Consider the following 72,089-nt stretch of genomic DNA (forward strand, 5'->3'; position numbering starts at 1 on the left):
GACAACCATGTGAGTTTTAAACGAGTAAATTTCTTATTATGTTTACATTTATATTAAGTAATTGCCTAAACCACCTGTTTCCTCTCGTGCTCCTGTAATAACTGTCTATCTGCTCCAGTGTTGAAAGAAGATACGGAGAAACTACGCCAAGCTTTGAAAACGTTATCTGAAGCGGAAAAACAGTTGAGGCTATCAAACGACAAACTAACATGGTTAACTGCCGCCTTGCTTCAGCTTGCTCCTAATCAGCAATATATTACCGATTTCTTCCGCTGACACTAGCTCTCTTCATAGTCCGTTGCCTCAAAGTGATGCGGGCGGAACGGATATTCCCCGCGAACGTGGTGAGCTTGTTTTGCATCATGATAACTCTAGAGGCTTGTCAATGAATGCTAGGTCGGAAAATCTCCATGCAGGAAGTCCAGGGGAATCCAAAGCTGATACCATGAATGGCAGGCAGAAATTAGTCAAAAACCGTAAGAGAATCGAAGAAATCTGGTTGGAGGTGCTCGAGAATATTGAAGTTAATCGTCTAAAAGAGTTTTTGTTTAAAGAAGGAAAGCTGATATCGGTCAGCTTCGGAGTAGGTATGTCCTAGTGCGCACTATTCTCGTTTTTGCATTATATCATAAGTCGGATGCAGCATACATTTAGACTAGAAATGGTATCGTTTTTTGAATATTTCTTTGTATTGGTATCATTTTATCTGCCAAACTTAGAAATGGTATGCTATTTTTACTCGAAATGGTATGCTAATTTTACTCGACATGGTCAATAATGATGTACTTTCTTTATGCTCGGTAACTATCGGAATCTCCTTGACCCTTTTGATTGACGTTTCTGTTTTTCCAGCCCCAACTGTACAGCTAATGTTCAGTTCACATATGACCAGATCTAAAGCCGATGTATTTAGGGGGCATATTTCACAGGCATTCGAGTCTGTTGTCGGTTCTCCCCTGACAATTGAAATTAGATGTGAAACGAACAAAGACGCCGCAGCTGGCTCCCGTGGACTTCTCGTTTTACCATCTTTCAGGGATGTTCCATCTCCGGTGGTCATGGATCCGGAGTCTAATTCTCGAAATAGGATGCACCAGGCTGGTTCCGATCATACTAACAAAAGAGTTATGGGAGATGGAGATTCTGGAGTGCATGCGAGATCTCCTGAAGCAGGAAGGGGCAAAATTGTCGAAATAGCACCTCCCCCGAGACAAGCCAATGACACTGAACACGATGATGAGGTAAAATCTAATAGAAGAGGATCAAAGGTGGCTGACGCTGCAGCTTATCGGAAACCACCATTGGCATCCACCTCAGAGAGACAAAAATCCGGGGAACTAATTCCGAGTCAGAGCATTGTTAGACCTCTTGCACAGGTAATTCATCACGGAGAAGGATCTACACAGCTGAATGGGCAGCCGGAGCCCAAAGTGGTTTCCATTGCCGAAAAGCTCGAACAAGAGAACCTGTATGTATATCTGTTGCCATTCATTGTCTACTATATTGTTGTTTCGTATTGTTGACAACCTTCCATCCAGGAACCTATGCAAATTCATATCTTTATATTTCAGGAGACTTGAACCAAGATCAAGAAGCTTGCTTTGCTTGAAAGCATCTCGAGTAACTCGTCGGAAGGTATCTTATATCTCATCTTCTTAAGTTCAAATTATTACGGTTGATATGAATTATCGATTTTTCCAATCTTCTTAACTTCGTATTACGGTCTTAACATCGCTCGGTTATCTTTACAGCTCTCCCGCTTGAAGATAGGAACACGAAGACCACATTCCTTACTGAAGCTCGTCTCTTGCGGACATTGTATTTCTTCTAGATCTCCTAGGTAAAACCCGAGAAAAATTTCGGATGATTTCAAACAGTTAGTGCTCGAGTTAACTGAATTAGTATTACATTTGTAATTAGCTATTTTTCTCATCAGTTACTAGCCGAATTTGATCCGTAAAATCATCTTTCGAATAAATGTTCGACTTCTTCGGAAGGAGAAAATGCAGGCAGGGAACTAATTGATATTGTAGCCATAGTTTTATTGAGATATCATGTTCATGCAATCATCAATCGTGTTATGCTGTTAGCACTTATCCACCCTCTTTTAGTAGGAGAGCCAGATTAGTGTTACTTTCTTCGTAATCGTGTGCCGGATTCGTGTTACTTTCTTTGTAATCGTGTCAGATTCGTTTTACTTTTCCATAATCGTGTGTCGGGTTCGTGTGAACTTTTTCATGTTATTTTGATATATAACATATTCATATATTGGTGTTATTTCGTAAATGCAAAATGGCAACAATCAAAAGGATCACTGTAATGAAGCCTAAAATGAAACAGGCATAAGAATAACTATAGCAGTATAGTACCTAAAACTATGGCCATACTATATATTTTCACATCAATCTATGATACCTATTTATAATGCATCTGAAATCCGGGCAACTGATACTTGTGCTCAACACATAAGAACATGAACACAAAAAAATCGTACTCGCCTCCTATAATCTAACCGAGTCCGAGTTAAACCTAGTCTGAAACATTGAGGCATGTCAGGTTCTCTCAGCTGGAGTAAGATGCCCCATCTGTTCTGTAAGGCTATTGACGTTCTTCATGTTCCACCAAAATCTGCCATGATCGGAATCATTTCTTTCGGACTGAACATCCCGAGTATCGGATGAACCCGGATGTTCGGTCAAAAATTGTTCCCAGAATACATCATTAACCCCAGCTGGTGCAGGTTGTTCGTTAGTTGTAAGAGGCTCAGAGGCAAGTGCAGTTGCAGGCTCGGAGTTCATGTCAATCGGAGATGATGTTACTGGAGCATCGATGTCAAGTTGCATGCAAGTTACAGATGGACTTTCCAGACAACTTGTTGATTCATCCAGGCTTGAACTAAGTTGGATGTTAATTCGACCGAAATCGTGCACAGCATTCTCCCAAAACACCATGGACGACTCTAACTGTTCAAGTGGATGCCCCATGTCGAACAATGATGAGCTATCTGGATTTTCTCTTGCTGTAAGGGAATTTCCTGTCAGATTGTCTTCAATCTCCGATTCATTGTATAAGTAAGCAATGCTCGGAAACCTTCTCTTTCTGTCATTAGCCTCGGATTGTGGAGTCGGATCGATGGGAAACCCTGGTTTCTGCAAGGCTCGAGCCACAGAAGACACCATTACATGCTGCCGCCGCTCCATAGTTCGCATGCGCTCCCTCAAAACCCGCATTTGCATCTCGAATCCTTGCCGCTCCTGCTCATGCCTCTTTAACTCTAGAACGAGCGAATTCTTTTCGTTCTTAAGTCTCTCGATCTCATCCCTCAAACTCTGTCTCTCTGAATCTGTTAATGGAGAAGCTCCTTGGCCTAGAAGATTCTGCATCGAATGGCTATGAACCGGTTTCCGTCTATGTATGTTCTTCAAAAGATTAGGTTGACCTCTTATAAAATCCTCGTTCGCAAACTCCCACTGCTCGGGATCAATTTTCCTGAAACCCTGTCGAAATACGGAAACAAATTCAATTCAAGAAGCAGCAATAAGCAAACAGGAAAGGTTCGCATATGAACAATTTGCTCAATGCTCACATATGTATTAAGTTGTCTGATAAAGCTAGAAAAGTTGTTGTGCTTGAAGAACCTCGGAAGCAAATCCCTCGCGAATTCCAGCGGATTCCACACAACAAAACTTCTATTGCTTGCACTCCAAGACACGATAGAATCCGTCGAACGATCGTCCACCATCTCATATGTCTTCGTAAGGAAAGGAGGGAGTGAACTCGAGCTACTCGGAGCATCATCCATACTGAAAAGCTCCTCTATATGTAAACCTAAACACCCTAAACTCAATTCCCAGCAATCACATATCAACCAACCGCAATAATCCACACCCGAAACTCGAACTCGGCTACGTTAAGAGACTAATCTCCTCTAAATTTCAATGGAAGCAAAAACCCTTTAGTCCTCCAATTGTTTTCGGAACCTGTGTTGCATTGAAATCGAAGCCAAACATCAAAAACTAAAAAAAAAACTATAAAAATGGAAAGAAAATGCACTCTTTGATTCTTTTTACCACCCGGAAACTAGCAATCCTAGAACCATAACTGTAACTGTCTTGATTTTCCCAGAAAAATTCGAAGCAAAAAAAAAAAAAAACAACGGAAATATAAAAACTGATGAAATGATTCAAAAGCAGTAGTTGAGTTATTGTTTTACCTCAGAGAGGCAGAGACTACAATATATATAAGAAAACAATATGAATTTTCATAGAATAGGATGAAGATGATGATGACCCAGAATTCGAAACCGGTAAAATAAATAATTATTTTGGGGGAAATTTGACGCCTTTTTTTAATTTAAAAAAAAATACTCTTTTTTTTCAAAATTATGCTTCGAGAATATTTCGGGGTTTCTTGGAACCTCGTAGAGTAGAAAAAGTTGGAGATTTTCTAGGATTCTATAGTATACTTTTTCGGTGTAGAATATATCGAAAACTTGATACGTTCGTTTATGATTTTTATCCCTCTTGACATGTTAAGCTTAAAATTTAATCTCTTTAATTATGCCTAATTAATTATATATCAGCACTCAAATAAATATTCAACATTTATATATCGAGTTGGTAAAAAAAAATTCATCCTGAACTCAAAATTAATTACATTTTATCTTATTTTTTTTATAAAATTTAACCCGATCCAACCTATATAAAAAAACTCAATAATATCATTAAGTTAAAATCTATTAAGATGGAATTAACATCCTCGCATATAAATAGCATAATCAATAATGATATGATAAATTTGAGCAAAAAATACATTTAAGAATATATAAAAACAATATAAATTTTATAATAAAAATAATAATGACGCGGGCGTTGACTTGAAGAGTAATTTGATTCAATAGATAATGACAAGTAAATATAGTATTCTGTCTCAATGTCTGGTTGATGACATGGGTGCTTAGGTGAGAAAACCTCTAGAAATTTTAAATTTTATTTTATTTTTGGATTAGTCTCTTAACTAATTTTTAATAATTAAACATAATTTATTATTAGTTGCACCTTGCTATTTCTGAAAATATATATTTTAAAATAATATAATTCAAGTGAAAATATATGAATAATTATAACATAAATTTTATTAAATATTACAAAGTAATTGTAATAAAATATAATAACTGCCCTGATGATTAGATTAAACCTTAATTTAAATTTTATTAAAGTGTTTAAAACTTCGAAAACAATATTTCTGATAGTTAATAAAACAAATGCAACGTTGAAGTTATCGTATTCTCGAATTGAGTAGAATTAAATCGCATTTAACATTTAAAGTGAACATTCCACTTGAGATTTTATTAATACCGGACTTGGTATTTACAGTTTCTATATCGAAATCTAATCATCATCGTATACGTCATATGGATACGGTTAGATACAAGATACAATCATGTCAAAACTAAGGTCGGACGTTTATTAAAATATTCATTTTGACTTTATTTTAGAATGTTTTAACTCATAACGTTTCATATTTATGGTAAAAAAACTCATTTAAATTTAGTTAATAAACATTTAATGCTCTAAAATATGAGTTTTTTCCTTTAAAATAAAATGTTAGGAGATCAAAATGTACCAAAAAGAATAAAAGCTAAACTAATTATTCAATCAAACGTTAAGGGCATTTTTATTCTAAAGTGGAATGTCGAGGGTCAAAATGATCCCCAAAAATGTTGGCTCAAAATTCCGTTTGAAACGCAAAATTATTCTCAGGTAACTCATTTTTAAATAAAAATTAAACGTAATTATTGACTCAAATCAACAAGTTATAAAATCAGTACTTTTGCAATGGACAAACTCAAAACATTTTAAAACGCTGCAAATGACATGACTCACGGATGAGAAAGGCCACCAACATCGACGACAGGAGCGGATGCACTAAGCCTCCTAGGGGGTTGAGTGCATCTCTATTATTTATGAAAAAAAATATAAAATTTAGTTTAATATGTTAAGGGAAAATAAAAAAAAATTAAAAAGTTTTGCATACCCATTATTTTTAAGAAAATAATATTAAAATTTTAGAACCATTCTTAAATTTTTGGATCCCTTACTATAAAAAAAAACGTTTCTTGATGGTGATGATATACTCCAATTAGGGTTTATGTTTAGGGGGGGAATAAATGTTTTTGGAAATTGATTGGAGTTATGTGGATAATGAATTTTGAACTTAAATTTTAAGACAAATAGAGCGCCCCCCAAATATTGAGATAGAGCGCATTAATTTTGGGGTCAGGATCTAGGCTATTGAAAATTTAAGGCATGCTCATCCCTAATGGTAACGCATTCAGATAGATAACATAAGCTTTAATAGGAATTAGGAAATATTGTCAACCAAATAGTGGATTCTTTCTCAAGTTTCATCTATTTGTTTCCACTTTAATTTCCAGAACTTTCTCCTAACATTAAAATCAAGATCAAATTAGTAATTTGTATAAATAAATAAAGCAAATGTATGATTATACAATCCATAAATATGTTTGTAACATAAACAAGGTGAATATAAACATTTGTATTTTATATTCATAAACACAATTAATAGGCTGAATTATTAAAAAGGTACCTAAAAGTTTTTAGGGTAAACTACACGTTTAGCATCCAAACTATTATTTTTGTTCTATTTTAGCTCTTAAACTTTCATCTTATCAAAATTATACATAATATTTACTTTTTGTTTCATTTTAGTACCCACAGTTAAAAATTTAATGACATTTTCATGGCTAAATTACATCATTCATCACTCAATTATCTTCTCACTCATATTTTAGTCTTTGAATTTTGTTGTTTTAATTTAATCATTTAATTTTCAAATTACTCATATTTTAATCGCTCTAACTTATTTTATTAATATTTTATATGAGGTGACATCTTTTAATTAATATTTTTTAGTATATGATTAAAAAAAGGAAGGGACGGGCTGGAGAGGCCTATAAGAGTGAGGCTGTAAAGGTGGGGTGAGCAATTTGTGATTTAAGGTTTGGGGATAATTTTGGATTGAGTATTATTTTAATTTTTTTTTAATTATAAATTAATAAAATAATAATAAGATGTCGTGTCATAAAATATTAATAAAATAAATTAGAGTGATTAAAAGAAAAGCAATTTTTAAGTTGAGTAGTTAAATTGATTTTTTTTTAAATTTTAGTATCTAAAATAAATTAGAGTGATTAAAAAAAGGAAGGGACGGACTGGAGAGGCCTATAAGAGTGAGGCTGTAAAGGTGGGGTGAGCAATTTGTGATTTAAGGTTTGGGGATAATTTTGGATTGAGTATTATTTTAATTTTTTTTAATTATAAATTAATAAAATAATAATGTCGTGTCATAAAATATTAATAAAATAAATTAGAGTGATTAAAAGAAAAGCAATTTTTAAGTTGAGTAGTTAAATTGATTTTTTTTTAAATTTTAGTATCTAAAATAAGAGTGAGAAGATAAATAAGTGGTGAATGATGTAATTTATCCACAAAATGACACATCATTTCCATTAAATTTTTAACATCGTGTTACTAAAATAAACATAATATAAATGTTAGGTATATTTTTTTAAAAATAGAAGTTTAGGTCCTAAACATGTAATTAACCCAAAAAATTATCTTCTAGAACAGTACTTATTTCTATCGTATAGGGTAAATGCACGGCTAGTAGCAAAGCCTTTTGAAAGGCTTTTCTTCAAAGAAGCATCTTTGCTTATATGATATATTACACGGACTTGTTTTTCCACGGTGATGTCATCCAATACCTTTTACTTGAGGGTAGACGCTTTCTTTAATGAGAATTTTCAAAAGACACTATCACCTACATACACTTTCGTTCTATGTGATAAAAATAATATTATTATGAAAAATAAATATTTTTTATGTTATTTTAGTACAAAATGAATTTAAAAAATGTATATGATTTTATTAATTTAGCCCAATTGTTATGAGATCGTCCCTAATAGGACGAAGCTATAAAGCAAAGTCAGGAAATTGTAAGCGTAGGGAGTAGGCCTATGTGTATGACAGAGAGAAAAATAATACAATTGCCTCGTGGGTGGCCAGCATATCGTGCATCACGTGACCCCACCAGTTTTAGCATAAATAATTAAATACAAAATGCTACATTTTAAAAATGTCAAATTTTAGTTTTATTCATTCTATTATACTCTAATTTGAAATTTGATCCATATTTTTATGATCTCCTCGGTTAACTCATATAGCTAATAATATAGATCAATTTTTTAATTAATATGATATAAGTATAAGTTAGTATTTATTTAAAGATAATTCTCAACCATTTGGTTTTGAACGTTCATATCTCTAACATTCATAATGCTCGAATATGAACTCTCAAAAAATTACAATTTATTTACCACTAAAGTCGTTTGATTCGTGCAATATACATCAATATTTAAAATAATTAACAATTAATTAATTAAATCAATCAACGCGACATTATTAAAATAAAGATAAAAAATGTATCATATTAAAATATGAAAGAATCAATATCTAATTAAACATACTATATATACCAAGATATAACTTAATACGAACTAAACGACATCAGTGATAAAGGGATTGTTGTTGTTCATTGAGATCTCGAGTTCGAGCACCAAGCATCCCAAGGGTGTTAGCATTTAATGCCAAATAGTAGAGAATTATCTATGAATATATACTACCTTATACAGTTATACTTACCCCGTTATTAATCAAAAAAAGGGGAAAAAACTTAATAACTAATTCAAGTAAATTTAAACTAACTAGAGAATCATACATAATTTATACAAGATAAAAATCTAACATGAGGCCCTAAGAATCATATATATTATTTTTAAATTTGTTCACTATTTTAATTTTTATAATAAATTAATTATAAATTCACTAAAAATCCAATTCAAATAACCACTACTTTTAAATTTAAATTTATGAATCATTTTTTCAAAAAAAAATATTTATGAATCATAACTCATCAAAACACTATAATTTAGTTCGATTTTTTATTATTTAAATTGTATCACCAGTCGTAGTGTGTATATAAAAGAAAGGCATACTTACATAATTATTTTCTAATATTCACACAAATGATCACTTTGTCACTTTTTTTTTGAAAGATTTTATTTCCCCAAGTTTCAAATTTTGGTTAAAACAAATTAGGTTAGATGAAGACCGTTAGTTGACTAACAATTAACACGTATTGTTAATGTAAAATTTTCATATATAATTAATTATTGATGTAACATGTTTCATATCATTAAAATAATAAGATGATATTTGTCACGTCAACAAAAATAATATTGTGGCATGTATCATGCCAATCAAAATGATAATATAATATGTAACGTTATTCCAAGTAATAGTGTGACATATCTAAAATAATAATGTGATATATGTCATGTATTATGTTAAAAAAATGATGACATAAAATATATCGCGTTAATAATTGAATACATATAAAATATTACGTAAATAACATATGTTAATAATTAATTAACTAATAATTTTTTTCAAACATAAATTATTTTGATAAAATTAAAATGTTATAAATATTAAAAATAATAATAAACTGACAATTTATACAAATGTCGAAAATAATTAGTATATGATTATGCGTAAAAGAATCCCAAAACAAAAATGGTTAGAGCTTACGAAAAGGTTTTCTTGGGAGGCCAAACCGTTTTTGTCTTTAAAACGGTATTATGCAATATTTTTAAAATAGGACCTTAAATCGGTAAAGGTACTCATTCATTAGTTCAATAGTAGTTGAATCGGATCGAAGCGGTTTATATAAAATAATATTTTTTAAAAATTTTACATAATATTTAAAGTAATATTAATATATATAACACTTTTTTTAAGTTCAAAATGTTAAAAGGTGGAATACATCCGGGTGAGCCTTTTTGCGTACTGTTTCTTTATGGAACTGGTGTCCTATGCGAGTTGATATCCCACATCGGTGGTTATTGGGGAATAAGGGGGTAAAGTCAGTGTATAAAGGGAGACGAGTTTCACCAAATGAAAATTAACATGGTTCAATCAAGCTTGAATAAAGCTCAAAATCGAGCTTCAATTGAGCTCGAGTCTTGAGCTTCAATCGAGCTCCTGATTTTTTTTTTATTTCAAGTCTTTTCGAGTTTGAGTTGAGTTTCAATAATATATTTCGAGTTTGTGCTGAGTTTGATAATTTTTAGCTCGCGAGTTTTTGAGTCGAGTTTATTTTTACAGTTTTCGAGTTCGAGTAGAGTTCATCAATTTTTAAAAAAAAAAACAGAACTGTTTGAATCGGTTGAACCGGCCGGTTCACACTGGTTTTACAGGTTTTCAGCTGGTTCTACCGGTTTCCAGCCGGTTCCATGTAAAATTGATTTTGGAGACTGACCGGATCGAACAGACAATTGATTCTTGATTCAACCGATCGAACCGACCGATCCGGTTTTGATAACCATGATATTATGTTCTTCATGGTGATACCTTGCTAAAAAGCCCAAACACGTGCTACCCTCGTGATCCCGGCATTTAAATCTACAGTTTAATATCTATTTTGTAATTTTTAAAAGTTTAGTACGTAGAATGATTAGTTTAGAGTATTTTAGTGACCATTCTCGAACTTTGCTCTTTATATTTTACCTCAGCGGTTCACACCTTTTCCCTGCACCTCCATCATTCTAACACCACTTTTACCCTTTATTTCCGTTTGTTTCTCGAGAAAATAATGATACTAACAATTATAAGAATCTCCAACTCAGTGAACTAAAAGAGAAAATTTTGACGTCGTCGTCGCTGTTTTACTGAAAAGAATCATGATGTCAGGTACGAGAATGCCGACGTGGAAGGAGAGGGAGAACAACAAGCGGAGAGAACGGCGGAGGCGAGCGATCGCGGCGAAGATCTTCGCCGGTCTACGGATGTACGGTAACTACAAACTCTCGAAGCACTGCGACAACAACGAGGTCTTGAAAGCTCTGTGCAACGAAGCCGGTTGGACCGTCGAAGAAGACGGCACCACTTACAAAAAGGTACACAAAATTTCGATCTTATGATTTCTGATCTATCGGTTTATTACTACCCAACGGTTGAGGTTTGATTTAAAATCTGTTATCACGTGAGAAATCACAAAAGTGCTAAGGTCGTCGAAGATTCGACGATAATACACTTCGTCGATCGACGGTAGCATTTCCGGCAAGGGTAGTTTCGTCATTTCACGGACACTATGCTTTAGTGTAAGCCGTCAAAATTCTTGTTGGAACATCTAAGGTTACTTTGGTAATTTCGATCAAAGGTCCCGGGATTATTGGCTTTGCGATGCTTTTTTAACCATATGGGTTAAATTATGGGTTTGGTCCCTTTTATTATTCTCAAATTTGAGGTTTACCGGGAATATTGGCTTTGCGACGCTTTTTAACTAGTTTGCTCAAAATTTGATATTGGTCCATCTCCTATTTATTATATGCTCAAAATTTAACGAGGTAGCGTGTTAGCAAATGAAACATTATATTTATTATATGCTTTATGTAAACGCCGTTGTCTTTGACATTAGATTTTTGGGTAATGAATATTTTAGGTTAATGTATTATATTTTAATGATTTTTTTAATTTTTGGTCTTTTCAAAGTTATAAAATGTTTATTAAATTTATTTAAACTGTTAGGAAATAATTATTTGTGATAATATAATAATAATAAATTTTGATAAATTTTGTAATTTTTAAAGATTAGTGACTAAAAATATTATTTGAATAAAATTTAAGGACCTAAATGTATTTTATCCTAGATCCATTTTTCTCTTCTAATAAAAGTTTGTTTGTCGGGTTGCAATGACTACGTTTGCCACCATTTTGCTTTTGGTCCATCAAATGTGTCCCCATAGAAACCAAAATGTCTCATGTGATGTTTGACAAAATGATGACTGGTTGTTAGACTCTAATTATGCGAAATTTGATTTCTTGTTTCATAATTCATCAATGTCTTGTTTTACCTTGCCTTTTTTTTTGTTTAAAGCCTATTGGTAGAGGCATTTTCGAATCAGGGCCGTTTTTCAGGGACGAAGTCAGAAATTTTTAGGAGCTACAATGCAGTTTTACCATTGTATGACTAAACCTGCTCGGCGTTGTCCCTGCTGTTGAGTTAGCTACTATGTGCATGAACATACTTGTGTTGGATGTATATCTGTATCCGATGTGTTTTTTTCTCGTTTTCTGCAGGGATGCAAACCAGTGGATCGCATGGACATAGCGGGAGGTTCGGCATCGGTTAGTGCATGTTCATCGTATTACCCAAGTCCCGGTTCGTCTTCCTTCCCGAGTCCTGCTTCATCGCATTACCGAGCCAATGGCAATAGCAAGGCTGATGCCAATTCCTTAATCCCATGGTTGAAAAACCTTTCATCGGGTTCATCTTCGGCTTCGTCTAAGCTTGCTCACCATCTCTACTTTGCCGGTGGGTCAATAAGTGCTCCAATCACCCCACCATTGTGCTCCCCGACTTCCCGAACTCCTCGAACAAGAAATGACTGGGACGAAACAACAGCCGGCTCAGCTCGGACCAGGCAGCGGCATTGTTACCTTCCCTCATCGACTCCACCTAGTCCTAACCATCAGGCTTTTCTTGATCCAGGGTGGCTTTCTAGTGGACCAACATCCCCTACCTTTAGCCTCGTCTCTCGAAACCCGTTTGGGTTTAAAGACGAGTCTTTATCGGCAGGAGGTTCGCGAATGTGGACTCCGGGACAAAGTGGCACATGCTCACCAGCACTGCCGGCTAGTGTCGATCAAACATCAGACGTTCTGATGTCCAATGCGATCGCTGCTGAGTTCGCCTTTGGGAGTCACACGACAGGGTTAGTGAAACCTTGGGAAGGAGAAAAGATCCACGAAGAATGTGCAGCTGATGATCTTGAGCTTAAACTAGGAAATTCAAAAACTAGGTAACGTTTTCATTCCGAGATCTAAGATTTCGCATTCCGATTGGCAACATCATCGAGTTCGAAAACGCATCCCCGCACCGCCATCTCTCCATTTGAGCTAAAGAGAAACAGATGATCAAGTTACATATAAGTCATAGCTGTGTATTTTTTCCTTGAAGGGCAGTCCATTCACCCATTTCATATTTGTTTGGAAGTGATTTAACATGTCTAAAATTTTCTCATTGTTTCCGACTTATATATGTTAAGTGTGTTTTCTATTGACATGTTCTATACTATATATTTAGATATGTGTAAATTTATGATTTTTAATTTAAAATATCCTAATAATGTTTTAAAAAATAAAATTTAATTAAATTATGAAACTTAATCAATAATTTAAATAACTATTTACACTTTTAAATAAATATATTTATAAGTATGAATATATGTGTCCACGTATTTTTTGAAAACTAACTATAAACTTGAAAGGCTTAATGTCCAAATAAACGCTTGAACTATACATTTTGCGTTAAATAAGTGCCTATGTTTTTTTGTCCATTCAGGTGCCTAACGTTAAAAATGTTAGCTCTTTAGGTGCCCAGACCGTCAATGGTGTTAGTTTTTCCCGTTAAGTGTTACGTGTCATAACCTGATAATTTTAAATTTTTTTAAATAATTAAAATTATTATTATTATTAAAATACTTTTTTTTATATTATAAAACAACTCAAACATCCCAAATCATAACCTTAATCCTCCGTCGCCGCACTCTCTGGGCTTTGGCCATGCTACCGCTGCTGACGTAGTCCTTACGTTCATCCTAGTTAGATGTCGTCGTAGTTGTCATCGATTCACCGTCGGAATCGCGTGAGATTGTGATTTTTATCCTAGGGTTCGCTAGATTTAAAACGCCGATTTATCGTCAATCGGTCATGATTTTATAGGAGTTTGGTTGTAGGGGGAGGGGAGGTCGGTAGAGCTTCTTCAATGGCAAAGTACGGCGTTCGGCGTGGATTTAGGGGTTGAAATGAAGGTTTTCAAACTTTAGGGGTTATTTCAAAATTTGTGTGTGTTTTTTTAAAATATATAATTTTTTTATAAAAAATTTATATAAAATTTTTAAAATTACCAAGTTGTAATACGTGTCACTTAACGGGAAGAACTAATACCGTTAATGTTTGTGTACCTAAAATAATAATATTTTTAATGTTAAACACTCAAAATAAATAAAAAAAATTATAGATATTTATTTGACACAAAAATATAATTTACGCACTTATTTAGGCATTAAGCCAACTTGAAATAATATATCAAAATTAATTTTCAATTAATTAAGAAATATATGCCGGTTGTTCAATCATTGTTCTGAAGCCGCACAAAATTATCACGCTGTCCTTGACTTTTGCAGAGGCTCTATAATGCGTTTATCCCCCATCTATTACAGTCGCGTGTTTCAGCAAGTTGGCCTAGGTTTCATAAAGGTAAAAGTTTGATTTTAGTCCTTCTACTGGTTAAAAATTCAAAATTCAATGCCGACAATTTGACATTATTCGATCTGCTATTTTTATAATACTAGTACTCTGTACAAAACATTATTATCGTTAATACATCGAACATGTTAATCAAAATAATTAATAATGTAAACTACTGAATTAACTAGTCATCATGGTCTAAATATCAAATTTTTGTATAGTAAAAGTCACCATAGCGGCATAGCCTCGAGCTAGCTTGGAATCGTAATATTCGTACGCTTGAGCTTAACAGCGACAGTATTGAAGTGGTGAGCAGACTCACCTTTGACCGTTCGAATCTACTCTTACTCGAAAAATCCAAGGTATTCTCAACAGGCCCTGGGAAGTTAGGATAAGCCATTCTCCTCATGAAGCTAATAGGCTTGCCGATAGCCTCGCTAAGATGGGGCAGCGTGGGAGTGCCGAGCTCTCCTATTTCCTTCAACCTCCCCAGGAGGTACAATGCGTTTTCAACTCTGACCTGGATGCCCTACAAGGAAGATCAACCCACTAGTTTCTAGTGGTTCTCTTTGTAACCAAAAAAAAAAAAAAATTGTGATGCATAGGTAGTGAATTCCAGTAGACGACACGATTACATAACATGCAACATTAACATGGCACGAGAAAAAAAAAGAACCTAAAACAATATGTAAAAACACGATACGAATATGCGAATGTGTTGAAATTTATACAATATCTTAATATCCTTCATCATATACACCATATTAACAAGTCAATCTTTCCATTTTCATTCAGGTTTCGACATCCAGGTCTGAGACCGGGTTCAGGTTCTGCCATTTTGGTATACCTAGAACCCCTATACAATAATCCACCAATATAAACTTTTACACAGGCAAAGGATTATATAGTATGAGATTAGAGTAGATGATTTACAGAGAATGTACATAAGATATATTAAGATTCATGCTCCATTGGATCTTCTTCATACCAAAATATAGAAGCAATTAATTTGATTTCCAACTTCCGGCGCTCAACTTAGTGTGTCATATAGATCAGAAAGCGCTCGGTAGAGAATGGCAGCAGCTGGTGGTCGAGGAATAGACCCGAGAAGTATATCTAATGCAGTCATCGACTGGCTGCCATAGAAAAAAGAATTCTCTCGTACCCGAGTGGTGACAACGCTTCCTTCAAGTGAACATCCAATAAAAGCACCTACATAATTCAAACATGAATCAAATTAACAGACAATGCAATTATTGATCTCTAACTTTAAACGAACCTATGAAATTCCATCCACAACACTTAATTTTGCAGGGTTAAAAGTGTACGAGTAGATGGCTTTATTGTCATGTAGCCAATAGACACTGCTATGTCGATATTCAGCATGATACTGTCATACCCTAAAAAATCACTAAGATGGCATGGCAAATATGCAACCGTTTGGTAGCCTTAGTTGGGATTTTGTGTTGGTGGTTATGGATGCTTTGGGTTTACCTGAGAAGTTCCGAAAGTGGATTGAAGCTTGTTTGACCAATTCTAGGTTCTCAATTGCATTGAATGGGAGTCTGGTCAGTTTCTTTGAGGGTGCGAGGGGAGTGAGACAGGGGGGATCCTCTGTCGTCCTATCTTTTTGTTCTCTCTATGAATGTTCTTTCTCGTATACTGGATTTCGCTGCTAGTCGGGGTATCTTTCAGTTTCAGCCTAAGTGTAAGAAAATCGGTTTGATGCATTTGTGTTTTGCTGACGACCTTCTCATTTTCTCTGAGGGTTCCCTTGATTCGATTGTTGGTATAAGGAGTGTGCTAGACTGTTTTTATGAGATTTCTGGGATGAAGCTGAATGTGGCTATTTTCTCGGTATATCACCGGTGATCGGTATTATTATCGATCTAACACCGGTCAGACTATATTTCTCAATCTAACACCCTTAGCAGGAAAGCGCGCCCCGTGCACTGCGCTATATGCTGATTTGGCGTCACGTGGGTATAGCGCGCCCCCTGCCCTGCGATATACGGTGATCTGGCGCCACGTGGGTATAGCGCGCCCCCTGATCCGCGCTATACGTCACGTAAGAATATAGCGCGGATCAGGGGCCGCGCTATACGCCGTATCAAAATTATATTTAACGCGGTCCCTGATCCGCGCTATATCTTTTATCTGAATAATTACATATAGCGTGGTGCAGGTACCGCACCTTATATGCTTATAAATACATTCCTCCGGCTCACATCTCCTCGCATCTCTCCTCTTTTATAAATTAATACAACAATTCCGTCAACGATTAATAATTCTCACAATCTTCTCAAATTTGATTTAGAAGTTCGTGCGATTTTTCGTTATAAGGTAATTTCGTTATAATTTTTTTAATTATACTTATTGTTTATTATCATTATTTGAAAAAATATTATACTAATTATTTTCAATTAATTTTTATGTTTGTAAAATTGAAAAGCGGGAGCATACATCGAAATAGTTTTACGGTGCAGGTAATAATATAAAATTATATTATTTAAATTATTTACGTTTATGTGTAAAAAATTTATTGTGTTTTATTTTCGTTCATATATAATTTATTTAATCATGTTTGTTTAAGTTATTTTTTTGCAGATATAATATTACCGCACTTTTAAACTCAAAGAATGGCACGACTTTCAGCTATTGTTTATTATGATAGTGAAATTCGAGAAGATGAAACCGGCGTTGTTTTCGTATCAAATGAGCGTGTTAAAATATCATTCAAGAGAAACATAACTCTTGAGGAGCTAATAACGAAGATTTCGAGGAATATTCATGTTGGAAGTAACAGAAGAATGTCGTCGTTGCAGTACAGATTTCCAACATCATTGTTGTCATTAACTTGTATAGCGTTCGAACTTTCGAACAATGATGATGTTCAAATGATGGTTGAAGCTCAAAGTAATTATTCAGACGCTGCTATTGAGATGTATGCACATTTTGTTCAAGTGCGTGCTGTTCGGGGTCAATCTTTAAGCTTACACTATGGGCTGGCTGAATAAGTTGATAAAGTTGACAGCCCGACTACAATAATGTGTAAGGATTTTTAATGCCATAATGGGGAGACATTCATCCGCAACTCCTTACGATATGTACCGAGGTGGGTCCACGAACAATCCATATGGCAACACCGCGTCCAGTTCAAGGAGAAGGCATTCATCTACAAATTTCTTTGACACTGCTCTATCTTACAGTGACCCTGATATCTACCTATATAACCGAATACAGCCTCTACTAAATACGGCAAGACACGGCTGAGTATCACTAACTTAAGATTCCTAATTAAAAAGATCTAATACACGGTCCTTCTCCTAAAAATAAATAATTACAAAAATTAATTCTTAATCTAATAATCATGCATTAAATGAATCAACTAATTATTACTAATAATTTAAATTAAATTAAAACGTTAAAATGTTACCGTATCAGCAAAGTGTCGAGATATTTAATCTAATAATCATGCATTAAATAAATCAACTAAATATTACTAATAATTTAAATTAAATTAAAATGTTAAAATGTTAAAATGTTATCGTATCAGCAAAGTGTAAAGATATATGATTTCCATCCGAGCGAAGTAGACTGTCTTCCATTATATATCTGCAAAAGAATTATATTAGTAAAATATTAAATAAAGTAAAAACATAATAGTAAAAATATTATAAAATATACCTTAAAAAGAGAGTATTTGAGAAAAATTTAGATAATTTGAGATATAATTAAAAAATTATAACAAAATTACCTTATAACGAAAAATCGCACGAACTTCTAAATCAAATTTGAGAAGATTGTGAGAATTATTAATCGTTGACGGAATTGTTGTATTAATTTATAAAAGAGGAGAGATGCGAGGAGATGTGAGCCGGAGGAATGTATTTATAAGCATATAAGGTGCGGTACCTGCACCACGCTATATGTAATTATTCAGATAAAAGATATAGCGCGGATCAGGGACCGCGTTAAATATAATTTTGGTACGGCGTATAGCGCGGCCCCTGATCCGCGCTATATTCTTACGTGACGTATAGCGCGGATCAGGGGCGCTATACCCACGTGGCGCCAGATCACCGTATATCGCGGGGCAGGGGGCGCGCTGTACCCACGTGGCGCCAAATCAGCATATAGCGCGGTGCAGGGGGCGCGCTTTCCTGCTAAGGGTGTTAGATCGGAAAATATAGTCTGACCGGTGTTAGATCGATAATAATACCGATCACCGATGATATACCGGGAAAATAGCCGCTGAATGTGGCCAAGTGTGACCTTTTCACTTCTGGTTTGTCGGCTGATGATCTTGATGTTATTGGTGTGGTTTCGAGTTTCAGAATTGGGTCTCTCCCAATACGTTATTTGGGTGTCCCTTTGGTTACGAGGAAGCTTTCGGTGCAAGATTGTCAGCCGTTGCTGAATTGTATTAGAAAGAGGCTTGAGCTTTGGTCTAGCAGGAAGTTGAGCTATGCAGGGAGACTCCAATTGATTCGTTCTGTCTTATTTAGCATTGTTAACTTTTGGTGCGACAGCTTTTTCTCCCTAAGGTAGGCGTGAGGCATATTGATCAGATCTGTTAGAGGTTTTTTTGGAAAGGGATGGACTGTTTGGCTGTTGGGGCGCTGGAAGGATATTTGCTTACCTAAGTCCGGGAGTGGGGCTTGGTTTGAGGGATCTCTCCTGTTGGAATAGGGCTTGCATGTTTCAGCTCCTGAAATGTATTTTGGCTGGGGAGGGTTCTCTGTGGGTTGCTTGGGTTAGACAGTATGTTATTAAAGACTCTGATTTTTGGAACTTTGAAATCAGAAACTCTTTGAGCTGGAGCCTAAGGAAAATCCTCTCGCTTAGGAGGGAGCTCCAAGTGCTGAGGCTTGCTGATAATTTGGTGCGAGCTAGTGACTTCTGGTCTGAAATCATAAGTTGGAGGCGTAAAGTTCCTTGGCACAAACTTATTTGGTTCCCCTTGCATATTCCCAAGCACTCTGTGATTGTTTGGCTTACGATGCGAATAGGTTGTCGACTAAGGATCGTCTGCAGGAGATTTGCCTTGTGGTTGATGTGCATTGTGTTCTGTGCGGTTTGGGGGAGGAGTCCAGGAATCATTTATTTTTTGAGTGTCCTTTTTCTGCTAAAGTTTGGGAGTCTATTGTGGGTCTTTGCAGGTTGAAATGTGAGGCTTTCACTTGGGATTTGGTGTTAAATTGGGCTATATCTCGCTTCAAGGGTAAGTCATTTGCTATTGTCTTGTTTAATTGTCTTTGGGAGGAAAGAAATAGGAGAATTTTTGGTGGTTTGTCGAGTGAGGTTGATGGGGTCTTGACTTCTATGGAGGAGGCCGTTCGTTCCAAACTTCATGGAGTTCGGCTTGCTGCGTTTTCTTGGATACAATACATACATTTTATCCACACAAAAATATAGTATGAAACCGAACGCAATTTGATTATGGTCAAGGAAACAGAAAATCTAAGATGGGATGAGTCGATACCTTTTCTACGGCTGTATGTATAACAAGCAGCATAACCACCATCGCCGGCTCGTACATTGGCTTCCACAGTCCGTCCAACAATACCAACAGCAGCACTTAAACCGGCTCCAATAGAAAGATGTGCATTGCCGCTAGAAGTCTTAACAGCGTCATTTGTTCTCAAGATTATAATAAAATGGCCTGCAGATGTATTAATGGTTGGGGGGGGGGGAAGTGAAACAAAATTTAATTTCACATGATTGACCCAATGCATCCTACTGTCCACAAATTCCGATTGAGTTCCCCAGGCCAAAATATCGGCTATGCCCACGTCAATATCATTTTTGGACAACAACAAACGAAAATGATTTTGTTCCATCAACATCATCTAGGAAGAGTAGCAGCCAGGAATTTTGAATAGATATGTTTAAAATCTTTTAACTAATTGATAACACATCCTATAAACTTAGAGTTATAGAAAAAAAATGGCATTCTCTTTCATCAATATGATTTATATTCATTTTGTGGACTATATTTATAAATTTATAGTTGTTCTTTAAGTTAATTGTAATATAATTTTTATATGACCTTGATTTCATGGTATAGTTGATGTTGTGACAACTTTAAGATATTTTGGGTTTAGATCAAGTGTAATTGGATTTTTAAAATTTATTTTTTATTTAAATCTTGTTATACGTAAGATTTATACATATTTACTTTAACTTATATTTAAATATGTGATTAATTATAAAATAAGATTGTACATAGTAAATAATTTATTGAATTTTTTAAAGATAAAATTAAGTTGGAATGGGTCGAATTTCGTTAAGGAAATAATTGCGTCAGGGTTTGTACATAGAGTTTAAAAAAATTATCTGATAAATATAATAGTATAATTATCTATTATATATTTAAAGATATTTATAATATTATTTCTCTTTCAATATTTTTTAATTATATCTTTATTTTATTTAATAAAAATGATATATATATATATATATATATCATATCGAGTCAAAATAAAATTTCAATTTAAAATAATTTTTTTGATAAAATTTAATTCAAAATTAATTGAGTAATATATTTTTAAATTTAAATCGAATGGTTGATAAGACTCGAATTAAATTTAGATAGAGAGCCAAAAAGGACAAGAAGATAAAAAGAAGCAAACTCAAGTCCTAAATTAATAAAAAGGAAAAAGAAAGGCAAATCTTTGGTTTTAAGACTTTTGATAAAGAGAAAAGGCAGCCAAAATGTTGAATCTCTCAATGGAAACCACATCAAGCTCTAAGCTTCCCCAACTTCTTCCCAATTCTCTTCCTTTTATTACTATCATCATCAGCAGCAGCAACTGATAATAGCTTCACCGGCAAAGCCCCTTTAATTCCTTCATGGCGCCGCACTTCTTTAGCTCTGCAAAGGAACAACAACAACAAGAATCAGATCCCGACCTGCACTGAAATGTCCTCGAAATTTCAGTGTTTGCAGAACCCAATGTGCCGTTGGTGTCGAAGTGAAGCTTTAGACGACATGTGCTTCAAGAAGGCCGAAGCTCGGCGCTTGCCCCAACAGGTTTTTCTCTGTAATTGATTGAACTCGTAGTTTATTTGTGAATGAATTTGAGTTGATGCCATCAATTTGAATCTGGGTTCTTGTTACTTTTTGTTTTTTTGTTTTGTTTTTTTACTGTTTGATTTACTGATCTATGTAGATTAGTTGAGAATTGAATTGAAATTTGATGGATTTAGCAATTTTGATGAGTTGCCTGAGATTCTGGTTGGGAGCTGATATTGTTCCTTTTATGTTCATCAATGGTGTTTATTCTATCTATGTTAGCTTAGGATCTGAAATGGTGAAACTGTTTGGCCCCCTTAGGGCATTCTGTAGATGTTTTCTTTTGCTGTTCTACTCGAACTCGAATCGGACTATCTGATTTCGGCATGTGTCGAAGTCGGACATAAGTATGTTCATTTTTTTCTATATATTTGGAAACCTCTTACAGATCGTAGGACGGAGTGAGGATTAAACCATAGAATTTTATAGACTAATAAATTTTTAATTCAAAATTTGAAAGGGTCAATGTTTAATTTGAAAAGTATTAAAATTACTTTGGGTTTAAATTATCATTAGTAAAAATATTAAATTCTCATATAATTTAAGTATTTTCTTTATATTTTTTTTTTTGAAAATCAATTTTCATTCTTGTAAAATTTTATAAATCCGTCATCTAATATAAAATCCTACATTTGTCTTTGAATAACTATGTCCCTAAAGAGTCAAATCCTTGTATAATCATATTCGTGTTCAATATTCGTTGAGTATGTGTTCAAAGAAAAATTAAGAATCAAAACAACATATATATCTTGAATCTGCTTCTATGTTAAGTGTGTTTATATTTCTTTTTATGTATTTGAAGGATCTTGAAATATTTTATTCTTATATTTATGTATGGAATATTTATCGAAAATGAATACTTGAAGAAAAACGAAGAATTTTAGCAGTATATATAGTATATTTGTCAATTACGTGTGCATATAAGAGCTCAAAGAATGAGAATAACAGTGCCATGGTGATCTGCATCTAGAGGAATGACCATGAGTTCAGTGGAGCAATTTAATTCAGAATAACAGTGCCAAGCTTCTCTATTATTCGGATTCGATCTTGACCGTTGGATCTCCGGATAATCCAATTATGTTCAATTGTTTCATTTTTCCTATGTATCTGGGAGGGCCTTGGAAGGTTATATCTTCGAATTTATGTATGAAATATGCCAGAAATAAAATACTTCGAAAGAAAAGAAAAGACAGAGATTCGTAATTACATAGACAACTCTCAATCATTTAACATTAAATATTCACATTCCAGGTATTTTTGGTGTTCGGATTCATAACCTTAAGGAAATACAATAATTTTTTTTACTACTGAAATCGTTTGGTTCGAGCTCTCATTTCGTATTTGAATATATGTCAGACACAAATAATTCAAAATTAACTTAATAAAAAAATATAATCAGAACTCAATTATTATTATAACGTGTCAAAAATTTGAACTTATAAAACATTGTGTATATTAATTACACTTTTAGATGGCATGACTTTTATTTATGAATATTTATCAAAATTCACATATCTTATAAATATTTTAAATGGTTTTTAATTCAAAACTAAAACGTTTTCAATTCCAATTTTAAGCTATTATTTGGTTTAATAGTAAACAAATTCATATAATTAATTGCATAAGAACTTTTTGTCATTATATAAACTATTCAATTCAATTAATTAAAAATATCTAAAATAAATATTATATAACTATTATACTAGTAAAAATCATATAAATGTCTTCAATTACAATTTTCATTATCATCTCACCATGATTAAGATATCGTTATCTAAATAATTAATCGTATTAATTTTAGGGTTAATACATACCATCACTTGTTTGAATTGTTCGGCCCAAAAACTTTGGTTTGGGTAAATGGGTCAATACTTAGTGGACCCCTTCAGACTTGTTTCGTCTCTAAACTTGATTTCAGGTACTTAGCTAATACATAAATTTGAAAATTAATACATATATTAATCAAAATTAACTTTATTACTAATATGTTACCAATGTACTAACATATATAACTAATCAACGAATATCACGTGTCTTTAAAAATGAATCCTGATCTTGGCTTTGAGTATCTAATTGACAACGTGATTTTTTTAGACGTACTTAAACCTGAATATTTACATAAATTGATTTGTTGGAGGTGACATGTCAATAATTTCAATTTCAATCATAGTTTAACATAAATTTTATTTTTGAAAAATATAATAATAAAGCTTGGCTTAATAGTTTTATTAATAAAGGATGCGATTAACATGTATCAATAATTTGGGATGAAATTGAAATGTTCAAAAGTTTACGGACTAATTTAAAATGAGGGCCATAGTTTGGGGATAAAATTAGAATGTCCAAAAGTTTGAAGATTAATTTAGAATAGGTCATTGTATGAGTATGAAATTGGAATGTTAAAAAATTTAATAATCAATTTAGAATGAGAATCATAATTTGACGAGGTATGATTCAATTAACACTTCTAATAAAATATTAGTACTATTAAATTAAGTATTTAATCCGAACTTTATCTAAATACAAGTCTAATCATCATACTAGACTGGTCTTTATTACTGTTAACAAGAAAAGAATTTATCATGTGAATATAAACAAATCTAGAAACTACTTTTCAACCTTAATCAACATTAGATAAGATTAAGATGAAAAAAAAAAAACATTTTTTCCGTTTGAACGATTAGTTGAGAATATCACATGCTTAACTTCATGTTTCCTAGGTGTTTGATAGAATGCCGCCTTGAAAAATCTAGTTCATATCAGAGCAGTCTTCATATTATAACAAAGTTACATGATTCCTGTGCCTACCATCATCAGTTTGAAGATTAGTAAAACTCGTACTCGATTCGGATTATCCGTACAAACTCAAAGTTCTGTTCGATATTTTCTCTCTTACCCTTCTTTTTTATATATCTTAGGCTTTCCCTTAAATTGGAATGCTTTTGTCAGTTTCATGTTCACAATTCTTCCTAGTTTGTTGAAGAGCATAAAGCAATCTCTCTCTGTCTTCTGTAAACTTGCTTTACTCTCGTTTTCGATCCGAATATCCAATAAAAGTTGGCGATCATGGCTGAAATCGCTGAGTCTCGGAGTAATGGAAATCATGTTGTCTTGAATGTTAATGGTGAAGCCAATAATCATAGTCCTCCTTCATCATCCCCCAAAACCAAAGAGTCTCAAAACTGTTTCTCTGTACCATTATGCAAAAGGTCACTATATATGTGTATTAATGTCACGAACCGGCTCAAGTTGTCCGCTTTGTGCACTCACAGGTCTCTTTAGGTTCTGTCACCTTCAGGTGTGCACCTATGGGACTTGTGAGTACACAAAGAAGATAATTTCGGTTCGTCTCGTGACGCGACTGGTCAATTTTGTTATGTTTTATTGAGATTGAATGGTTTGATTTTGTTTTATAATTTACAGCTGTTAGCTGAGGTGTTGGGCACATATTTTCTGATATTTACCGGTTGTGCAGCAGTGGTGGTGAGTGCCAACAATGACAATGCGGTTTCACATCCGGGGATCGCCACGGTGTGGGGATTAGCCGTGATCGTCTTGTTTTACTCGTTGGCTCACGTTTCCGGTGCCCATTTTAACCCTGCAATCACCATTGCTCTTGCAACCTGCGAAAGATTTCCTCTCGAAAAGGCAAGCGTTTAACCCGAAATTCGATCAAATTTTAAGAAGCTGTGAGGATTTGAAAAAATAGTTTGCAATGGTTAATCTGCTTTGCTTTGTTTATGTAGGTGCTCGTTTATGTATTGGCTCAAGTTGTTGGATCAACACTGGCGGCTGAGACCCTGCGGTTACTTTTTAGCGGACCGCATGATGTCTTTGCTGGAACATCTCCGCAAGGGTCGGATTTGCAGGCATTCGTGATTGAGTTCATCATCACTTTCTACCTTATGTTCATTATATCCGGTGCTGCCACGGATAACAGGGCTGTAAGTTCTGCCTTTTCACCTCATCTTCTTTCCCTCCAAAACAAGTCATAGGAAAATAGATACAAATGTTGAGATTCGAAACCAAACCGACTAAATGACTCGTTTTTAGTCGCATGAACCGACCGGATTACTCCCGATTTCACCATATCAGTTCTTTCATTGTAAGCCTAAGCCAACGGTTCTCATTGGCATTTGATAGCAACCGGGATTGTATTTTGATTTATCTTAGGATAAAATTACTATAAAATTCCCTATACTATAGATCGGATTGTATTTTGATCCCTCTAATTTGCAGATTGGAAAACTTGCAGGACTTGCCATTGGCTCTACCGTGCTGCTGAATGTGTTGTTTGCTGTGTACGAGCTTTTCCCCCCAACCTACTTTAGTATTCTATATATTCGAGATTATCGAATCCGAGTGTGTATATATATATATACACTGTATATTTAATGTATATATGTGTTATATTACCTACCTTCACATGCGAGATGAACAATTTACAAAAATCTACTATAAAAGTAGAGAACACAAATAGTACAAATATATGGTATCAAATGTATCTAAAATTCGGTATAAATACCAAAATCTAGTATATTCCAAAACATTATTCCAATTTCCAACATCCCAACAAAAACTATCTTTGTAGCATAAATACCAAAAATATTACATAAATCTCAAACATAATTATATCTCTCCAAAAATAATTCTCTCTCATATTATCCTAAAGGTTAAGAAATAATTTATATTTATAGAGCAAAATACTTGATCATCAAAAATTCTTTTTTCATAAGAATTATTGCCTAAAATAAATATTTTTTTATTAAATAAAGTCAATCACCAAAAAATCTTCGATTACTAGAGTTACAATAAAATTTAATTGAATTACCAATTATAATTTGGGTCAAAATATAACATAAAATTTTATTTTATTCATGTATTTTTAATTTTCTTTCAATTTGATCTTAAAATGTAGGGGGAAATGAATCAAAGCCACCTGCTACTGCTACTGCTACTGTTGACCATTCGTCAAAATCAGTTTCAATTGCTTATGACTTGTACATGTACTATAAAAACATCTATTTCACTAATCAATTCAATATCGTCTCTAAATTCCTATTTTTCCAACATTTAATTCTCTGTAATTGAGTCCGCTAACAATTTGGTTAATAATTAGTAGCTCAATTGAAACTAATTTCATAAGTTAATAACCTACTTGACAAATTGGCATGATCAAAATATAATCGACTTAGTAATTAACCTTCCATGATTTACCCTACAAACAAAAGTTGTGTTGTCAATTTATTTATGGATTTTACTATTTCCTTTATTATTTTTCTTACGTAACACATTACTTGCACGAAATCAGTTGTTGACGCCATGTCAGCTATTCTGACATCACTTCACACGTGTCAACAAACAGTTGGCTTATAGTATTCAAAAACGTATACTTAGGGGAGGATAAGTATAGTGGACCACGCCACTCTCGCGTGGGGCCACCGCTCGCCGCGGTGGCTTATGCGGCGCATGAGCCGTGGGATACGCTGAGCTGCGGACGTCTAAACTTTACACTTATTACGTCTTTCCACCCCGATCATTGGTAGAAAAAGAGTGTACGTGAGATATCTAGTCCTTGTATTTATTTGAGTATTTTATTTTTATTCTAATAATTTATAATTTTTATTGAATTTTTAATTCTATTTTGTATTAGAAAATGTTTCAAACTCGAATTTAGACTCGAGTTTAAAGTCAAGTAGGACATTTATTTCTTAGTTATACAAAAAAATCAAATTCCTTAAATAAAATATAAATTAATCAAATTGAATTACTTAAATAAGATAAAAAGGCATTTGAGACCCTTATCTTTTTGAAGAAATCAATGCAATCATTGAATTATTTTTCACTCAACGTGGTTCTCTAACTCAAAGAACAAACCTAATGTGATCATTTTTTCCATCATTAACCATTACAATACTAACGTGGAGATCCATTGTGACTCATGGCATAATGAACGATGCGATATATTATTTTTTTATCTTGTTCAAGGGTCAATTTATTTTTTTTTCAAAAAGTTCAGGGGTTTACTTAATTTAAAAAAAAAATAAAATCATTTTAAATTTTAACTTTTAAATATAAAATTATTTGAATATTAAAAAATAAAAATAAATATATTAAAAAAAATTAAACATATATATAATAAAAATATTAAAAATATTAACCAACTAATATATATCATAAATTATAAAATCACAAAATATAAATTAAACATAAAATATATACATCTAACATATGGTCAAATTATCAACATTTATGCAAAGCACTTTAAGTGGAGTAATTGAGACTTACAAATTTTCTACTCTAACTGGATTATTCGAATTATGATTAAATGTGTGTATCAATACAAAAAATTATTACTTTTTAATTATAGGTCCCCAAACTTTTAGAATACTTATATTTTGGTCACCCAATTTTTTAAAATTTATAATATAATCATTAAACTTTTAATTCGTTTTCGTTTTGTTCTATGCCATTACTTCCTTTAATTTTTTGTTGACGTGACATTTAATCCGTTAATTTTCTTACGTGGCAGCAACTTCTTCTTCTGTTTCCTCTTCTTCTTTCTTCCTTCCTTCTTCCTTCTTTTTCTTCTCACACTCTCTCTCAATAAATCTCAGATATTTGTCATTTTTAAGGACCGAAATACTAAGGAAGAAGAAGAAGAAGCGTAGATCGGCGACGAGAAAGTCGGGGGAAATTGCGTTGGCGTTCGACAAGAAGTGATCAAGCTTATAACGAAACAGTTTGTTCCCATATCAGGCACATTCATATTCAATGCAATTGATCACAAGTCTCAGTTGTTGACTCTGTAGTAGAACTTCAAGCAAAGCAATTTTTGGAAGTAAATGGTGTGTTTTCTTCTCATCTGATGCAATGTCGATTTCAAATGAAGAAACGTTCAGACTTCTGGATTTGTTGGCAGATTCAGTCGAGATATGGGATGGCTATTTATTTGCAGGTATAGCTTTGCCGCTCCATATGTAAAACATTTCTGGGATTGAAGCAGTATTTTTGTATCTTAACAAGAGCTACTTTTTATTTAGCTTATTGAACAAAGGTGTAGCAATGCCTCATGTTTTGGCATTCCACTTCTCTAATTTACCCATTCATTATACTAAAAAAACAAGAGCAAAAAACGAGGCTTAGAGGTCTTGAAGCTCAAAAAGTCAACATTTCCGCTGGTAAAGCGGTCGCTAGGATCTTCCGAACATCTCTAGGACCCAAAGGCATGGATAAAATGTCAAGCATCGATCGGAGGAGGAAGATTAAGGTCGACGAGAGGGGCTGGTATCCTTGCCTTACAAGGACTGGCCTATGAGGAATCCGGTTCACTTCGAGCAATGCCGACGAAACCCAAACCCAACTGAACTCCGACAGGCTCGAATCGAACGGGATAAACTCGAGCAACACCTTCAGCTCCTCCAGCCAAGGCTTCAAAAAAAGAGAATCGACCGCGACTGAGCCATACCGTCAATCCTACCATTGACAACTCGACCAGTCAGAGCCAGCTGCTGCTGGCACGCGAAAGGGAATCTCGTTATGGCCCCGGTCACACTGTTGACTCCACGCTCTACCGTTGGGCTGGACGATTCATTGAGAGAGTGTGTGAGAAGAAGAAGAATGAAGAATGAAGAAAGAATGAATGAAAAAGGAAGAAGAAGCTACTACAATCTCACAACATTAACGGGTTAAGTGTCACGTATAAAAAATTAACGGAGGTAACGACAGGATCAAAAAGAGAAAAAAAAAAGTTTGATGACTGTATTGTAAGTTTCAAAAGTTTGGTGATCAAAATGGAAACACCCTAAAAGTTAAAGGACTATTTATATATTTTACCCTTAATTACATTTAAATACAAAACTTAAAAGCCTCGGCTAATCTATTAAGCATTATGCATATAAGTATTGATGATATAATTATATATGCAGGGAGCGGATGCATTTCGTTCTCTAGGATATAAATACATACTCATTATTTTAAATAAATTTTTAAATATAGTTCAATATATTAAGAAAATGATGAAAAACAAGAAAATTAACATACACATTTTGTTAAAAAGTAATATTAAATTTTTTTAACCCAATTTATAAATTTTTGGATATGTCATTAGTTACATGTATATACTATGTATAATATATCTTTTCAAAAAATATTTTAAGTACTTTAATAATTTAAAAGTTATTTATGATATATATTTCATTTCTTTTAATTTTTAATAGTATTTTTAACTTATATATTTAATAATTTTTTTATTTTTAATATTCTTATTTTTTATTTTTTTGGATATTGTATATTTAAAATTTATAATGATTTTTATTTTTTTAAAAACTAAATAAGCCCTAATTCTTTAGAAAAATCAATTTGGTCATCGAACAAAAAAAAAATCAACTTTGTCATTAGTCACCGTGGACCGCCACATTGGAACTGTGAATCTCTACGTCAATACCGTAATGGTCAACGATATAAAACGTTGTTCAAAGAGTCACATTAAACTTATTTTCTAGGTTGGAAGGTTAAATTGGATGAAAAAATAATTGAAGGATCACGTTAATTTTTTTAAAAAAGACAAGAGTCTCTGATGCTTTTCTACCTTTAAATAATAATGATTTGAAATCAAATTCGATTAAAATGAAACGAAATACAACTCAATTCATTCGACAATCCGACCTTGACCCAAAAAATCCAATAAAAAAGCCTGAATAACTCAAATTTAAAATAATATAAATTAATTCGAGATTAATCAAATTTAAAATTAACTCAATCGGTGTAATTAACGAGCTCAATGCAATTGGATGTACTCGATGATCTATTTTAGATATAGTAAGAACTAGATCGATAGTTAAACTAATCATTGATTCTCCATTTGATTTGAGTGTAGTAAAATCCCAAAATCAATTAAACTTAGGGTCAGTTTGTTTAATTAAAAATATTTTTTAAAAAATATTTTCCATAAAATGAATTATATCTTCTGAAAAATATTTTTTGATAAATGTTTTATGGTCTTTGGAAGATGTTGTGTAAATCATTTTTCCTTAGTTGATAATTTTTTTAGAAACTATTTACTGCAAATATAAAATATAATAAATAATATTATTTATTATAAAAACTTAATATTATTATTTTAAAAATATTAGAATAATTTTTTATACTATTTATGCCAATATTATTATTAAAATATTATTTCAATAATTTCATAAATAAAAGTATTAACTTTAGTATATTCTATTAAAATAAAAATATGATAAATTATATTGAATATCTATAAAAAATAAAAATATTGTCTTTTAAAATTATTAATAAATATATTTGAAGGAATTTTTATAATATTATTAGACTATTATATTAATATTAAATACATAAATAAAAGTATTCACTATTAATAATTCAATAATATTATTTTTAAGAAATTAATAAATAATATAACTTTTATTAATAATTTATTATATATTATTCAAATAAGAATATAATAGAATGATATATTATTATAATATAGTTGAGTACATTATTGCAATAATATTATTATTATATTATTAAAAATTTAATAAATATATTTTAAATAGGTTAGTAATTAATATTTTTATTAAAATGATACTAAAATATCATATTAATATTAAATTTATAAAATAATATTATTTTGAGTATTTATGTTTTGAAGTGAAAAGTTTAAAAAATAACTTACGAAAAATTAAACTGTAAGTCACTTTTTAAAAAATACAAAGGAAATTCTATTGAACAGAAAAATGTTTTACATTGACCAATCTATTTTTCTCCAACCAAACACTAAAAAATAAAAAAAAACGTTTTCCGGAAAATATTTTACGCGAAACTTACTTATAAAATTATCAAAATATCTTTCATATTTTTAGATAGAGTTAATTGTAACACAAATCCTCCAACTATCAATCTTGTTTTAAATTAGTTCTTATACTTTCGAAATTTCTAATTTCATCTCAAACTTGGACTATTATGCTAAATTGATCCTCAAAATTTTGAACATTCCAAATTCATCCCCAATATATTAATCCCAAACCTCTTGAATGTTCCAATTTGATTCCCAAATATTTTGAATGATTTTTAAGGAGGTTACTAGAATGTTCAAAAATATGGAATTAATTTGTGTGGGTCATAGTTCAGGGATGAAATTGGAATGTTTGAAAGTTTGGGAATGAATTTGGAAAATTCAAAATCGTGGGATTCATTTAGAATGATAGCCATAACTTGGGGATGAAAGTAGAATGCTTAAACATTTAAGGACCAATGTAAAATGATGATCATAGTTTGAGTGTGTGTGATGAAATTAACTCTAAAAAACTGATCATGTTATTATAAAAGGAAAGCTTGGACTGTACTCAAAACCTTGTGATTGTGGGTGACGCCAATCTCGTTCTTCTCAATCACCAAACAAATTAACACTGCCATTTCAGATTCTCTCATAAATTCTTCCCTTCAGTTCATTCCCTTTTGAATCCATTTCCTCTCTTCGTTTTCACAAATTAGTCCACAAACAATACCTGAATCCAATTTGAATCTTCGATTTCCCAATTCTAATGGCAGAGGAAGAGTTTCAGGAATCAGAGATTATATTCTCCAACGGCACACACGACGGCGGCGTAACCGTTCAATCCGAAGTATTATTCGATCACCGCCGGCCTATGTTATCCAGGAATTGCCATTCGGTTCCCGTTAATATCCCGCTTCACAGGAGTAATAACAGTATTGTTTTCGATTGCGATGATGGATTTGATGAAGATCGTGACGATGACCGCGAAATTGTTCCGCCGCATGTGATATCAGGGAGGAGAATCGCAGCGAAAATGGCGTTTTCTGTTTGTATAGGCAATGGAAGGACGCTTAAAGGGAGGGATTTGAGTGAAGTGCGGAATTCGATTCTCAAGTTGACTGGATTTTTGGAAGCATAAAACTGGTGAAATCATTTTTCTTTTTCCTTTTTTATGAATTCTTTGGTTTCATCGTTCCAGAATTTCAGAAATGATATGGGAGATATGTTCATATAATTATTTTATTTCAACGATTATTACCATATTATCCATTTGCTTGTAAGTTTTTTTTTTCCTTGGCCAATTTCTAATTTTAATGTAATGATTTCTTGGCTTTAAGGTTTCGACTTCAAGTTAACATTCTGCATAATTCCATCGTCGTTCCAGTCCTGTTTGGCTACCAGGAAATTTCCCTTTTTTTCCAAGCACATATGAAAACGTTTTCACTTATATATTTATAAATATATTTAATTTATTTAAAAAAATATAATTTATAAATATACAAGTTTTAAAGAAAATATAATGATAACTATTCACGTAGCTATTAAGTTCAAAATTTCTAATTTTTCTCCTAATTTTTTCTTTTATAAGTGATCTGAGTAAGTACAATGTAATATATATTCTAAGAAAACTCTGATCCATTCTGATGCTCTAACCATTCTTTTATCAATGTAGAACGCTTATTATCTTAGCATTTCTGATGCTCAAGCCTGTGACATCAAATAATAGTAATAATTCTTTTACCATCGAAATCATTTAGTTCGTACATGAGATCATTTGATGGATATTGACTACATGCAATACTTCTATGAAAGAATTCAACTTTAAGTATCAAAATCGATATTATTAAAATTAAGTGTATATTTAAAATTTTCGTATTTTATCAGCAGTGCACTCATACGGTCATACCCTATAAATGTAACTGTTTAAATCTAAAATTTTAAAAAAATATTCTCTATCATCACTGATACTATTCAAATATGTTTAACTTGATTATAGTTATAACATTTAGCAAATATTAGTGAGCCTACACTAAAATTATTAAATTATTGTTCACAAATATTTAATGAATATAATATTATATAGATAATTATATACTAAATAATAATAATTAGTTAACTTTAATAATGTTTACAAACTGTTGGAATCGAACCGGATTTTCGGTTTAGTTTAGTGAATTTTTTTGAAGATTAACAACGAAGCCACGTGCTGTGCATAGGATTTTAGGAATTGGTCAGTGATTATAGTCTGGAAGAAAAAAAACTAAGATCAAATATATTGTGAGATCATCCGATCAATAACGAGGATAATATCATAAACATAGTTTTTTTTTATAAAAAAATAGGACTATAATATATTTATGATAAAGTAACGTAAATAACTATCGTAAACAGAATATAACAATGAGCGATTAGTGATAGTATGTTAAGCAAGAACTTTAACGATTGAGGCAACAACATACAAAATCAAAGCATTCTGACATTATCAAACACCAAACATAAAAAAAAAAAAGAACTTGAAGAATATCCAAAACAGATGAATGAAAAATCAACCCCTTTAATTACAGTCTCATTTGACACAAATATCTAACAACTAACAAAAACACGTATAAACAAACGGAGAAGTCACACATCTGAAAAGCAAACAACCAAGAAATTTAGTAGAACCTTACACCAAGAAGAAGAGATCAATAGAAAAAAACCTACATAGAGTCCAAAAACACCAATAAACCATGATACCCTTTAATAAACAAAAAACCAAGAGAACACATTATTATAAATATTATAAAATATATAACTAGAAATTAATTGAATGAAAAATAATAAAAAGAAGGAAAGAAATGGCAGGGAAGTGGCCGGAAAAGCCACTACCACCGGCCTTCAGCAAAAGGAAATGTGATAACTGCAGTGTATGGAAATAAACTACAATAGAGCGATAGAATGGAAATGAGATAACCATAGGTTTTAAATATTCTGTATGATACAATACCTAAATTCACAATTCACTCAATTTCTTAAATTATAAATAATTGATTTTTTATTACTCGTATTATTGTAATAAAACGCAACATTATTGTTTAGTTAGCCTCAAACCACATCCTTTTTCTCATTTTGACATCTAATGCTTTTTTATTTATTAATTCTAAGAGTATAACCAAGTTAGAAAAATAATGTTAATTAATAAAAAAAGTAACACATGATAAATGATGTTATATATGACATGAACGGGCATATATATTGCACATTTTTGTTAGTTGGCATTGAGATGTTTTTAAATTCAATTATTAGTTAGTTTACATATTTAAATTAATTAATTTTTTATTGGTCTAAATGAATACAAAGTAATATTTGTTTTTAAAACTTTCAATCATTTGATATTAAACGTTTATACATGCATACATGATACTTGATTACGAGATTTCAAGGGATAACAATAATTCCTTAACCATTAAGGTCGATTGATTCATACTTACATCCTTAAATTTTTAATATAAAATTTTAAATTTACATCCCATAATATAAAGTCATACGTTAGTTTCTACGTATAAAATTTTATTTCTAGTAATTATTTTTAAGGAAAAAAAATTCATTGGCATCACACAAAATTAAAGAAGAAAGAAAACAAATGAAATATCCAGCGATTAATACGGATACCTAAATTAGGATGAAAATAACACACATAGAAATGAAGAGAAACGTGTTGCAAAGGATCCCTTGTTGTTTGGGCTACTAGATGGATTGGAGTACATTCTGGAGGAAGCTTTTATAACCTACTTTTTTCTCTCTCTAGTTTTAAGATTTGTCTTGATTAATCTAGACTGATTCAAGTTGGCATATATAGTTTTGGTGGGTGAGTCTCCCAACGGGAATTTTCTGTATACAGAAAGACTCGAACATGAAACATTGTTTAAACGATATCAAGCTGTTTACCAATTGAATCAATCCCATTGATTATAACATACTTTTACGTGAAAGTTTTTGCAGTTTGCTCATTTGATTAAAACAATAGTACCAATGTGAAATTGGTTTATGGAGTAGGAAGCATAAACAAGTTACTTAATCGAGCTTGAGATTAAATATCAATTAATTAATAAATGTTAAGTTGAGTAATAATAATTTAATATATTTTCAGTAAAATTTTATATTCAAGTCTTATAATACGTTAATATTTATAAGGGTAAACTACATGGGGACCACTCAACTGTTATCTCATTTCATTTTGACCATCGATGTTTCAGTTTCTTTAATTAGATCACCCAACTATTTAAATATTTCAATCAAGCCACATATCTTAAAATTTAACAGAGAATGTGATGTGACAGTTGCATATTTTGATATAGTTACATATTTTATTATCTTTACTTATATATTTAACATTAATTTTAAGATATTAAAATATAAGTAATATAAATCAAATGTGTAATTATATCAATATATTTAACTGTCACGTCTACTTCTCCGTTAAATTTTAACGACAATAAATCTAGAGAGAAAGAGAATAGTATGGGGATCGAAGAAAACCTGAAATCGTTTAGCATCAGCGAGGAGGAAAACAAGAACCCTAACCCTATTTTGAAAGACGAAGAAGATGAGGAGCTTGAGGAAGGGGAGGTCGCTGGGGAAGAAGATGATACGACGTCGTCTTATTTGAAGGGAGGTGTCGTCGAACAATCTCACCCGCTTGAGCATTCTTGGACCTTCTGGTTCGATAACCCTCAAGCTAAATCGAAGCATGCTACTTTGGGGTAGTTCTATGCGCCCTATCTACACTTTCTCCACCATCGAACAATTCTGGTTTTTGATATGTAACATGTGGATTCTATCCCTTATCTTGAGTTTTTAGATTCTGGATTTTTGATGATATGTTAGCTTTTGGATTATTGTTCTGAAAATGAGTTCATTTATTTTCCTCCTTTGATTACTGTTTGGGTTAGAGACATAGAATTGACCTCGAATCATAGTTCTAAATTGTGGTTGCGTTGTTGCAGTTGCGTTGTGGTCTTGCACACTTTATGGAACGTAAGACGGTTGTTGCTTACGAGATTTGTTTCTAATAGCTCACAATGTTTTTAAATTGTGATGACCTTAAAAATCGTTATGATGCTTTCATTATGTTGCATTGCAGCCGTAATTTAGTACTATACTCCAATGATACTTCAAATACATGGGAAATCTTAGAGAAGTATAACCATAACCTTGTTGATTACATTCTCGCATCTGACACACACGACTAAGTTAAAGTAAAACAGTTGGCGCTTATAATCTTGTGATTATACATGAGTGTAAATGGGATTTGCTTTAACTGTTATAGTGGAAGAATGTGTACAATATGGATCTTGGAGCAGCCTACTACAGATTGATGTTTTGTAGATTTTTGTTTCATATGAATTGGATGTTATCAAAATGTTCTTTAATTTTGCTATGATCAATGTCGCAGAAAGCGCTTTTATTGGCTCTACGATGATTTAATCTTTTTTATTAAATTTTTTTATTGGTGCTTGATGCCTTCGGTGAATAAGTTATGTGATCATAGAAAAATAAAATATTCCGACCGTCTCTATATCACTGCCATTGATTACTAATTTCATGCGTCCCTTCTTGTATTTATTTCTCTTTGTTAGTTAACGACACTTTCCTGATTATAGTCTTTACAACAACATACATCACCCGAGCAAGTTGGCTGCGGGAGCGGACTTTCATTGTTTCAAACATAAAATCGAGCCAAAGTGGGAAGACCCCGTCTGTGCCAATGGAGGCAAGTGGACTGTAACCTTCCAGAAGGGGAAGTCAGATACATCTTGGTTGTACACGGTATTATTTCAGATGACATAATGCATTTGCTTGTTTACGAAAATTCGATGCTTAAGTGAAAAACGTGGCCTTATCTCATTTATTTTTGCTATTCTAGTTCGCTGGCATTGATAGGTGAACATTTCGAGTATGGTGATGAGATCTGCGGAGAAGTTGTCAGTGTGAGAGGCAAGCAGGATAAGATAGCACTGTGGACCAGGACTGCTGCCAATGAAACAGCACAGGTGAATGGAGTTGCTTTGTTACGGAAAATGACTCGTGCAATTCCATAACTGTTCTCACTTCGTTTTCTTATTTTCTTGCTTGAAAGGTATCGCATGACCTCGAACCGTATCGACATGGATTGTTTTGTTATTTTTCACATTACTCTGAAAGCTTTACCATCAAATTTGCACCTCTATAATTTAATTATGTTAATTTAAAGAGGTATAGATTAATTTGATAAATTAATAATTTATTAATCTAAAGAGATTTTTTCCGATTCAACGAATGTTTATTATTCTTCATGAATAAAACACATATATTGTATTGACTAATTCAAATATGTTCATGTATAATGTGACTAATCAAATATAGTACACATACCCCTAAAAAACAAAGTTTATTGAAGTTAGTACTAATTAAAACTTGATGCAAGTTCATGTATGGTAAGGAAATCAACCATCATATAAATAACATTAAACATTCTTAATTACTCAATCCAAATTAAAATCAACCAACCATGTCTTCACATAAAAGATGTGCAAAAATCAACAATAGAATCATATTTTACTAAGTTGTCCTAGTTATATTTGTAAATTTATAGAATTATTAGTTTATAATATTGAATGGATTATAAGTTTATATAAGGGTAAGCCCGAAAATTATTATTTTACTACCTTAGCCCAAGTCAGGACGGAGAAAAATTACTATTTTAGAGAGATTATTTATTTATCGAGTATTAATTTATAAAGGTTCTACCGTAGTTCGAATCTTAAATTTTTGTTATATAAATATTATCAAATTTATTGAATTAAATTAAAATCATTATTAAATTTCTCTAATTAAATAATTATATTTGTTGAATTAAATTAAAATTATGAGCAAATTGATAAAATATATAAGTAAATGCCTCATCAATTTATCTCTTAAATATTACCGACAAGTGACTTAATTTAATAATTTATATCATTAAATAATTTGATTGATAAAATTAATAGATGAATGATCAAATTAAAATATCTATAAAATTAAATGATCACACATATAATTTACTCTTATTTAATTTGAACTATGTATATTATGTGTTCATTTCCATTCGAATCTTTAACATGCTCTATGGACCAACTCTAACCTAAAAACACTTGAGCATATGTAGATATATCAATTCTTGACTAATCTCAAAAGTTATATCCATGTTTATGTCATAACCATTTTTTTTTTAGGTAAAACAATTAAATATTATTTTAAAAACGATTACGACTTTATTTTGAAAAAATGGGTGATTTTGAATTGATTTGAATAAAATTGAAAAGAGTCGCCATCGACCTTTAGATTAGGCAGGTCGAATACCTAAAAACGTCTTTCAAGAATAATTTTAAGAAAAATCATTTTTAAAGACAAAAGGGGTCTACGTTTACCAGAAAATCGATTTGATGGGTTCGGGAGTCGGTTACGTGTGGGGAAGGATTAGCACCCCCACAGCGCCCAAAATTGGTACTGTATCGCTTACATATAGTCGTGTTGATGGAAATTATAAATCAAATATAAAGTTAAAATATGATCTATTTATCGAACGTTGATTAATTTGCTTCGAATTAAATAATTAGAGAAAATTCTTTAACTCGAAAAGAAATCTCGAAATTAGCAATCCTCCATCGGGAAAGCTAACTCGACTATTTCTCATCCATAAAGAATATTTCTCTCTTGATAAACTGTGAATCGAATATAAATAAAATTGACGTTTGCATACAACAAAATAAATTGATTAACTAAAATGTGAATTGAATACAAATGCAAATTTTGAAATTGACATTTACATAAAATAAATTACTATTTAAAATAACACACATTGCATCATTTTAATTAATTAGTGAAATATACTCGACTTGTTGCAAGTTCCTATGTCGTTAAAATGCCGTATCGGATCGCACCACTTCGACCAAGTGATACTTTCCACGCTCATTCTACGCATACGTGTTCTTAAAAGTATTTGGATAATATTTAAATAAAGAAAAATGGAAATAAATAGAAATAAAAATATGTGAAATAAATATTTACAACAAATAGAATTAAGCATGTTTAATTACATATGGTACAAATAAATACATAACATGAAAAATGTACATACATAGGGGATTAAAAGAATGTTACAACCCAAAATATAATGGTCAAAAAGTAAGTATTTAATAATTACAATGACTAACATGGTAATAACAAATTAAAGTGCTAAAACAGAAAAATAGAAAATTAAAAGACTAAAATGGCAAAAACAGAAACGTAGGGACTAAAATAGTAATTAAACCGAATGCAAACTAGTGGCTAAAATGAACAGATCTACAAATCTTAGAGTCAAATTTGAACATCAGCCAAAACATACAACATATAAAAATCAATGACTAAAATGAAACTAATACAAACATTGTGGCCAAAACATACAACATATAAAAATCAATGACTAAAATGAAACTAATACAAACATTGTGGCCAAAGTAAAATATGAGTACAATAATATAACATGGGTTAAAATGTAAACATGCAAACATGGCAAACCATAACGCAAATAAAATAAAATAACTAAGCTTTATAGACAAGTGACTAAACTGTGTAAATTGAAACTACAATATCAGAAACATAAAATAAAGAAACTAGATTAATCAATGGCTACAATAAAACAGAACAAAATCAGTGGTCAATTTTAGAATAAACAGAAACTTAAAGATTCAAACAGTAATTATACCAAATACCAAACAGTGGCTAAAATATAAGAAACATAAATATCATGGCCAATTCGAATAACACAAAGATTATAAAATACATTGAATCAGAGATCAAATTGAAATATTTGAAAATATTAAAACCAGAATCAAATATAGACAAAATGCCATAAAGCACGGATAGTGACCAATATGTAACAGTGAAAAGATGAAGGCCCAAAGTCAAATAAAATGAAACTTCATTCAATGGTTAAATCGTGAGATTACAAAGCTCAAGGACCTACAGAGTAGTTTACCCATAACTCAAAAAATCAGATGATATTGGGGGCAAAACGACTGCGTTTTGCTCGGCATACCCCCCCAAAACCGAGCTCATCTCTCACATTCCCTCATCTCTTCATTTCAACCAAAAACCAGAGAGAAAGAGTTGGAGAGAACTCTCCCAACTCTCTCATCGGAGAAGATGCCAACCGCTGCCGCCGGCGGAGTCCACGGCGACGCACGGTGGCCGGAGGGAACAACCTATCTCAAAAAATCCCCTCGTTCTCCTCAATCCAAATCCCCAACCATCTTAGTCTAAAACCCACTCTAGACCCCCAGATCTACAAGTTTACCTTTCGAAGTAATAAGACACCGTCGACCTTTGGTGTTCTCGATGGCTTCCTCCGACCGAGGTAAGGGTTCTATCTTTCTCTCCTTGTTTTTTTTGTTTGATTTGCTCTTTTTTTTTTTCTGTTTTTTTCAAAACCCGAATGCTCTCGTTCTTCTCTCTGTTTTTTTTTTCCGAATGACCCCCCCTGTTCTCTGATATCTTGCTTGATTTATGGTTGATTTTTGCTTCGTTTGGTGAGATGATGATGTCTAGGAATAGGGGAAATTATGGGTTGTTGATTTAGGGTGACCAATTTCCCGATTTACCGGGATTTAGGCATTTTATATTTTAGGGTTTGGATATATATATATATTTTTTGATTTGGGTTGATTTGGGACTGATGGGGTTGTTGTGGTTTACTGTAGATGACGATGGTGGCGCGGGAACGGCGGCTGGACCATCGGAGTGGAGCGAGACGGGCCGGAACAGTGACGGCGGCGCGGCTGTTCACTTGCTGCTGGCGGCGGCGGCGGTTGGATGATGGGTTTAGGGTTTAAAACCCTAATTACTGCGTGATCTGGACCGTTGGATGGGTCCAGATCCAATGGCCAGGAATGAGGCGGCTGGAACATTTAGGGGATTAGGGTTTGAAACCCTAATCTGATTTAGGGTTTGAAACCCTAATCTGATTTAGGGTTTGTTGGGCTCCGGGATTGGGCCTTTGGCCTGCAAAAATTGTAATATGTAATTAATAAACATAATAATAATAAATAATAATAATAATAATAATAAAATAACGATAAAAAAACCCGGACAAAAACGGGTGTCTACAGCTGCCCCTCTTTGCACATTCTTGTGTTAACAAGAATAGGGCAAAGATGATAAGACAACACGTTTTTGTCTGGTTCTCTGCCATTTATACATAGAAATTGGATAATATTGGTTGTTGGGGACGACACTGCTCATACGTGATGAAGAGTTCTTGTCGTCTAAGGGTGACATGGTTCCTACGTGATGAGGACATCTGGTCGGGGAATGACACGGCTCATACGTGATGAAGAGTTCTGGCCATCTAAAGGTGATAACACGGTTCCTACGTGATGAGGACGGCTGGTTATCTATGGTTGACATGGCTCCTACGTGATGAGGAGATCTGGTCGGGGAATGACACGGCTCATACGTGATGAAGAGATCTGGTCGGGGAATGACACGGCTCATACGTGATGAAGAGATCTGGCCATCTAAAGGTGATAACACGGTTCCTACGTGACGGGGACGGCTGGTTATCTCTAGGATAATGGTTTCAAAGAAAACCAACTCAAAGACTGGATTTTGATAAAAATTGTCTCAAGGGAGACGAAATTCATTTCAAGAGAAACGATCTCAAAGATATTTGCTTTATTTCAAGTGAAATAAACTCAAAGATAAGTTTTTCCAAAGCAACTGTCTCGAAAGAGACAAAATTCGTTTCAAATGAAACAACCCAAAGACGGCGTTTAAAGGGAATTGTCTCCACCGAGACAAAATTTGTTTTTTAAGGGAAACGTTCTCAAAGATCGGTGTTTCATGAGAAATTGGCTCAAATGAGACAAAATTCATTTCAAGAGAAACGATCTCAAAGATGTTTATTTTGTTTCAAGGGAAACAGATTCAAAGTTGGTAAATTTTATTTCCAAAGAAATAAACTCAAAGATTTTTCTCAAAGACTGTCTCGAGAGACACAAAATTTTGTTTCCAAAGAAAGAGATTCAATGATTTTTCAAAAGAAATTGTTTTAAGGGATAAAACATTGTTTCCAGAGAAACAAACTCAAAGATGATCTTGTTTTAAGAGAAAATGTTTCAAGAGAAAATGTTTCAAGTGAAACGACTCAAAAATGGTTTTATTTCAATTGAAACAAACTCAAAGATTTTGTATTTCTAGAGAAACTGCCTCAAGGGAGTCAACATTTGTTTTAATAAAAACAATCTCAAAGATGGGTAGTTTTAAAATAAATGGTCTAAACGATCTCAAAGGTTGGTATTTTCAAAAGAAGTTGTCTCGAGAAATTTTTTTCAAAGGAAACAAACTCAAAGATTTTCTTCTCAAAAGAAATTGTCTTTAAGAGATAAATTTTGTTTCAAAAGGAATAGACTCAAATGGATTACATCATAAGTAAGACCAAATTTGTTTCAAATGAAACAATCTCAAAAGTTAGTTTTTAATTAGAAACTGTCTCAAGAGAGACAACATTTGCTTTTAAAGAAATAGACTCAAAGATGATTTTGTTTTAAGAGAAACAAACTCAAAGATTTTCAAAATGAACATATTCAAAGATTTACTTCAAGAGAAACGGTCTCAAGAGATACAAAATTCAATTTAAGAGAAACAGATTCAAAGATTTTTGTTTCAAAAGAAATTATCTTAAGAGAGACAAAATTTTGTTTCAAAAGAAACAAACTCAAAGATTTTTGTTTCAAAAGAAACTATCTTAAGAGAGAAAGAATTTTGTTTCCAAAGAAACAAACTCAAAGATTTTTTTCACAAAATTGTCTCAAGAGATACAAAACTTTGTTTCAGACTCAAAGATTTTTCACGAAATTGTCTCAAGAGAGACAAAACTTTGTTTCAAAATAAATAGACTCAAAGTTTTTCAAAAGAAACGACTCAAAGATATTTATTCAAAAAGAACCAACTCCAAGATTTTTATTCAAAAGGAACAAACTCAAAGATTTTTTAAGAGAAACTGTCTCAAGAGACAAAAATCGTTTTAAAAGATTCAAATATTGTCGATTTTGTTTATATGGAAATAATCTCAAGGGTGTTTTCAAAAGTGTTTATTTTGTTTCAAATGAAACAATTTCAGGATTTGTTAAAAGGGAAAACTGTCTCGTGCGAGACCAATCAGCTTTGAAAATCTCAAGTGATATTAATTTTGCTTTAAGTACCACAACCTTGAAATTTGTATTATGAGAGAAAATGATGTCTCAAGCGAGACGAAATTTGCTTTAAGATATAGTCTCAAATGAGACAAAATTTGTTTTTAGAAAAATTGTCTCAAGCGAGACAAAGTTTGTTTTTGAGAAACGATTTCAAGTGAGGTCAACTTTGTTTAATGTGAAACAAATCCGAAATTTGGATCTCAAAGGGAAAAGGTCTCAAGCGAGACAAAATTTGTTTTGAAAGAAACAACAATCTAAGGTGAGATTAATTTTGTTTTTAGTGAATCAAATTTAAAATTTGTATCTCAAAGGAAAAATGTCTCAAGCGAGACGCAATTTGTTTTAGAATTCTCAAAATTTGTGGAAAAATATCTCAAGCGAGACACAATTTGTTTTAAAGAGAAAGTTGTCTCAAGCGAGACAAAATAAAATTTGTTTTTAAGAAAACTATCTCTAGCGAGACGCCACTTTATTTATTATATATATATTTTAAAAGAAAATAATCTCAATAGCTCAAAGTTTGCCTATTGATTCCTGCATGTTGAGGAAACGTTTTCAGAAGATCTGATTGTTGACTTCAGGAAGCCAAATATGTGGATTGCATTGTTCTTTCAAGCTGAAACATCTGGTTATTTCCGAGCTCTTATTTCCTGAAAAGATCAGAATGATGCATTTTTTGACTACTCTCTAGGATGTTATGATGGATGTCGATTTTTTTTTTTTCTCAATAAATGTAATTTGTCCTCCAGTGAGGAGAAAAATGTCTTTAATACACATGATGATAAATGTTTGATACAAATTTTATGTATCATGTATGTATGTGTATGTATGTATGTATGTATGTAAGTTTGTATGTATGTGTATACTTTTCTCGATCTAGAAGGAGAATGATCGCGAGAGCAGTCTTCACTCTATCATTGATTTAACTTGTCCGTATTTCCACCAATGTGTACTCTTACAAACCTTGACCTGAGACCATTTGTTTATTCCATCAAATTTTGCCCTAAAATTTAGCTTTCTCTTGCCCCAGCTTCGGTTCTGAGCTTCGGAGAGATATTTATTGAATTCCAAGATACGCCTCCAGAGAGATTATATTGTTTAAAAATGTTTTTCTTCTTCTTTTATTTTCAAAAAGTCTGAAAATATCAATAGTTTTGAAAAATGTTTAATCAAAAGTTTTGAAAATATTGCTCCTTTCAAGGTTTCACAATTGACAAATCATAAAACAAGAGTTCATTGGATATCAAAGAATTAATTACTCTTTTAATCCTTCAACAAATTATAGCTATTTGACAAGTGTCAAGGTCAATGCTATCTTTGAGAGATGGTTAAGTAAGGAAGGATAAAAAGTCTCAAGTGGTTAATTTTGGTCAAAAGTATAGTGTTCTCATTTATTTGATGTTCTCTGATCTGATGGAGTAGCTTCTGTACTCAGTTATTGGAAGTGTTCTCTGACTCCCAACTCTCATGTTCTCATTCATGTTGTGTGATGCCTCATCAAGAGATTTGAGCAATCGTCTCCTATGTAATAATCTTCATATTCGAGCCGCCCTTTCAGGTTTTCAACTCGAATCCTCCTTTGGTTTCAAGACGTTACTCAGAATTTTACGTCTTTAACCCCCCTTTGTTATTTTTCTCTATCATGCACTAAAGATTTTAGAAAATCTTTATAAGTAAAATATTAATCCTGATAGGCGGGATGAAATATGAGGATAGTCTCTTCCGCTTAGAAATCCATGTATGATTAGAAGGGACTTGTAAGGCACGTAATGTAAGTCATAGTTCAGGGTTATGAAAGAAAGGGATAAAGGCCCAACATGTGTTTTAAGGGTATTTGAACCAAGGATCAATTAACTCTGAGGCCTTCGATCTTGTTTTGCTCAATTTGAATCTACTCGCATGTCCTTCTCTTGATGTTTTATGATCTTCGAGTTAAGCGATTCTAGAGTGATTGTGTTTGATTAATCTCACGGTTTGAAGCTCAATGCGTCATTTGAGTCAGAGACTCTTTGTCTGTGTTCTTTGTCCTCTTTTTGTTCTTTGCTTTTTCTTTGATTTTTGCTTTGATTTTTCTCTTTGCTCTTTGTTTTTTCTTTGGTTTGATCTTTGCACTCTGCGTCTGGTTCACCTTTCGGTATCTCATTTGGATCAATTTTCTTCACTCAGATTTCCTTCACATTGACCCCCAGTGTGGAGGGTGATCCTTGGTTAGGGTTGAATCAAAAGAAAATATCATTCAGGCTCAAAGGGGACACAAGGGATATATTTTCTCCTTTTGTGAAGGGATAAAGAAAGAAAGCCGTTCATCATCTCATACACAGAAGTCCTTGCAGAAGAGGTATCCCAGGGGGATAGATTTTCAGGATTAATTTTTATTTAAATGAAAACAGTAATTAATGCATGATAGAATTATTTTGAATGAATTCTATTTTTTCTCTTCGCTTCTTGCTCTCAACATGTCTCATATGCTCATGCTCGTCTTCAGAAAATTGATGCGAGATGCCCCACACTGTGTCTTCTTTGTAGGAAGGTTTAATGGTGAACATCTTGTACTCAATGTCTGTAGGTTTTATTGGTAGAAAATGTTGGTTTTACGTCTAAGAAGACGATGGTGACTTTATTGGCTCAAAGAAAGGTATGGGTATGACTTTTGTGTCTCAAAAAATAAATACAGTGTTTCAAGGTGGAAAGAATATTTCAAGGTCACAAAGAGAGGGAATGTTTCAAGGTCGAAAAGAATATTTCAAGGTCTCAAAGAGATAGAATGTCAAAAATTGGTTATTTGGTAGTGACCAAGAATTATTTCGGGTAAAAAATCGAGAGATTTTATTTTGGGTTTAGACAGAATAAAATAGGTCTAATCTTGCCATATGTCAAAAATCTATAATTCTTGAAAAATTAAAAGAATATGTAATTCATTCGATATTCAAAGAACTAAAGATTAAAATTTGTTCAATTATTTAACCTTAGAAAGTAGCATCATTTCAGTCATCAAAGATTAAAAATATTTAAGCAAATATTGAAAAAAAAAAACAAAAACGAGTTCAAACAAAACAATCTCTATGGATGCAAGTGGTTGATGCAATGACTCAATTTTCTTCAATTGTACATGCCCTCAAGTTCTGGACCTTGGTCTTCAGTGTCTTACAATTCTCAGCGGAATGACTGAAGCTTCCTATGTTGTAGTTGTACCCGAGATCAACATCATGGACTTCCAGGAACGGGGACTCTTTTCTCGAACCATCCTGGAAGACTCAATCGAACAAGCTTCTATCGTGTTGATTTCAGCTTCTTGTTTATATTCTCAATATGGTCACGTGATCAGGATTACTTCCACTAACTTCTCCGCAAATTGATCTCATGTTTTTATGAAGGATGCATATGAAAATGCTCAAAAATATAATATATATGCAAAATGCAAAGATGCAAATGCAGATGGAAAAATGTTGATCCCAACAATGAATATTTTAGAACAATTTTCACCAGAAATAAAGTTTTCACATTACAAGACAGTCCACTTTACAGACTTGTCTTCTCTTAGATGTTGAATCTGAAATGGGTCTCTGCTTCATCTTGGATCTTCATCCTTGAAAATGATGCCCCTCAAGCGTTTTGTAAACAGACTCTTTTACTGCCCCGGCGATGCTGAAGTCAATGCATCACTCTTCGATGAATAACGTTGGAACGATCGTAAATAATAATCTACTGCTGGATTAATCCCCAGATCTTCGAGCTCACTGCTTTGTCTCGGATCTTTGTATTTGGAACTGATGCCCCTAAAACATTCTGTAACCTAACTCTGTTAATGCCCCAGTGGTGCGGAAGTCAGTGTGCCGCTCCTTGATAAATAGCGATGAAATGATCGTAGATAAAAATCGACTGCTGGATCACTCATCGGATCAGTGGCTCATCATTTTATTCTCGAACGTTGCACGATCGTCTTGAGCAAGTCTCCTTCTCGTACTCTGTGCATTTCTTTTTAGCCTTCGGTGCATGTCTGTGTACGCGACTGCTTGGTTGAAAACTTTTATCTCTTCTTGTGAAAATTTTCTCTCGAATATCCCCTTGCTGATCAACATTTTCGCATTATGTTATGATGATGCAATGTAAAGAAGAATGAAAAAAACAACAGAAAATAAATAAGTTAGTGCACACAAAGAAAATAAAAGAAATTAGTTAGTACAGGTAAGACAATCGATGTAGATAAAAGTGTTATTAAAAGATGAATATAACACCTACCCATCATGATATCTACCCGAGCGTGCTTTAAATAGATAATAGTCCTACCCGTACATGTTATCTACCCAAAATGAATAATTTCAAAAAATTGGTCCTAACCGCATGGTATCTAGTTCGCATGCTTTTATTCAAAAAGAAAACAAATTCTACGAAATTAAAACAAAAGATAAGGGTTTAGAAACACTCCTCCTTTGTGTACACCTAGTTTGGGCACCTACTGACGGACAGAGATTCGATATAACTATACCTAGGGTGGTCGTTCGACGGTTCACTATATGCTTGGTTTCGACTCTAACGGAAAAAAGGGACTCGAATTGTCCTTGATGTCGGTGCCCCCTTGGGCTGCCAGACCCTCAATCCTTACCCATTACAGGTTTCAAACGGACCGAGTTCAATTCGAGGGGATTCACTGCCTTATACCCATACGAGGAATAAATTCCTACGAAGGTATAAGGTATGTATCCCATGGGTTATTTGCTAAAACTCATACGAAGAATAAATTCTTACGAGCGTAAAGCATTCACCCCAACTAATTTGGATCGAAGCTCGTGTCTAGAGCTCATGTTATGCCAATGAAAGTGATGTGTGTGAGGAGGAACATACTTATCTTCGACTCAAAAGGACAACAAAACAAGAAAAAAAATGATAAAATCCTGACAAAGCTGAAAGCCAAAAATAAAATGTTAGTACGACAAAAAAACGAAGCAATTAAAAATTTCAATAAACGGATCATAAATTAACTAAAACTAGAAATCATAATTTCCACCAAGATGACAATATGTAAACGACATACAGCCTGACTCTCTAAAAAAAAGGTCCCCAGCAGAGTCGCCAAGCTGTCATAACCATTTTTTTTAGGTAAAACAATTAAATATTATTTTAAAAACGATTACGACTTTATTTTGAAAAAATGGGTGATTTTGAATTGATTTGAATAAAATTGAAAAGAGTCGCCATCGACCTTTAGATTAGGCAGGTCGAATACCTAAAAACGTCTTTCAAGAATAATTTTAATAAAAATCATTTTTAAAGACAAAAGGGGTCTACGTTTACCAGAAAATCGATTTGATGGGTTCGGGAGTCGGTTACGTGTGGGGAAGGATTAGCACCCCCACAGCGCCCAAAATTGGTACTGTATCGCTTACATATAGTCGTGTTGATGGAAATTATAAATCAAATATAAAGTTAAAATATGATCTATTTATCGAACGTTGATTAATTTGCTTCGAATTAAATAATTAGAGAAAATTCTTTAACTCGAAAAGAAATCTCGAAATTAGCAATCCTCCATCGGGAAAGCTAACTCGACTATTTCTCATCCATAAAGAATATTTCTCTCTTGATAAACTGTGAATCGAATATAAATAAAATTGACGTTTGCATACAACAAAATAAATTGATTAACTAAAATGTGAATTGAATACAAATGCAAATTTTGAAATTGACATTTACATAAAATAAATTACTATTTAAAATAACACACATTGCATCATTTTAATTAATTAGTGAAATATACTCGACTTGTTGCAAGTTCCTATGTCGTTAAAATGCCGTATCGGATCGCACCACTTCGACCAAGTGATACTTTCCACGCTCATTCTACGCATACGTGTTCTTAAAGTATTTGGATAATATTTAAATAAAGAAAAATGGAAATAAATAGAAATAAAATATGTGAAATAAATATTTACAACAAATAGAATTAAGCATGTTTAATTACATATGGTACAAATAAATACATAACATGAAAAATGTACATACATAGGGGATTAAAAGAATGTTACAACCCAAAATATAATGGTCAAAAAAGTAAGTATTTAATAATTACAATGACTAACATGGTAATAACAAATTAAAGTGCTAAAACAGAAAAATAGAAAATTAAAAGACTAAAATGGCAAAAACAGAAACGTAGGGACTAAAATAGTAATTAAACCGAATGCAAACTAGTGGCTAAAATGAACAGATCTACAAATCTTAGAGTCAAATTTGAACATCAGCCAAAACATACAACATATAAAAATCAATGACTAAAATGAAACTAATACAAACATTGTGGCCAAAACATACAACATATAAAAATCAATGACTAAAATGAAACTAATACAAACATTGTGGCCAAAGTAAAATATGAGTACAATAATATAACATGGGTTAAAATGTAAACATGCAAACATGGCAAACCATAACGCAAATAAAATAAAATAACTAAGCTTTATAGACAAGTGACTAAACTGTGTAAATTGAAACTACAATATCAGAAACATAAAATAAAGAAACTAGATTAATCAATGGCTACAATAAAACAGAACAAAATCAGTGGTCAATTTTAGAATAAACAGAAACTTAAAGATTCAAACAGTAATTATACCAAATACCAAACAGTGGCTAAAATATAAGAAACATAAATATCATGGCCAAATTCGAATAACACAAAGATTATAAAATACATTGAATCAGAGATCAAATTGAAATATTTGAAAATATTAAAACCAGAATCAAATATAGACAAAATGCCATAAAGCACGGATAGTGACCAATATGTAACAGTGAAAAGATGAAGGCCCAAAGTCAAATAAAATGAAACTTCATTCAATGGTTAAATCGTGAGATTACAAAGCTCAAGGACCTACAGAGTAGTTTACCCATAACTCAAAAAATCAGATGATATTGGGGGCAAAACGACTGCGTTTTGCTCGGCATACCCCCCCAAAACCGAGCTCATCTCTCACATTCCCTCATCTCTTCATTTCAACCAAAAACCAGAGAGAAAGAGTTGGAGAGAACTCTCCCAACTCTCTCATCGGAGAAGATGCCAACCGCTGCCGCCGGCGGAGTCCACGGCGACGCACGGTGGCCGGAGGGAACAACCTATCTCAAAAATCCCCTCGTTCTCCTCAATCCAAATCCCCAACCATCTTAGTCTAAAACCCACTCTAGACCCCCAGATCTACAAGTTTACCTTTCGAAGTAATAAGACACCGTCGACCTTTGGTGTTCTCGATGGCTTCCTCCGACCGAGGTAAGGGTTCTATCTTTCTCTCCTTGTTTTTTTTGTTTGATTTGCTCTTTTTTTTTCTGTTTTTTTTCAAAACCCGAATGCTCTCGTTCTTCTCTCTGTTTTTTTTTTTCCGAATGACCCCCCCTGTTCTCTGATATCTTGCTTGATTTATGGTTGATTTTTGCTTCGTTTGGTGAGATGATGATGTCTAGGAATAGGGGAAATTATGGGTTGTTGATTTAGGGTGACCAATTTCCCGATTTACCGGGATTTAGGCATTTTATATTTTAGGGTTTGGATATATATATATTTTTTTTGATTTGGGTTGATTTGGGACTGATGGGGTTGTTGTGGTTTACTGTAGATGACGATGGTGGCGCGGGAACGGCGGCTGGACCATCGGAGTGGAGCGAGACGGGCCGGAACAGTGACGGCGGCGCGGCTGTTCACTTGCTGCTGGCGGCGGCGGCGGTTGGATGATGGGTTTAGGGTTTAAAACCTTAATTACTGCGTGATCTGGACCGTTGGATGGGTCCAGATCCAATGGCCAGGAATGAGGCGGCTGGAACATTTAGGGGATTAGGGTTTGAAACCCTAATCTGATTTAGGGTTTGAAACCCTAATCTGATTTAGGGTTTGTTGGGCTCCGGGATTGGGCCTTTGGCCTGCAAAAATTGTAATATGTAATTAATAAACATAATAATAATAAATAATAATAATAATAATAATAAAATAACGATAAAAAAACCCGGACAAAAACGGGTGTCTACAGTTTAATTTAATTTAATTTAATTTTATCATAAAAAATTAACGATTTGACTTATCTATTCAAAATGTAAATTGATTCTAACTCAAAATTAATTTGAACTATCAATTGAGTCTTAATTTGCTTGACATTTTTACTATTATAATATGTACGAGTGTGTCAATTTAAATGTGTTTAAGCATACATTATGCTTCAATTTATAGATATAAAAGAATTTGAGTAATTTAAATAGACATTGTATAAAAAATAAATCTAAAAACGATACTTGTCATAATGATTTAATCTACAAAATTTAGTTGCCTTAAACTTAAAACTACCTAAATTCTAAAGTAACCCAAATTTAAGATCACATTAAAACATTTAAATAAGTTCAGTCGGTTTAAGTATAGATTGCATTCCATTAATTTATAAAGTTTGAGAGAGTACTATAGTTCGGTAGCTGCTTCTTTTGATGAATACAACACTGGACGTAGCCCTCGCTCAGACCCGTATCATGCTACCGAAAGATTTGATGGAAGTTTTTGGGTTCCCATTGGGTGGGAAAGGATTTCAGGTCTCGTGAAAAATGTGCAAGTCAATGGAGTCTGGGATTCGCAACTGTTTGAATGGATGGATATTGAAGAAGGTTTAACTGTTGCAGATTTAGCAGCACCATATTGGGAGCGACCAGCTGGGCCCATATGGTGGTGCCATTTGTCTGCTGGTCATTCCACCGTCGAGGCTTTTCTCAACAATGCCCAATGGTTACATCCTGCTGTCAGCCTAGCTTTGAGAGATGAAAGCAAACTGATAAGTGAGCGGATGAAGCACCTTCTGTATGAGGTAATAGTCTCCGACATTTTGTAAGTTAGTTTTATTGCATCCACTAACTCTTATTTTAACAAGTTGTAAGTTAAATCGAGTTACATACTATTTGATTCTCTCAAGTCTCAACTAAGTTCTGATAGAATATTAACTTCTGTTCTATTTGGTTCTGTCAAGTCTCGTTAAATGTTGATAGAATGTTAAATTGTTGCATTTCGAGATAAATGTATGAAGAGAGTAAATAGTAGCATGTATACTTTGCTAATTTCTTTTAATGGCTGTTTCATACCGATATCCTACTTGATATCTGTTAAAACATGATAATTAGCATATGGGATATCAAATACGAGCAACTTAATGACTTCTTTGTGGTCTTTGCTTTTGTTGGAGGATTGATCACTAATTTTATCATTTATAAAGGTCCCGGTTAGGGTGGCTGTGGCTGGAGGGCTGTTACTTGAGCTATTGGGACAATCAGCTGGAGATCCATATGTGGAGGAATATGACATCCCCGTCGTAGTCCGTTCATGGCAAGCGCAAAACTTCCTTATAACTGTACTGCACATTAAAGGGAGCGTATCCGGTGTAAATGTTCTTGGAATAACAGAAGTTCAGATTGTTCGTTCTCGACAAACCCTAATTGACTCCATTGTGACAAAGTTGATTTCATATAACACCCATACAATCTAACAGTTTCATGTGACTAAAAATCGTTGCATACATTTTCGCCAGGAGCTTCTTGCTGCTGGAGGTTATAACGTGCCCAGAACAGTTCACGACGCCATAGCATATCTAGCTAGCCGCCTTACACGTTGGGATGATAGGTACATATTAATTCATATTAGCTCCGATATCAAGGCGTCTTTCCTTTAATGTGAATGGATGTGATGTCATCACTCATCATTCTCGGACGCAGACATATCGAGTGCATGCCTGTCATGGTCTTTTTTTCGATTCTAAGCGAGGTTTTTTGTTTTTCTAGCCTACATATTGTTTGTTCAAACAAATGGATAAAGAACATATTGATACCCATTTTGCACCTTTAGCATTTTATGTAACAGCCGACCATTCCAAATGTTTCTTCCATTGAAACAATTCCAAGAGTCTCGCATGAAGAAAAACTTTTGTTTCATCAATTCGAGCATCATTGGAAGTGAAGTTGTCATGGTTGCATTTCAATATTAAAGTAGATTATTTACATTTGATGCATTCATGCAAAATTATGTGGCTTTTAAACTAATTGATGGGTTCTCTTTAATGATTTGAATTCATTCGGTTGTTTCGTAAATCCATCTTCGAGGAAGCAGATGAGATTGAATTGAAGTTTATGAACAGGTTCTTTACTTTTAAAATCATAGAAAACTTTCGTAACAAGGATTTTCTGATATTTTCATGCATAGGTAATTTTATTGAAAAATAGTTTTATCGTGTAGGAGAAACCAAGAAGACGTGAATCTTTTTGCCATTATTTTGAACCAAGAAATCCGAAGATTATCAAGACAAGTATGCTGTATTCCTTCTCGAACACAATCCATCTTCATAATTGATTATTAGCATATATTACTCGGACTCTAGTGTTAGTGTCGGATACAATTATGTGTCCAACATAGACACATTCGGTTTCTCTTAAAATTTTCTATTGGAGGGTGATATTCTAATGCCTATATCTAAATATTTATCGAACATGGATGCTTTGGAAAATGAAGAGCGTGAGCAACATAGAGTACAATTGTTTGCTAATGTACAATGTGAATCTGAAGTTGGTTGAAAATACAACCGCTCTCAATTACTTTTAGGATAAAGCATAGTTGCTCGAACTTATTCTGATATAGAAGTTGAACTTTCTAAATATTTTCCATGATTTTCATGTGCACTGCTCTGATAATCTATGTAATGCCATATGTATATATTATGTATAATTATATTTGGTAGGAAATGCAAACCTCGAAAGATTCTTTCTAGTCCTTTAACCCATAAATCAGCGTATTTTTCTTGCGAAATGGCTATAACTTGTAAACTTTACATTAAGCATGAACATCTGGAAATCTTGTATAGTTTCTGCAGTACATGTCAATGAATTTTGTGTTTGTGCCATTTCAGGTTATCAGAGTGAAATGGTCACTCCATGCAAGAGAAGAGATCGTTTTCGAGCTTATGCAACATTTGAGGGGGAATGCGGCAAGAAGCTTGCTGGAAGGAATACGAAAGAGCACAAGAGAAATGATTGAAGAGCAAAAAGCAGTCCGTGATCGTTTGTTTACGATTCAAGATGTTATGCAAAGCACCGTACGCGCATGGTTGCAGGTCTGTATAAAAAAAGGGACAAAATTCTATGATTTCCGAGCCCATTGTATCGTTCCAAAATGATTATACAACTGTCTCTGCCTAATACTGATAACACTAATGCAGGATAGAAGCCTTAGAGTAACACATAATTTAGCTGTTATTGTTCTTTCCATCATTACTGGGCTCTTTGGAATCAACGTTGATGGGATCCCCGGATCAGAGAATTCGCCATATGCATTTGGTTTGTTTACGGCCATCCTCATCACATTTGGAATTGTACTAATCGTTATCGGCATAATTTATCTTGGATTAAAAGAGCCTGTGAATGAAGAGAAGGTCCAAGTTAGGAAGCTAGAGTTAAATCAGCTGGTTAAAATGTTCGAACACGAAGCAGAAGCAGAAGCACATGCCCAGGTTCGTAAAAGTACTTATCGGAATAACTTGACTCCAACTAGCGGAGATGACTACCTTAATGAGGCCGATTATGTTCTCATCCAATAGCACAATGTGACTGCTCAAGTATTATAATGTATTCCAATTGTTAGTTTCAACAGTGCTAACTATTGATTTCCGAAAGTTTATTCGAAAGACGATCATTTTTGTTCTCGTAACACATATGAACAAATGAAATACACAAAATAATTACAATTACTATAATTTCTATCCCTGATTCCAAATGCTTTATTTCTTTGTATGCAATGAGGTTGGGGGGGAATGAGATTATCTTTTCCATTATGTAGGGTCAGAACACAAATAGCATCAAGAAAGCAACCTTATAATAACATCAATGTAACATCGGAAGCATTATCAGTTTCTTTTTTTTTTTTGAAAGAGGAAGCATTATCAGTTCTATTGCACTCAAAACAGACCAATTATCCTAACCACATCAAATATTGTATCATTACAGAATGATTTGTCATCGAGCATCTCTTGTTCAGTCTGGTTTGGTGTAAACACATTACTGGAGGAGAGACCTAGTAAGATGTTCGCGTGCCGTGGCCAATGCTTGGGTTATTGTCTGTAGAGCACCAACGTTGTTAATATGGTTGCAGCAGTATTTCACTAGTTAAAGAATTCCCGTAGTTCTACTTTATGGGGGGATGATAAGAAAGATTGAAAAATTAAGTGTTGCATGTTTCGAGAACATGGATCATCATACCTGCTCGGACAAAGGAGCTCCGGCATCCATACTATGACTATCTACCTTTCCGGCGATAACATTTGCATCAGTTTCAAGAATGACACTGCCCATAGATTAAGGAAAAAGTCAAACACAGTGGTCGAAGAAGCATAGCTAGGGGACAGTTGATTCTAGTGACTCCACCTATTCTTCCTTTTCACTTGATTCTACATCCTAATTTCTATCATTTTCCTTCACAAACAAATAAACCGGAACATAAATGTATTAATCCCCTAAATACTAATCTCGGTTTGAGCTAACCATATGTTTAACCTAGAGTATTTGGGGGATGAGGAGAGTTAAGAGACATTCCCAGCCAAGAACTGTGGCAGAGACGCTTTAAAGAAACAAACAAACAAAGAAAATGTCTACTCAAGAGATTCATGAAACGAAATTCCTTCAGCTTCAACTATACTAATACAATGAATGGAAATTCATACCCGCCATCGACAATCTCATCAAGGCACAACAGAATAAGATCCAAGTTCTCCAATGCTTCCTTCTTGTCCTCATTGCCTCTGGAACAAAGGGTAGCGAAAACAAGGGAAAAGATGCTCAAGTTAATAATATCAAACACAAATGCATAAAAAAGATTGTAATGGTAGAAAGATGAATAACCTAAGGAGAAGTCCAACTGCGTCAAAAAAACCCTGGAGTACTGTGGCCAAGATGATCTCATTTTCATCTTCACCTCCAGTAACAAAAAAGTGAAGGTCCTGAACGAACTTGTACACGACGACATAGTTGTCAAACATTGTTATCTCAGCTGTAAAGAAAAACAAAAGCACCATGTTAAAATAGCAAAACATGAAACAATACCTAAACCAATGCCAACCAAGAATGTCTTACTTGGATGTGGAGGTGAATATCAAATATAGGTATGTGTCCAAGCATGTTCACTTTTTTTTTTCTTCTAAAGATCATATATGTGAAGGATGGTATTCCCATAACCATATTCGAATATGTTGGACATAGGTTATTAAAGAAAATGAGGTCTCACTGACTCGGGGTAACATAGTTTTCATCGACATATGAAAATGGAAAAAAGGAAAACAATGTCTAGAACAATATATCCAAGGTAAACCCTTTATGCACAATAGAAGAACCTTTCAAATTCTCAAATTTAAATGAATCGGTTCACTCACTCACCAATCACCATTGATCTACCTTTTGTAGATCTACACGATCTAAATACGCACAACGGAATTAAACTAAATGTAATGAAGCACCAACAGAGATAAACAAAACTACCTTCGGTTCGAGCATTAGTCTTCTGGGTTTTGGTAAACACAGCTCTCTCAAAGGCTTCCTTAGCAGAATTCGTCGGCCAGTCATCTGAATAATACTTAACAGCTATACGTTTCCCTTCGGAATCCAAAAGAAGAATGTTCTTAATTGAAGGGCACAACTCCTATAAACAAGAAGAATAAGATCAATGAATCCTTCTAATACACTAATTTCAAATCTAATTTCAAGTTAAAATACTTTTTTAGCACTGAAGTTTAAGTTAAAGCCTCGATTGGATCTGAATATAACTGTAAGTTAAAATCAAATGTGAGGCATCTAAATTTAGATCTGCCTTAGAGATAACTAAATATAGCTAAATCAGATCTTGAAAACACAAATTAGAAAGAAACAAAAGAAAACTCGTAGGTTCCTGTAATGCGAAATTGGAAGAGAATGTAATTGAAAGAGAGAAATAAGGCTAACCATTTCTTCTTCTTCTTTTTCCCTTTCGTTTGGCGAGATTTTCTCTGAAAATATCGGGATTTTCGTTTGACAGATGCACTCTTTCTGAAATGTGACTGCGACGAGAAATACAAGGACGAGGAAAGATTAGAATTGATATAAATAATTAGCACTAAAATCAAATTTATTTATTCAACACGTTGATTTTTTTCTCAAAAATTTATTAATCTATTAATCTGAATTAATTAAAATAAACAGTCATTATAAATTTAACTCTTCCAATTCTATTTATTCCACACAAAACTAAATCTCGAGTTATATTTGCGTAGACTAATGTTTTAAGGGTTGATTATGTATAAAGTTTAGCCTAAGATAAACCTTAATGGAAAAGTTAAAACTACTGTTTTAAGTGTTGATTAATCAACATATCAACTGATCTCAATTTCAAAGGAAATATTATTTTCGTGTTAAAAAAGAGAATATTATTTTTTTAAAATTTTAGATTCGAGTAATTGTATTTATAGAGTATATGTATGTTGTCAATAATCGTGAAATATTATTTACGTATATTACATTGTAATCACATCAAAATGTTCAAAAAAAAATAAAGATCAATATTTCATATTATTTAAGTGGTGTCAATGATAATATATAATATTTTTTTAAGAGGATTCAAATTTAAATAGTTATATCTTTAAAGTGTATAAACATTATCAATAACTAAAAAAAATTTAAACAAATATCATGTAGTAGTGTTATTAATAAAAATTGTTGATTGTATCAAACCAAACGACCTCAATGATTAAATGGAAAATCGTTATTACTAAAGTATATTCTTTTTTCAAAAATATTTTTTAAAATTTTTAATCAATTAACTCTGAAACTACATTTTTTTATAAAAAATAAATTTAATAACCTTAATTCATTTCTTCACTTTAATCTTAATTTTTTCTTTCTCTTTTGATGTTTATTTTTATAATTTAATTATAATTTAAAATTTTAGTGATATTGATTTGATAGATTATTTAATAATTCATACATATAAAATTTTAACAATTTATTTGAATCTATTGAATGATCTTGATGATAAAAAAGAATATTATTTTCTTTAAAGAATTTAAATTAGAGTACCTGCAATTTTATAGCATGTGTGCATTATCTATAAATTAAAATATGGTAAATTATAGAAATGGTCACTTTTGTTTGAGTTTTATAATTTTTTTTTTCTCATTGGATTCATAAAATATAATATTTGGTCACTTTCGTTTCATTTTAATTAAGATTTAGTCACTTTCATTTCACTTTAATTAAGACGTAATCACTAAAGATTAACTACTGTTAAACCTTTAACGGTTTGCTAACATGACATGGTAAATATATAAAATTAAAATTATATAATTTTCACGTAGTTAATACATGAATTAAGTTTTGGTTATTTTCTTTTCATATTTATACACTTTTCTCACCAAATTCAAAAAAACATAAGTTTTAGTCACTTGCATTATTGTTTTATTAAGTTTTGGTCACTTAGACATTGAATGTCATTTGTTTGATGGCGTGATATGCTAGTAAAATTGTATAGTTTTTATTTTAATCCTTAAACTTTAGAAAAATATTGATTATATGTTTTTTTTTGTAAATTCAAATTAGCTTAGGGACAACATTTCTATTTACCCATTTTAATATTTTTTCTCCTCAACCCCCAATATTGCTCATCTTTTCCCTGCTTTTTCTTCTGATGTTTCTGCTCCATTGAAATAGCCTTTTTGTTTATACTTGATAGTTGTAATTATTTGAAGAAAAATTAAATGGGTTCTTAGTTGTAAGAAAATGTATAAAAAAGTAATGAAGCTGGTGTAAAATTTAGAGAATTTGCCATTAAAACTTCGAAAAGACTTACTACCACACCGACGCCACCGCCTTGAGCCGAGAAAACTATAGCTTCTTCAATGGTAGTGTTATTGACGATAAAGTACCAAGTTTCCATCTTTGACGCAATATTGACCAATGAAATCCATGTGATGTGAAAGATCGTTGAGAATGTTTCGTCACATCCGAATATGATCGACCTCCACAACATTTATGAAAATCAAACTAGCGTTCACTTAGTACTGGAGGTCTACTCAGCAATGAGTTATTTAATCGGGTCATTGCAAAAATGAGGTGCTCAAAGGCTGACACAATGGTGGTGGTGGTGTGACATATCACGTAGGTCGCATGGGTTAACGATTATTCATAGGGATCTAGAATTGGAAAATTGCTTATTCTTGAGCAAAAACAAAGATTTGATGTTGAAGATCATCAATTTTGGATTGAGTTAAGTGGATGACTTCACAGATCCAGTTATTGGATTTTTTTTGGATCCATTGATTATGTTTTATCGAATGCACTTTCTCACGGGAAAATCACCACGAAGAGTGATATTTGCTCATCAGGTTATTTGAATCTATTGATTTTTGTTCTTATTCCTTGTTGGATTTTTAATTCTACAATCTTAAACTTTGGAAATTAAATTTTAGTTCGTATAACTAAGATTGCCCAGCTTCATTTTATCTCTAGATGCCTATCCTCTCATTTTTCTTTGAACTTGTGGTATTATTATTTGTTATCAGGAGTTAGAAATCTTTCATTATTCTTGAAATGCATTATTCTTGAAATGCATTATTAGTCTTTGAAAGAAGACAAATGGAGCAATGGAATTGAGATGACTGAAGAAGAAACATGGAGAAGATGAACAACAATGAGGTTGAAAAGAAAACCTATTAAAAATGGATAAATTGAAATGTTGTCTCAAAACTAATTTAAATTTACAAAATACCCATAATCAATATTTTGCCTATAGTGTAGGGGTTAAAATAAAAAATAAACCATTTTACTAATTGGTCATATCATCAAACTAACGACATTCAACGTCAAAGTGACCAAAACTTAATAAAACGATAACGTAAGTGACCAAAACTTAATAAAACGATAGCATAAGTGACCAAAACTTATGCTTTTTAAATTAGTGAGAAAAGGTGTACAAAAATGAAAGAAAATTGACCAAAACTTAATTCATGTATTATCTACGTGAAAATGATGTACTTTTAATTTTATATATTTATTATGTCAGGTTAATGACCGTTAACCTTTAGTGACCACATCTTAATTAAAATGAAAGAAAAATGACCAAATCTTATGTTTTTCGAATTTAGTTAGGAAAAGTTTATAAAACTCAAACAAAAGTGACCATTTATGTAATTTACACATTAAAATACTAGTTAAATTTAGGGCTAATTACATGATTGATCACTTTTGTTTGTGTTTTGTTCTGTCATACCCCGAAAATTTTAGATTACATCAATAATTTTAATTAGCATTTGAAGGATCAAATTGTAAAATTTTGAAGAAATCTTGAGTTGTTTCGTAAGCCTCTTATTTGTTTAGGGTCTTAAATATTTATTTCTTCGTCGCTATTTGGTTTTAAGTATAAAAAAATATATGGTTCTTAGGAAAAAAACCCATACCTTCTAGAGAGTTTACCCTAAGCTTTAGCCATCTAGACTAAGTCCCTTTTTCACGTGAAAAGCTTTCCCCATAACCTTTTATCTAGGGATGACAATGGATTCTGGACCCTACCCAAATTCGTAGATCCAAATATGTTTTATAAGATATAGATCCTAAAATTTTGGACTCGATGGATCCGGACAAGATCTAGATCCTCTGATTAAAGTACGGATCCGGGTCTTGATCTAACAATAAGATACCAGATCTGGAGTCGTTTGCCCGTTTATAGAAAAGTCTACCTTTGATTTCAAAAAATATATAAATGACATAATAGGTTTTAATATATATATAAATATTCTATAGAGGAAGACGTATGAGTTCTTATAGGTTTTAAACTCGACTTGTGACAATATAATGTTTTATGATCTACATTTTTTTAATGTTTGTGTTATTCAAAAAACATTTGTGTAATTGTGTTATAGTTTTTTTGAGACTTTAGTTTATCGTTTTTTATTCTATTACTAGTTGTATTGAAATTAATATTTCCTATATTGGAGATATGATATGAAATTAATCAATGACAATTTTATTACATTAAAAAATAGGTTGAATGGTTATTTTTTAACATACTCATTTTGGTCCCAGACCCGTAAGATCCGTTGGATCTGGATTTGGGTCTCAATTTTCTAAACTTGCGGATTCGAGGCAGGTCTAGATCCAAGATATGAAAATGGAACTAGATCTGGGTCTAGCTAGATCCAATCCAGATCCAATCCAGATCCGACCCATTTCTATCCCTACTTCTATCATCCCAAACTATTTCCACCGCTGTTCATCTTATCTCCGACCGGTGATGGTTGACACCGCCATCATCCCCGACACCAGTGCCACTCCCGATCATAACCATACCCTTCATCCTTAATGGAAGCCCACCGATTATCATAAAATTCCAAGAAAATAATTGAAGGTCATTTGAGAAACCCATCTCTGTCCTCATCCGTCGATCGTCGGTGAGCGTCATCTCCATCAAAAAGTGGAGTTTCATCCCACGTCGAGTAAAACCTGACCTTTCCCATACCAATTGGCCCCGTCGTTTGCCGTGGAGAACAACCTAAAGTTTCGTCGAAAACTAAAAAATTTCACCACTTTTTCTGTGTTTTTTGGCCTATCCTATAGTTGGTTGGCCTCATCTCCACTGCCATATAGTTCCTCACGTTTTCGAGCAAAACCAACCGATATTGTTTCTTCACCATCGGTCTTTAGCTATTCAACATGGGTAAGCTTTCCGGTTATTTTTTATGTTCGATTTACTTCTATTTTGGGCTTGATTTTTGAAATTTTTTTGGTTGGTTTGGTGAGAATGGAATTGGGATTGACCAGACGGCCAAGACGACCCCCATCACTACTGTACATGCTGGCACGTACTACCGCCGTACATGGGTTTCCTGTCCGATTGAATATTTTGGAAATTGAGTCAACTTAGATCGAGTCAATCGAGTCAACTCAGAACGAGTCAGTCAAGTCAACTCAGACCTGACCTTTGACCTAACCGTTGAACAGACTCGTTGACATTGACCGTGTTGACAGTTGACTTTGACGAAAAAATTAATTTTTTCAGAAAAAAATCAACTTTTTCGGAAAAAAATCATATTTAATGTTTTTCGACGTACTGGGTCCGAATTTGAAGTATGGTTCATCAAATTCTAACCCAAAAGCCTCTGAATTGACCCTTTAACTCGAACTTACATAGTTGTTTTAATTATATTGGTTAAGAAAATATAAAGAAATAATGAAGACTGGTTTATGTCTTTGGTTAAGTTAGTTACTTGTGATTCTCCCGACCGTACAACTGCTCGACCCAGCTCCTCTCGATTTTTCCAGCCGCGTGAATCGTGATTATTCGTATAGCTCTATAACTTTGTTAAATAAATTACTTTGATAGTAACCCTGTTCTGATTTAATTTAGGATTGTATAATGTTTTTTATCGTAGCGAGACCAGTGCTCAGTAGACATCCTTGAATGACCCTTTTGAGGTGTGTTCTTTGTGTGCTATGTATCTGTTTACACATTTTAAAATATAGTTGATTTATTTATTCTAGAAGACAATTGTTTATCTGATTTGATTTATGTATACTTTATCTGATCAATATTTTGATTCCTGATTTACTGACTACAATTGTGTTATTTGATACATGTTCTATGATTATTTATTTTTACTAAGAAAAATTAATCTGTTTTGTGGAATTCTGGAGTTTATGTGTACTGCTTGAACTGTTTATTAGGGAACTATTTGGGTAGGTGTATGGAGTTTTGAGGTTCAACTAGTTGGTACATTCTTTCTGTTCTGATCATTTTTATTGGACTTTTATACCCATCGAGTATAAGGTAAGTTCTTATTGATGCAGTTCTAGGAACTGCATATGGTGTACGGGTGGAGGGTAACTAAATGTTTTTATTGAAATTTTACTGTCACTCTTATGAAATTTTTACTGGATTATTTTTTTAAATTGACCCTTATGAATTATTATACACTTATTGAAACACACTAAGCTCCCTAGCTCATTCCCTTAAATTGTTTCTCTTTTCAGGTACTTTTGGATATGCACCCTTGACTAGGTACTTGAAGAATCGACATATTTCGTACCATACTTTTAATATTTCTATCTTCCAGATTGTCTTTATTATGGTGGCATGTGCTTATATTTTGTTATACTTGTTTTAGGACATCTTTTGTTTTACTATGGATATATGGATTCACTTAATGATTATTTGGTATTCTACACTTATACACGATATTTTATGATTCCGTTATTTGATTTGAATTTTATTATTTTCAATTATGTTTTTAAAGATATTTGGTCGCGTTATATTTCAAGGAGTTGAAAATGGTTTAGAAATGTTTAATGTAATTCACTAGACCTAGTCTTGACGTATAGACTGGGTTTAAGGGTTACACGTCCACTATTCCTCACTAATATCAAAAACATAATATCTTATCATTTTCATTTAATTAAAATGTGATAAACACGAGTTAACCGCCGTTAAATATTTTGGTATAATTACACAATTGATTCATGTTATTTATATGTTCTCTCAATTTAGTCATACATTTAATAAATTAAAATAAATTTAATCCTCCAATCTAATGATGCCACGTGTCACTAGTACCACATATCGTGCCACGTGTCACCATTCGAACAAAATTTTAAATTAAAATTAAAATAATTTTTTTTAAATTAAATTAGAAATAAAATATATTTAAGAAGTTAATATAAAAAATGTTTCTTAAAGTTAATATATATAAAATATTACGAATGTAAGTTAAGTATGCATACACTAAGATACAAAATATATACATCATATTGTCTATTTTAATTTAAGTATTGGTCTTAGCTCAATGGTTGAGTACATATTTGGTTTCTCAAGAGAGTTAGTTCGAATCCTTTTCGCCTAAATTTGCTTTGTTTTGTTTTCTTTCAACATGAGGGTGACTCGTGGCATGTGGCACGTGGCAAAATACCATGTCACCTAATCTGTTAGTTATTAACGACAGTTAACTTGTGGTGATCACATCTTAATTAAATAAAAACGAAAGTGACACAACTTAATTAAATAAAAACGAAAGTGACCATATATTATTTTTTTGAAATTAGTAAGGAAATGATGAGAAAATGCAAACATAAGTGATCAATCATGTAGTTAACCCTTAAATTTAATCAGAGTTAATTGTATCATGTGTCCCCAAATTTTAACCCTTATTTTAAATTAGTCTTTAAACTTTTGAATATTCCAATTTTATCCCCAAACTATGACTCTCATCTTAAATTAGTCCTTAAAATTTTGAGTGTTATAATTTCATCCCTAAACTATGAACCTCTTTCTAAATTAATCCCCAAACTTTTGAATATTCCAATATCATCCCCAAATTCATCCAAATATGTAATTAGTTTCAACCATAGTTTAATCTAAATTTTGTTTTTTAAATATATAATAATATACCTTGGCCTAACGATTTTATTGAAAAGGGATGTGATTAGTATATACATATAATTTTGAATGAAATTGAAATGTTCAAAAAGTTTGGGGGACCAATTAAGAAAGATGGTCATAGTTTAGGGATGAAATTAGAATATTCAAAAGTTTAAGGACTAATTTAAAATGAGAGTCATTGTTTGAGGATGAAATTGGAAGATTCAAAAATTTAAAGACCAATTTAAAATGAAGGTTATACTTCGAGGACATGTGATGCAATTAACTCATTTAATCAATTAAATTATGATTTAATATGTTTGAAATGATAGACTCTCATTTCTAGGGTTGAGCATTCGATTGAGTAAAAAAATCTGAGTTATTTGAGTTGACGAGTCGTATTTTATAACGCAAACTTAATTTGAAATTTTTTCGATTCGAGTCGAGTTTAAAAAATTTAAGTCGAGTTATTCGAGTTTCTATACAAAATTTATTATAATTATTTATAGTGTTATGGTAAAGGTTGATTCTATTTTTTCGACTTTCTCTAACCATAATATATATATATATTATTTTCATATTATAATATTATTTAATATATCAAATACAATTTAAAATTATAAAATATATTTACAACATTATATTTTAAAGAATGTGTTTTGAGGGTAAATAATTGATGAGAATATAAACGAGTCAAGAAATTGATACTTTAATATATATATAACCCCTCAATAACTAAAATATATAGACTTTATGTCTATATACATAAATGTTTTATTTTTTTTAAATCAATTAAATTAATAATCAATAAAATTTTAAAATATAAAAAAATTTGATAATTTAATTATTATTTTAAAAATACTAAGGCTTTGTGTGGGCCAGAGTGGGACCTATTGGACCTTTCTTATTGTTCTTTTTTCGTTAGAAGCTTACGTATCCAAAGTTCATGGCCTTTTTACTATATTAAAACTGTTCCAAAACAAGAAATCGTCTCGATCCTCTGGTGCGGAGTCAAATTTGTTGTTTTTCCTTTTTAAATTTCTTGTGTTCTTCGTTTTTGTCTGTGAATCTTCTAGTTTTCTTTAATTTTTCACAGTTGATCGTCTTTTGTCATATGGAAAATGATCCATTTTTACCTTATCCAAATCCCAGAAAACGAATGCCGCCTTCGAAACTCCATTTCCCTTCGCTCGCCGAATCATTATCGTCGTCGCTCAACATACAGAGACAATGCTCATCGTCGTCGGAAAACATCCCAACCCTCCACGAATCTTTTTTACTTCAAAACCAACCGAATTCACCAATGGCACCGGACCCGAACATCGCTTGGGGGAGAATCAATCTCCACAGGTGCAAAACAGCACCGGCAATGGCTGTTCTAATGGATGCCATCAATAACAACTCTTCGATCCCGACGCCAAAGTTCGGCTCCGAATCGATTGTAAGACAAGCTTTTATCCTTTTAGTATTGTACTTGTCGTTGGGCGTAGTTATATATTGGTTCAATCGACATGATTTCTTGGGTCCCAAGACACATTCTGTTGTTGATGCTATGTACTTTTGCATCGTCACTATGTGCACGATCGGTTTTGGTGACATTACCCCTAATAGCACGGCAACAAAGCTGTTCTCGATCTTGTTCGTGTTGGTCGGTTTCGGATTCATCGACATTTTGCTCAGCGGGATGGTTGGTTATGTGCTTGATTTGCAAGAGGAATACATGTTGAAAGCTGTTCAACATGATGGAAATAGAAGGGATTTAGCTACGTCTTATATAATTGATGTTAAAAAGGGGAGAATGAGGATAAGGTTGAAGGTTGGATTGGCATTAGGCGTTGTTGTTCTTTGCATTGGAATTGGTCTTGGTGTTATGCATTTTGTTGAGAGGCTTGGATGGTTGGATTCATTTTACCTTTCAGTTATGTCGGTAACAACAGTGGGGTATGGTGATAGGGCGTTCAAGACGTTGCCTGGTCGGATTTTCGCTTCCATTTGGTTGCTCGTTTCGACTGTGGCCGTTGCTCGAGCATTTCTTTATTTGGCCGAGGCTAGAGTTGCTAAGAGGCAAAGGAGGATGGCCAAGTGGATTCTTGGGCAGGACATGACTATCTCGCAGTTCCTTGCTGCTGATATCGACAATAACGGTTTTGTAAGGTATGCTGTCATTATGAATTTCAGTTAATGATCTAATTGTGCATCTCCTTCTTAAGTTTCGAGTAGTCGTATGACATTCATGTATGGATCCAGACACTTATCATCGTAATTTATGCCTTTTCCCCAACAACTTGCTGTCTTTTTAGTTCATTAGCAGACATTTTTGTGTATTGGAACCGATACTGAAGCTTGGCGAGTGTGAGGGAAATACTGTTCCGACATCTGCTCTCCATAGTATGATCTTCTCGATCAAAAAACGATAACCATCTTCAACTTTGATTACCCTTTCCTTGATATGTTCAACCTCAGTACAATAATGTCTGGAATAGTACCTCTGAGGCCTAGAATTAGAACAGATTTCGAAACTGTGTTTTTATCTTATAAATGAGGGCCTTTGAGATACATTGATATGGTTTCGGCATCTTCTCTCCATAATACAATCTTCTTGATCGAATTACGATAACCATCTTCATTTTTTACTACCCTTTCCTTGATATGTTCTAACACAGTACAAAGATGTCCAGAATGGTACCTTTCTGAGGCCTAGAACATATTACTAAACTGTGTTTTTATCTTATAAATGAGGGCCTTTGAGATACATTGATGGTTTCGGCATCTGCTCTCCACAGTATGATCTTCCCCAAGGCATCATCACTTTTGATTACCCTTGGCATGTTCAAAACAGTATAATGATATACCGGATGGTATTTTTCTGAGGCCTATAACAGATTACAAAATTGTGTTTTTATCTTATAAATGAGGGACTTCAAGATACATTGATGCAGTCTCGGCTTCTGTTCTCCATAGTACTATCTCTCGATCAAACAGATTATCTTTCTCGACGCTCAACGGATACGAAGCCTGATTTATTTCGCATCATAAGTACTTATGGTTTGCTGCTTCATGACACTTTTAGTGCCGAAGTGTATGATAATGTACCAAGGGTTGAAGTTCCTAACTTAATCTCAAATTCCATGTTCATCTTCACTGTTAATCCGTTATCGAGTTTAATATCGGTTTAATTATGCAGCAAATCCGAGTTTCTCGTATACAAGCTCAAGGAATTAGGGAAGGTATCAGACAAAGACATTATGCAGATCTCCGAAAAATTCGACAGGCTTGATTCCGGCAAGTGCGGAAGGATAAGCCTTGAAGATCTTAAGAACAGTCATCATCGTTAGTATGCAAGCTATCCTAGCTTTAAAAATCTTCATTACAATACAAATGAAGTTGCAATAGGAAGAGTCATGGATGGCATTGAACCATTGAAGTCGAGCCGGTTCATAGTTCGAATTCAAGGCAAGCATCGGTGTTTATACGAACATTTATTCATCTCCGGTTCGAGTTTTCGTGCATCCGTGCCGATGAATCGTCTGCTGTTCTGATTTAATGACTTCTTTTTCTTTGTTTAGGGTTGAAACAGGCCAATGCATTGTTCAGCAACTTGACTCATGTGGGTTGCCTTAAAGAAATGGAATGGACAAGTCTTCCTACTGGTACCATATACAAACATATTGGTAGTATATATTATGTATATAAGCACATTGGGATTTTTAGCCTTCTTCAACTATTTGTATTTGATATTTGTATGCTATATATATATATTCGGATATGATAAGAAGATATACGATTTTCTAAATATATGGAAAAATTTATATCCGACAATTATATCGAATTTGGATTATTTAGTTTCTCTTACCACATCTTATTCAATTTTATCATTAGACCATAAAACTTTATACCTATTATTATTATTTGATGCAATCTTAGTTAAAAAGAAAATTCAAAATAGTATTAAAACATTAGAGATAAATGTTTTGGTGATAGAGTGTGTATCTATTTTTACTAATCCAACGATCCTAAAAACATATAAAATAAAAAAGTTGTACTTGAACCGATTATTTCATCTATTTATATATCTATCAATAAAGAGATTCACTTACATCGATATAGAATTTAAATAATTTTACTATCTTTCATAATTAATATTCTAACAATTTAATTGTTTTGGGATCGAGATAAAAATAAAATGTTTTGGGGACCAAAATTAAAAAATTTGTGTTTGATTGTCTTAAATTAATTATTAGTTCTTGAGAGGTTTAAAAACATATATATTTTTTATTTAATTAAGGGGTTATTAAGGATTAAGTGAAACCAAAAACTTGTTAAAGGGGCCATAAGTACAGTTGTACGAATAGTTAATAGGGCCCATGCCAGCCCCATGAATTTGCTAATCGACCATAAATATACGAGTAAACAAAATATTATTCTTCGTGACGATAGAAACATAATTTATTTTAAAATTTATATATATATATAATAAATATAATTATATTACTTTTTTATGATTATAAAAAAATGTAAATTGTTTTTATTTAATTATCAATACTTAATTTATTAATTAAGATCAAATATGATAAAATATTATTGATGAGGATGTTCATCCATTCACATATATAATTAGGTATACTAATAATGGCAAATGAATTATTTGTTTACAATATTAAAAGAAAACTCGGCAAGTAGACTAGCATGTGTCATTGTCCTTATGCGCTCTTAAAATAATCAGTTGATTGATAATAAGGGGAAATCAATGAATATAATTGTTGTTCACAATAGTTTTTATATCAGTTATTAGAATATATAGGAGAAAATAACTTCAGTGATCGAAAATGTATTATAATATACGATTTTAACCAATTTTTTTGGATTTACGAAAATGACCAACAAATTCGCAACGTAATCTCCAATTTTGCAACGCGAACTCCAATTTCGCAACGCGAATTTCCTAGATTCGTAACTCAGTTTTGAAATTCGCAACTAGAATTTCTTTTCCGCAACGCGATTTTCCAAATTCGCAACGCGAATATGTAATTCATAACACAGAAGTCAAATTCGCAACACAGAAGTCAAATTCGAAAAGCACGTTTATTTTCACAATGCGAATTTTATTTTCGAATTCAAAACACAATGTTAATTTCGCAACACAAATGTAAACAATATAATTGCAACTCATAACCTAAAACTCTAAATTCGTAACGCGATTTTCCAAATTCGCAGAGCGAACATGTAATTCACAACACAGAAGTCAAATTCGCAACACAGAAGTCAAATTCGAAAAGCGTGTTTATTTTCGCAACGTGAATTTTATTTTCGAATTCGAAACACAATATTAATTTCGCAACACAAATATAAACAATATAATTGCAACTCATAACCTAAAACTCTAAATCACAACTTAGTCACATTTTCATTTCTCACTCTCTCTGGCGACATCCGTCCCCATATCCGGCGACTCCCCTCTATCTCCATCTCTCAGAGCCATCCTGCCACAACCATTCACGGCCACAAATGGAAAATCAACCACCGACGGTTAATTTTTTTAATTATTTTTATTTTAAAATTTTTGTATTATTATTAGATTTTTCATATTTAAATTGATGATAAATTTATTGGTAATTTCAATATATAGATTAATCATTTCACTTAAATTGCTTAGTAAACTCATTTGGTTGCTGCCAATACTGCTAAACTGTTTAGTTTTTAACCCTGTGAAGTTAGTATTTTGGTTGAAGTAATGCATTTCATTCAAGTTTCAATTTGTAGAATAATAGTTTTTGAAACTTAAATTTGCAACACGAAAATGAAATTCGCAACACGAAAATGAAAATAGCAACACGATTTTAGTTTCGCGTTGCAAATTTTATTTTCGTGTTGCAAATTTCATTTTCATGTTGCGAATTTAAGTTTCAAAATCTACTTTTCTTCTGCAAATTGAAACTTGAATGAATTACATTACTTCAACAAAAAAACAAAGACAAATACTAACTTCACAGTGTTTTGTGAATTTAAGTTTCAAGAATAAACTATTACTCTTTATGTTGTCCTTGAACCTACACTAAACATATATGCTGTCCTTTTAAATATTTATATAAGTGTTTACTTCTGGAATGTTATCTGATGCATTTTGTGAACTATGATAGAATAATGACTTGGGTGAATACCGTGCTAGTTTGAAACATATTTGGCTATATTGTCCATGTTTAATATCATGTCTGTTTATAGTGTATAATTTGTAGTTTTTTGTATATCTAACTTGATATGATTATTGTTTTTGTTAGGATTTTTTTCGGCTTCATTGACTTTAAGGAATAAATTAAGCCTAGCCACTACAATTGTTTCGACACTTATACCTGTACAAAGATATTTGTTTGAGAATACTTGTTTTGGGTCATGGCTGAAAGTACAATATCCAGGTGGAGATGTTATGTTGACCCATTTTTTTCTTCAGACCATGACTAACGATCTACCCAAGAGGATACAACGTGGTGATGAAAAGATATGATTTCATTTTCCACCGGCGTATACTTGTTTTGGGCGGGAGGAGTTTTACTTAATCACTTGTCTACGTTTCGGACGACACGATGAAGTAGGTCGATACACTAGTCATATCGCCCGCCCATCATGGTTATTTCGGGTTTTTCCTGAGCTGGAAAAGGCGAAACCCAGTTTACACGTCGACGATTTGAAAAGATTACTTCTTAAAGATGGGTTTACTCGGATGGATGACCTTGATGTTGTCCGAGTATGCCTTTTATTACTTTTGAATGCCGACTTTTTAGGCAAAGAGGGCAGCCAACCTATTTATGAGGATTTAATATTATTAGTAGAGGACCTAAATGCATGAAACGTGTTTCCGTGGGGTTCATATCTATGGAAAGCTACCTGGAAAAAGTTGTCGTCTGCCTTTGAGGACCGTTGTAGTTTGCGTGGCCATGGTTCCAAATACACTTTGGTAGGCTTTATTTGGACCTTTAAGGTAAGAATTTCTATATAATGTTTCCAAAATTATAATTAATTATTTAACAATTACTAAAATTAATGTTTGTGTATTATATTGTTTGTAGATTTGGATATTTGAGGCTTTTCCCAGCATACGAACATATGCCATCAAAAATTCAAATGATATTCCTAGGGATATTACCTGGAGGAGGATCCGACTGTTGGATTGGGAAGATTTACTACC

General features: G+C 32.8%; 7 protein-coding genes and 2 pseudogenes across 7 annotated transcripts; 7 read left to right on the forward strand and 2 right to left on the reverse strand.

The window, feature by feature from the left end:
- The window catches only part of LOC120195979, a 4,757-nt pseudogene extending 2,688 nt beyond the window's left edge, over positions 1–2,069 (forward strand).
- A 277-nt stretch (positions 2,070–2,346) lies between these two features.
- Positions 2,347–3,938, reverse strand: LOC120196011 (heat stress transcription factor A-4a-like). Its single transcript, XM_039197921.1, has 2 exons — positions 3,587–3,938; positions 2,347–3,497 (listed from the first exon to the last, which is right to left on the reverse strand). Exons 1-2 carry the CDS (start codon positions 3,800–3,802, stop codon positions 2,553–2,555), a joined length of 1,161 nt encoding a protein of 386 aa, XP_039053852.1. The 5' UTR covers positions 3,803–3,938; the 3' UTR covers positions 2,347–2,552.
- Positions 3,939–10,671: 6,733 nt separating this feature from the next.
- LOC120196012 (BES1/BZR1 homolog protein 4-like) lies at positions 10,672–13,138 on the forward strand. Its single transcript, XM_039197922.1, has 2 exons — positions 10,672–11,038; positions 12,222–13,138. Exons 1-2 carry the CDS (start codon positions 10,823–10,825, stop codon positions 12,945–12,947), a joined length of 942 nt encoding a protein of 313 aa, XP_039053853.1. The 5' UTR covers positions 10,672–10,822; the 3' UTR covers positions 12,948–13,138.
- An 11,487-nt stretch (positions 13,139–24,625) lies between these two features.
- On the forward strand, positions 24,626–25,139 carry LOC120195965 (aquaporin NIP1-2-like). Its single transcript, XM_039197896.1, has 2 exons — positions 24,626–24,680; positions 24,895–25,139. The coding sequence occupies exons 1-2, from the start codon at positions 24,672–24,674 to the stop codon at positions 25,129–25,131; spliced, it is 246 nt and encodes an 81-aa protein (XP_039053827.1). The 5' UTR covers positions 24,626–24,671; the 3' UTR covers positions 25,132–25,139.
- Positions 25,140–31,849: 6,710 nt separating this feature from the next.
- On the forward strand, positions 31,850–32,510 carry LOC120195970. The gene is made up of 2 exons (XM_039197900.1): positions 31,850–31,984; positions 32,017–32,510. Exon 2 carries the CDS (start codon positions 32,019–32,021, stop codon positions 32,388–32,390), a length of 372 nt encoding a protein of 123 aa, XP_039053831.1. The 5' UTR covers positions 31,850–31,984; positions 32,017–32,018; the 3' UTR covers positions 32,391–32,510.
- A 3,242-nt stretch (positions 32,511–35,752) lies between these two features.
- Positions 35,753–37,332, forward strand: LOC120195998 (annotated as a pseudogene).
- A 2,958-nt stretch (positions 37,333–40,290) lies between these two features.
- LOC120196000 lies at positions 40,291–55,164 on the forward strand. Its single transcript, XM_039197913.1, has 8 exons — positions 40,291–40,649; positions 51,908–52,316; positions 52,719–52,916; positions 53,034–53,119; positions 53,571–53,633; positions 53,732–53,801; positions 54,399–54,602; positions 54,708–55,164. Exons 1-8 carry the CDS (start codon positions 40,291–40,293, stop codon positions 55,083–55,085), a joined length of 1,767 nt encoding a protein of 588 aa, XP_039053844.1. The 3' UTR covers positions 55,086–55,164.
- Positions 55,165–55,338: 174 nt separating this feature from the next.
- LOC120195969 (coatomer subunit zeta-1-like) lies at positions 55,339–57,601 on the reverse strand. The gene is made up of 6 exons (XM_039197899.1): positions 57,475–57,601; positions 57,016–57,175; positions 56,383–56,530; positions 56,205–56,282; positions 55,744–55,828; positions 55,339–55,602 (listed from the first exon to the last, which is right to left on the reverse strand). The coding sequence occupies exons 1-6, from the start codon at positions 57,475–57,477 to the stop codon at positions 55,543–55,545; spliced, it is 534 nt and encodes a 177-aa protein (XP_039053830.1). The 5' UTR covers positions 57,478–57,601; the 3' UTR covers positions 55,339–55,542.
- An 8,422-nt stretch (positions 57,602–66,023) lies between these two features.
- Positions 66,024–68,357, forward strand: LOC120195982 (two-pore potassium channel 3-like). The gene is made up of 2 exons (XM_039197905.1): positions 66,024–67,063; positions 68,094–68,357. The coding sequence occupies exons 1-2, from the start codon at positions 66,024–66,026 to the stop codon at positions 68,242–68,244; spliced, it is 1,191 nt and encodes a 396-aa protein (XP_039053836.1). The 3' UTR covers positions 68,245–68,357.
- Positions 68,358–72,089: the final 3,732 nt, after the last annotated feature.

Source organism: Hibiscus syriacus, unplaced genomic scaffold (genome assembly GCF_006381635.1).
Source record: "Hibiscus syriacus cultivar Baekdansim isolate YM2019G1 unplaced genomic scaffold, ASM638163v2 tig00117022_pilon, whole genome shotgun sequence".
Taxonomy (NCBI): Eukaryota; Viridiplantae; Streptophyta; class Magnoliopsida; order Malvales; family Malvaceae; genus Hibiscus; species Hibiscus syriacus.

Bases quoted from the DNA above. Each gene is read 5' to 3' on its own strand.
- LOC120195970 (XM_039197900.1), top strand. From the start codon at position 32,019: ATGGCAGAGGAAGAGTTTCAGGAATCAGAGATTATATTCTCCAACGGC.
- LOC120196012 (XM_039197922.1), top strand. From the start codon at position 10,823: ATGATGTCAGGTACGAGAATGCCGACGTGGAAGGAGAGGGAGAACAAC. The intron at 11,039-12,221 runs GTACACAAAATT...CGTTTTCTGCAG, and splicing joins ACGGCACCACTTACAAAAAG to GGATGCAAACCAGTGGATCG.
- LOC120195982 (XM_039197905.1), top strand. From the start codon at position 66,024: ATGGAAAATGATCCATTTTTACCTTATCCAAATCCCAGAAAACGAATG. The intron at 67,064-68,093 runs GTATGCTGTCAT...TTAATTATGCAG, and splicing joins GACAATAACGGTTTTGTAAG to CAAATCCGAGTTTCTCGTAT.
- LOC120196000 (XM_039197913.1), top strand. From the start codon at position 40,291: ATGATATTGGGGGCAAAACGACTGCGTTTTGCTCGGCATACCCCCCCA. The intron at 52,917-53,033 runs GTTCGTTCTCGA...TTTCGCCAGGAG, and splicing joins GAATAACAGAAGTTCAGATT to CTTCTTGCTGCTGGAGGTTA. The intron at 53,802-54,398 runs GTATGCTGTATT...GTGCCATTTCAG, and splicing joins TCCGAAGATTATCAAGACAA to GTTATCAGAGTGAAATGGTC.
- LOC120196011 (XM_039197921.1), bottom strand. From the start codon at position 3,802: ATGGATGATGCTCCGAGTAGCTCGAGTTCACTCCCTCCTTTCCTTACG. The intron at 3,498-3,586 runs GTGAGCATTGAG...GTATTTCGACAG, and splicing joins TCAGACAACTTAATACATAT to GGTTTCAGGAAAATTGATCC.
- LOC120195969 (XM_039197899.1), bottom strand. The intron at 56,531-57,015 runs GTAGTTTTGTTT...TTTTCTTTACAG, and splicing joins GACTAATGCTCGAACCGAAG to CTGAGATAACAATGTTTGAC. The intron at 56,283-56,382 runs GTTATTCATCTT...CCTTTGTTCCAG, and splicing joins GCAGTTGGACTTCTCCTTAG to AGGCAATGAGGACAAGAAGG.